The sequence below is a fragment of the Canis lupus genome, chromosome 18, assembly GCF_048164855.1.
Source record: "Canis lupus baileyi chromosome 18, mCanLup2.hap1, whole genome shotgun sequence".
In the NCBI taxonomy this organism is placed as follows: Eukaryota; Metazoa; Chordata; class Mammalia; order Carnivora; family Canidae; genus Canis; species Canis lupus.
Genome location: NC_132855.1, coordinates 21,539,787 through 21,610,108, shown reverse-complemented (window position 1 = coordinate 21,610,108; position 70,322 = coordinate 21,539,787). Strand labels below are relative to the sequence as shown.

The 70,322-nt window shown below is 43.0% G+C and overlaps 3 protein-coding genes across 30 annotated transcripts in view; 2 read left to right on the top strand and 1 right to left on the bottom strand.

Annotated features, from left to right (window-relative positions):
* The first annotated feature begins 14,480 nt into the window (after positions 1 to 14,480).
* NFE2L3 (NFE2 like bZIP transcription factor 3) lies at positions 14,481 to 49,891 on the top strand. 2 transcript variants are annotated; one of them, XM_072783697.1, is made up of 4 exons: positions 14,481 to 15,295; positions 43,630 to 43,800; positions 47,451 to 47,534; positions 48,201 to 49,891. In XM_072783697.1, the coding sequence occupies exons 1-4, from the start codon at positions 14,732 to 14,734 to the stop codon at positions 49,431 to 49,433; spliced, it is 2,052 nt and encodes a 683-aa protein (XP_072639798.1). In that variant the 5' UTR covers positions 14,481 to 14,731; the 3' UTR covers positions 49,434 to 49,891. The 2 variants fall into 2 exon arrangements, with proteins under 2 accessions (XP_072639798.1, XP_072639797.1); XM_072783696.1 differs by lacking the exon at positions 43,630 to 43,800 and having other exon boundaries at positions 14,639 to 15,295.
* Positions 49,892 to 53,183: 3,292 nt separating this feature from the next.
* Positions 53,184 to 63,398, bottom strand: HNRNPA2B1 (heterogeneous nuclear ribonucleoprotein A2/B1). Of its 14 annotated transcripts, XR_012010818.1 has the most exons (14): positions 63,110 to 63,331; positions 60,229 to 60,264; positions 60,021 to 60,131; positions 59,682 to 59,828; positions 59,234 to 59,444; positions 59,002 to 59,103; positions 58,841 to 58,921; positions 58,100 to 58,162; positions 56,669 to 56,788; positions 56,297 to 56,419; positions 55,584 to 55,666; positions 54,509 to 54,737; positions 54,081 to 54,218; positions 53,184 to 53,529 (listed from the first exon to the last, which is right to left on the bottom strand). XR_012010818.1 is itself a non-coding variant. In XM_072783699.1 (12 exons), exons 1-11 carry the CDS (start codon positions 63,113 to 63,115, stop codon positions 55,605 to 55,607), a joined length of 1,062 nt encoding a protein of 353 aa, XP_072639800.1. In that variant the 5' UTR covers positions 63,116 to 63,331; the 3' UTR covers positions 53,184 to 53,529; positions 55,584 to 55,604. The 14 variants fall into 14 exon arrangements, 8 of the variants coding, with proteins under 8 accessions (XP_072639800.1, XP_072639802.1, XP_072639804.1 ...); XR_012010820.1 differs by lacking the exon at positions 60,229 to 60,264 and having other exon boundaries at positions 63,110 to 63,398; XR_012010817.1 differs by lacking the exon at positions 54,509 to 54,737 and having other exon boundaries at positions 63,110 to 63,334.
* A 20-nt stretch (positions 63,399 to 63,418) lies between these two features.
* The window catches only part of CBX3 (chromobox 3), an 11,737-nt gene continuing 4,833 nt past the window's right edge, over positions 63,419 to 70,322 (top strand). For 2 of the 14 annotated variants that reach the window (XM_072783714.1, XM_072783707.1), the window contains exons 1-4: positions 63,419 to 63,560; positions 63,990 to 64,160; positions 65,652 to 65,703; positions 68,578 to 68,720. In XM_072783714.1, the coding sequence (XP_072639815.1) occupies positions 65,680 to 65,703; positions 68,578 to 68,720 (167 nt within the window). In that variant the 5' untranslated portion in view covers positions 63,419 to 63,560; positions 63,990 to 64,160; positions 65,652 to 65,679. Of the gene's footprint in view, positions 63,561 to 63,781; positions 64,161 to 64,306; positions 64,465 to 65,112; positions 65,131 to 65,651; positions 65,704 to 68,577; positions 68,721 to 70,322 lie in introns of those variants that run through there. The other 12 variants (XM_072783715.1, XM_072783708.1, XM_072783719.1 and 9 more) reach the window with 9 other exon arrangements.

The following is a 70,322-nucleotide window of genomic DNA, read 5'->3' as shown; positions in this document are numbered from 1 at the left end:
TAACCCAGGTACACAGACACCCAACTTGGCCACTACCTGCTTTGAACCCAGGAGATAGCAGCGGACCATGAACTGGGCCTGTTGCCATGGAAGGGGGTGCTATAACCCTCCCGATTCTAAACTGCCCGGTGTCCAGGGAGTTCAAGCCCCAGCCCTCTCCATGCTGTTCTGCTGACCTGCTGTGTCCCTTCCCTCCCCGCTTTTGCTGCTGCCCATCTGTTCTGGAGCACCTACTGCCCTCCCCACTGCTTATCCAGTTCTCCCCTCAAATCACAGAGCTGTTCTCTGAGCCCATGATTAATTCCAGGTAACGCCTGGCTCTCTACTATGTGCCAGACACTGCTCTGAGTGCTTTCGCGCATCTTAACTCCTTTAACAACCCTGTGAAGTAGGTATTATTTTTATCCCCATTTTATAGCTAGAAAGAATGGGGCACAGAGAGGTGGAGGGACTTGCCCAAGTACACGCAGCTAGTGAGCAGCAGAGCTCTAGGATTTGAACCGTGGAGGTCTGGCACAGACATCTGTGCTCTCAACCATTATCCTGCCTCTCAACACCAGCCTGTCCTAGGCCCGATGTTAGGTGGTGCAAGTTCATTTAGAGGCCCTATTGGTTTAGCCAATGAGGCTTCCTGCAAGCACACTCGGCCCTGCCTAACCTCTGAGCCCATCAGGACCAAGGCGGCTAATGGCTGGGATCCTGGCATCCTGCCCAGCTCTTGCCAGGCTCCTTCCCATGGAGCTTGACGCTAACCATCTATCCCCTACTGATGGGTCCTGCTGAATACAAACCTCTCACCTGGGACCACTGTCCTGGACCCTGGCTGACTTTGAGTACCACCTCTAGCCGGCTGCCCCAGACACAGCACGCCCGGCACAAAGCTGGGCCCTCTTAACAGTGAGATGGCCCAGGGGTTCCACTTTGTACCAGGATCGAGTCCTACATTGGGCTCCCTGCATGGAGCCTGCTTCTCCTCTGCCTGTGCCTCTGCCTCTCTCTGTGTCTCTCATGAGTAAATAAATAAAATCTTTAAAAAGAAAGAAAGAAAGAAAGAAAGAAAGAAAGAAAGAAAGAAAGAAAGAAAGAAAGAAAGAAAGAAACCAATGGGTAGGTGGAGTCTGTTAGAGAGGATGCTTCTCCCAGAGGCCACATTAATGGAACATGGTCAAATCTCTGACCTCAGAGCATCATTGAAGGAATCCTCTGCATCCTCTCTCCCTGTGACCTCCTGACCACGCTGATGGGGGTGGAGATGAGACAGCAGTGTGACCCAGAGGAAGACCATAGGGGGCCACCCTAGCAAAGAGCCAGGAGGAGCGCTGGAGGCCACCAGGCCCCTCCACATTGTGGGGGGTCCTCCTGCCTCATCCAGCAAATTCTCTAGGACTGAGGGAGTGAGGAACACTGACTGATATTTGCTGGCTTGGCTTTAGCTTTCCTTCCCAGGAACATAATCTCAATTCAGCGTTTCCAGGGAACTATTGCCAGAAATATTGCCAGTTCTGCTGTCCAGGGCTTTTATGAGAGTACAGGCCGCTTGTGGCCACTGAGGACAATTGTCCTGCTTCCAATTGTCCTGAGGACAATTACCTGGTGAGAAACACATGCATATCTTCATAAGTAATACTACTTTAAGTATCCTAGACACGAAAACAGCATTCTCCTAAACATGTCCTAAGTATAAAGAATTATAAGGGCAGCCCTGGTGGCGCAGCGGTTTAGGTGTGATCCTGGAGACCAGGGATCGAGTCCCACATTGGGCTCCCTGCATGGAGCCTGCTTCTCCCTCTGCCTGTGTCTCTGCCTCTCTCTCGCTCTCTCTGAATGAATAAATAAATAAATCTTAAAAAAAAAAAAAAGAATTATAAAAGGGGGAAAAAAAGGTGTGGGAAAGGGTGGACCTAGGGTGGACCCCCTGGCTGGGGATTCCAGTGCCCGCTCACATGTTGAGGCCGCTGGGAGGTTCTGCAGCAAAGAAGCCTGTTCAGTTTCATTGAACTCTGTATCCCCCAGGCTGGGCGCGGGAGTGATTGGAGAGTGACTACTTAATGGGTAAAGGGTTTCTTCTGGGGGTGATGGAAAAGTTCTGGAATCAGGAGTGATATTTGTACAACATTGTGCATGTACTAAACGCCACCGAATTGAACACTTTAATGTGGCTTAAGTGGTACATGTGATGTTCTTTCTCTGAGAGAGAGAGAGAGGAGGGAGGAAGGGTGTACCTAAGATGGGGTGCAGCGGGAAGTTCATGGCACCTCCTATGAGGCAGTCTTGCCAGAAAAATCCACCTCCACTATGCCTCTAGGGCTACCAGCTTATAGGAAAAATTGGGGAAAGAGGAACATTCAACAAATGCAGGCAGATGTATTCAGCAAAATTGAAAATGAGGGACATTTAAGGGATAAATCACCAGGCTTCTTCAACAAATAAAAGACAAGGAAAAAAAAAGAGGGAGGGTGAACAGTCAGTTTAAAAGATTTACAAGACTTATCAGCCAAATGCAGCATATGATCCTGATTTAAATGAATCAACTAATTTTTTAACGTATTAATGCAACAACCAGGGAAATTTGCATACTGACTGGATTTTTTATGATATTAAGGAATTATTGTTAAACCTGTAGGTCTGATAATGGCATTATGGTGATGAAAAATAGAAAGATTTTATTTTTAGAAATACATACTGAAGCAATCACAGATAAGAGATGTCTGGGGTTTGTCATAAAGTAATTCAGTATAAGGAGATGGGGAGATGGGGTCCTGGGTGGCTCAGTCAGTTAAATGTCTGAACCTTGGTTTCAGCTCAAGCCATGATCTCAGGATGGTGAGATCAGGCCCTACGTCAAGCTCCATGCTCAGCGCAGTCTGCTTAGGACTCTCTCCCTCTCCTTCATTAGCCATGAATTGATCATTACTGGAAGCTGGGTGTCCTAAATTTATATAAAGTCTAAAAATGTCCATATAGGAAGCATTTAAAAAATACATTGTTGATGGGATGCCTGCATGCCTCAGTGGTTGAGTGTCTGCCTTTGCCTCGGAGCATTGTCCTGGAGTCCCGGGATCGAGTCCCACATTGGGCTCCCTACAGGGAGCCTGCTTTTCCCTCTGCCTGTGTCTCTGCCTCTCTGTATGTGTATCTCTCATGAATAAGTAAATAAAATCTTTGAAAAAACTAGACCCAGAGATTATAAGATCAGGATTTTTATATTTTGTTTTCCATCCTTCCTGCCATATTTGGAAAAGAAAATACCATTCTCATAAAGCAGAGTAGAGTCAAGGAAAGCAGAAATAAAAAGCATTTCTTGAATGTTTGCAGCGTGCATGTATTAATTTCTTATTCACAAACCTCTAAGAGCTTCCCATCACACTCAGAGTAAAATACAAATTCTTCACTATGGTCTGTGATGGGTCCAGTATGACTTGGTACCTGATACAGTTCTCCCTTCCTACTGCACTGGCCTATTTTTTGAAAACAGTTGGTGCTCCCCTGCCACAGGGCCTCTGCACTCACTATTTTCATTACCTGGAATACTCTTTCCCCCAGCTAGCCGTGTGGTTCTCTCCCTTACTTGACATTAGACTTTCCCTAGGCACTTCCTTATGTAACACAACTGTGAGCTCCCACACACATACCATCACTTACTTCTCCTTTATCTCTTTTTTTCCCCTCTTTTGTTCATATTTTTTAGCATTTATCACCCCTGACAAATTATTTGTTGATTGCCTCAAATGGACTGTGGACTCCAGGCAAATGGACTGAGGACTCCAGGAGACCTGGGCTTTGTTTTATTCACAAAACAATACCTAACATACAGTAGGTGCTCATTAAATATTTATTGAATTAATTAATTAAATTCATACCACAAACTGTGTAGGTAAACATGCCTATGTATCTTGAGGGGCTGAAATGTATTTCCATACTGGCCAAGACCCTCCCAGATTAGCTGGATGTAGTTAACTGGGCCAAGAGGTCTGTAGAGCAGTCAAATGCCTTGCAGTGAGCGAAGACTCCTAGTTCACTCCAACCTACGGGAAGGACATCTGGGGGAGATCTTCTAGAGCTCTGTTGAGGCTGATGACTGTTCTCTTCTTGAGAAGAGCAAGATTAGATGAAGGTCCCCTGAGGGGTGTCAGCATCTGCTGGAAACAAACTTGGAAGAAATGATACAGTTGGATGGAGTGTTTAGGGGTCACAAAAATGCTATGGATTCAGACTGATTCTACAGACGGTTTGAGACATTTAGAGGAATTTGTTTTCAGGGGAGCCAGACAATACATGAATGGATAAGCAATTCTGAGTGGTAATTACCCCTCTGAGCAATACTGTGTGAGAGAACTGGTCCTGATAGCTGTAGAACACATTTTGTTTTTTAAAGATTTTATTTATTTATTCATAAGACACAGACAGAGAGAGAGAAAGAGAAAGAGAGAGAGACAGGCAGAGGGAGAAGCAGGCTCCATGCAGGGAGCCCAATGTGGGACTCGATCCCGGGACTCCAGGACCATGCCCTGAGCTGAAGGCAGCGCTAAACCGCTGAGCCACCCAGGCTGCCCTGTAGAACATATTTTGAAGAATTTCATTTCTACCCAGGATGACCTTTTGAATTACTCTTCAGGTTGCTGTCCAAAGGGATCTCGGTGTTTTGTTGTTGTTTTTTTTTTGGGGGGGGGGGGGGGTTGTTTGTTTGTTTTCCCAAAGGAATCCAGGTAGCTAGGACCCTCCAAACCCAGCTCAGACAACTCACATTTCAGAAGCTGGGCTTTGTGTGTTCTGTCTCTATCCTAAAACCACAGAGGAGCTGAGTTTCTGTAAGTAATAGAAGAGAGTTAGTGAGCTTCTCTGCTGGAGAAACAGCATGGTTGAAATAGTGGAACAATGAGAGGGGAACTGGGTCTCATCCACTGCCACCTTCCTAAAAAGCTGTACTACAAAATGATGTGTTAATGATCTAAATATTTAAATCAACAAGGTGATCTTGCTGGTTACAAGATTTCTGTCGGAAATATTTGGGGAAAATAAATAATCCTTAACTTACAGTTTCAAAAATGAAACACATCTCTATACTTTCAGTTTTCACATGGCAAAACATCTCTTTGCATCAGCCAGTTTCTGATCCATCAGCCACCTTGCCGAATTTCAGTGTCAGCTATGCCAAATAATCATCCCTTGGCTGTGAAAAGATTTTCTGGCAGGCTCTCAAAGACAAGGACAGATGGCATTCCATTGGGGCTACTCCCAGCTCTTTGTTTTAGCAAATATTGACACTTTTGTGGGAAACAGATCCAGATCCTGTTTCTTCCTAAACTCATCTTGGCAATCCTGAAGGTTTGGAGAGATGTAGTTCAATAGAATTGGGAAAGTGCACTTGCTGCTGAATTAAAAAAGACATACATTAAGGAAGGTGATGTTCACAGTTAATGGGTGTTTGTAAAAGTCACAAAGTAGTAAGCGATATTCTATGATCACAAATCACTGTCAAGCAGAAATGAGAGAGGATAAGCAGGAAGAGGGGAGACAAGTGACAAAAAATTCAAACTTTTTTAAAGATTCCCCAAATATGTATAAAAACAGTTTATCAGGGAGTTCCAATAGTGAAAATATGACAACAACCTAAACATTCATCAGTAGCAAATTGTTTCACTAAGTCAAGATACATTCATATTAGAGGATATATTATTGCAGCCTGTAAAGATGACAGTGAGAGAAGACTCCTAGTTCACTCCAACCTACAGGAAGGACATCTGGGGGAGATCTTCTAGGGCTCTGGTGAGGTTGATGACTGTTCTCTTCTTAAGAAGAGTAAGATTAGATGAACGTCCCCTGAGGGGTGACAGCATCTGTTGTGTATAGCTATATTTGTTTAATATGGAAGATGTAATTAATATTAGTGGTTTGAAAAAAGCAGGTACAAGAAATTTGTTACAAAACCAAATTATTTTTTATAAAATTATTATAGAACTCATATAAGTTATATAAATAATAAAATTATTTTTATAAAAATTAGGTGCATGTGGGTAACACTAAAAAAAGTATTTGTCTTTGGGTGGTGAAATTCTAGGTGATTTTATTTTATTTTTTTTTAAGGTTTTATTTATTCATTCATGAGAGACACAGGCAGAGGGAGAAGCAGGCTCCATGCAGGGAGCCTGATGCGGGACTTGATCCCCCGTCTCCAGGATCAGGCCCTGGGCTGAAGGTGGCACTAAACCGCTGAGCCACAGGGCTACCCCCCTAGGTGATTTTAAATCCTATTTTTATTTCTGCATTTCCTATTGATGCTGTTTTCCAGGGAGCATATATTGGTTCTATCATTAGGAGGAAATGGAAAAGTTATTTCAAGTTGTAAAAAGGAAGTCACAGGTAACTTTTAATCAACTTCTGCAAAAGCCTGAGGCAGTGTTTTGCTGGGGGAAAGGGGGAGGGACAAAACAGAGTCAGTGCAGAGGGTAGATCAGCCTCAAAGGTAAGACACTGGGGCAAGGTAAAGGGTTCAGATGGCTTCCAAGCCAAGCCTCCCGCCCATCTGCCCTCACCTGAACTGGCCTGAAAGCCAATGTCGAAACTACCCCTTTCAGCAACACTCCCTCCCATACCCTGGCTTGGAGGTTGCCGTGAACTTGGCAGCACCCAGAGTGTCCCAATCTTTACTCAGGGGAAAAGATAGTTCTTATATAATAACAAGAACAACAACAACAACAACAAGGAAATAGAAAACTTGTATTTGTTTTCTAGAAATGCCACAGCAAATGACCATGCCAAAAGCCTGGGGACTTGAAATGGAACTGTATCTCTCTGGTTGGGAGATCAGAAGTCTGAAATCAAGGTGCTGGCAGGGCTGTGTGCGTCCCCCTGAAGGCCCTAGGAGAGAACCCTTCCTTGCCTCTTCCAGCTGCTGATGGCTCCTGGTGCCCACTGGCTTATGGCAGCACTGCTCTGATCTCTGCCTGTCTTCACACTGCCTCCTTCTCTGTGCATCTCTGTGTCCTCTTCTGTCTCCTATAAGGACACTCTTGAGGGATTCAGGGCCCATCCTAATGCCAAAAGATCTCTCGTCTCAAGCCTCATCTTATTATATCTGCAGAGACCCGATTTCCAATTTAGGCCACAGCCTGAAGTTTGGGGTGGATGTGAATTATGTGAACTATTCGGCCCACTATAATACCATAGACAACATTTGTTTAAAAGGGAGGTGGAGGGATGCCTGGGTGGCTCAGCAGTTGAGCGCCTGCCTTCAGCCCAGGGCGTGATCCCAGAGTCCCAGGATCAAGTCCCCTCTGCCTGTGTCTCTGCCTCTCTCTCCCCCCCTCTCTCTCTCTGTCTCTGTGTCTCTCATGAATAAATAAATAAAATCTTTTAAAAATAAAAAGGAGGTGGAAGGCTAGCAGGGGTTGGGGGTGGGGGGGCTCAGAATTGGCTCCATAGGGCCCAGAAGGCCCTGCCTCTATCTTGTAGTTTGTCATTCAGAAAGCTGCCTTAGAGTTGAGATCTGATAGGGTTGCTGGAGTACAGGAAAATAAAGAATTAGAAAACAGCAAGGACAAAGAAACTGTTAAGCACGAATTGGTTAACAATGTGAATTAGCACAGAGAACATTATAGCTGCTATCAAAAATGCAAATATGCTTGAAGGAGAAGATCAAGGAAATGAGAGAATTCAGGTGCTAAACTAAGCATCAGTTCAGGAAATAAAAAGGGCATTAACTCTACTAAATAATGATCAGGTCATTGGCCTCAAGACTAGTTTCTTATATAGCAAAGGAGCAATAAATCGGGCCTCTAGAAACTGGATTTCTATTGAGTCCCGATTAGGAATTCTCGGGTTTTCTACTTTCTGGATGATCAGTGAGTTTCCCCACAACCCAACTTATGTGCAGCTTCCCACCATCAAATAGTGTGAAGTCGTAGAGTGAAGATCAAGGTGATAGACTTTCCAAATGTCATCCGGCAGGTATGTGTACTAACAGAAAAAGTAAGGAAGCTCTACGCTTTCATGTTCCCCTTCCAGTTGGAGGTTGAATCAAGAGTAGAATGTATTTTCTTTTCTTTTTTTTAGAGTGTATTTTCTTTTCCAAAGCTATGCGGTGGACTTAAAGCTTAAGGACTAAAAGCGTTCGAGTCAAGTGAGAACATGAGTTTGATAGGAATCAAGCATAACTCCTCATTCACTGCCAAGACTTTCAGAGACATCGAAAGCAAGAAGGGGAGTTAGAAGCCCGTCCAGTTCAATTTCTCTGTGCAGGTAAGAGGTCCAAAGTCCAGATTTATAGGTCCCCCTTCCAAAATGACTTGTTTGGGCCAAACTAGGATTAGAAACAGGAGCCCCAAGCTTGCTTCATGATATGCTTTAAATGTTTTCACCAGGCAGCACTCCTTAAACACCTAGACTGTCAGGGTAAAGTGCTACTCTACTTTGAGTAAGCTACTCCAGGTTTGCATTAGTGTATCAAATTCCGATGAGTTGCTAAAATAGTGCCTTCAGTCAGAAATAGCTAGATACCAAGGAGGTGCTGAGCGAGTGGTTTCTAAGTGAATAGAATGTAGACCAAGGGGCAGATGTGTCCAAGACAGGTATCCATGTTCTCTTGGTCTTAGGAGCACCACTAGGTCCCACCTTCCAGCTTCCTTTGCTTTTAAGCGTGGCCATCAGGCTGAGTTCTGGCCAATGGAATGTGGAAGTCATGGGTGCCATTTCCAGGCCCAACCCATAAAATCTTCCTATGCTTGGTCTTTACTCTCTTCTCCATCACCAGCTGAATGGAGAAGATGCTGAGGACCTGGAAAAAGACAGAGCCACAGTAAGGAAAGGGCCTGTGTCCTCAAATGACCTAAAACAGTAGAGACTCCCCTTATCCCAAACATTTTTTGAAGAGTGAAATAAGAAAGAAGTAAAGCCACTGAGATTTGGGGATCATTTAATGTAGTGGTTAGCTGCTCTGGTTAGGTTTGTGTGGGCAGCTCACCAGAACCAGGCCCAGAATAGTTTAGGGGCTAGGCCCTTTGGTTGTGATGGACAGGACCAAGGTTGGCAATGCTAATTCCCTTTGTCCCAAATGCATATGCTGCAAACTTGCACATTTCTCATTCTTGGTTGATCAGCATCACTCTGTCCCCTAGACCTCTCTTGCTAACTTCCTTTCTATCCTCTGCAGTACCCCCCAACCCCACCCCCAGCCCCACATACTTCCTTGCACACATGGCAACTTTAAACTATGGAAGCTTAACCTGAATGTAAGAATTCTTTTTTAAAAAATTTTTATTTATTTATTTATTCTTGAGAGACACAGAGGGAGAGGCAGAGACATAGGCAGAGGGTCTTTGTGCATGGAGCTCGATATGGGACTCAGTCCCAGGACTCCGGGATCACTACCTGAACCAAAGGCACATGCTCAACCACTGAGCTACCCAGGTCCCCTGAATGTAAGAATTCTAATTCACACTACAGAGACTGAGTGGAAGGCAGCAGGGCTCCTTAGCCTCTTGTTTAAGGCTTGTTTAAGGCTGGCAAAGGCCCAGCCTTAAACAAACCAATTTCTCACATAAGGAATCAGATTCCCAAATCAGTGGCGTGACTTTCACCTTGTTCACATCCTGCTTCCCTAAGAAGACTGCAAGATAGAAATCAAAACTGTGTCCTAAATACAGGAGTGGTTAGTTTTGTGTCAAAGATCAAAATGGAAGAGCATCGTATGAGGGACAAACCAACACTTTGTTTTCCCTGAATCTTTGCAGAGAAGATTTTAGCAGATCGGACACTTTCAAAAGCTATGGGAAGAAGGCATTGATTGAAGAATGGCATCCCCTCCTCCCAGAGGAAGAGGAGGGTGAGTAGTGAGAAAACAAGTGACACAGCCCAGAGGAGGTGTAGCCTACAGTGAAAAGTGGAGAGCTTGTGGGTTTGAATTCTGACTCTGCCATTTAGCACCAGCATGTCACTGAGCACAGGGTCTTATGTCCTTGAGCCTCAGTGTCCTTATCTAGACAACATAAAATAGAGGTATGACTTCATACCTACTTCACAGAATTTCAATAATAATAATAATAATAATAATAATAATAATACACATGAGAAGGGCCCAGCTTATAGTGGGGTTCAGCACGTCGTAGCTTCTGTGAATGCTGTGTGTGAGCACATGGCGGATGGTCATCGTCATTACAACATCCAAAAGAGCTTTACAGCCAAACTTTCAGAAGATTATAGACTAACAAGAGGACAGACTCTTTCTCTTGATTAGGTATCAGTTGATTCATCATCACCAAGACAGGTTACTAGACTGCAAATGAGGCCATTCATAAATCTATTTTGCAGAAGCCTTCGGCAAAATTTCTCAACTGCTGAGTCATTTAAATTCTAGTGATTACGCCTGTTTTGAAACTAACTATGCTTAATTCTTCCTCCTAGATAAAATGACTTACATCTTAATTCAGGTGTTGGACTTTTAGTAGGCCATTTTGCTTAATCATTGGAATTTCTATTATAAATTTAAATTTCCTGTGGCTAACATTAGCAGAAACGTTCAACAGAAGGATGCCAAAGTTCTAATCTGTTTTAGTTTTTTGTGTTTTTTTTGATGATTTTGGATAGATACTTATAACAAATTGCCACCGAAGAAGGCATTGGTGCTCCATTTATAGAAGCTGTTTTTGGCTATATTTTCATGATAACTATCTTTCATGCCAAGTTACAATCTTACATTTAAAATTGGAGTAAACTAGGGACACCTGGGTGGCTCAGTGGTTGACTGTCTGCCTTCAGCTCAGGTCATGATCCCAGGGTCCTGGGATCAAGTCCCACATCAGGCTCTCCATAGGGAGCCTGCTTCTCCCCCTGCGTACGTCTCTGCTTCTCTCTGTGTCTCTCATGAATAAATAAAATATTTTTAAAACAATAAAATAAAATTGGGGTAAACTAGATTATTGCATCTAAGGACCACAATGTACCACTGCAATGTTACTTCATAGTTATAAATTATTCATTGACTGTATAACTAACTGTGCAGCACAACTGTAGTCCCCTTCTGACACAGGGTGTTAGTTATCTAGGCTGTGTAACAAGGTACCCCAAGACTTAGTGTGGCTTGAAAGAACATTTATTACCTTAGAGTCCTTTCTGGGTCAGGTATCCATGTGCCACTTAGTTTTGTCCTTGGCTTCAGGGTCTTTTACAGATACAATTGATGAGCCAGAGAGGGCTACAGTCATCTTAGACCTCAATTGGGGAAAAATCTGCTTCAAAACTCACTCAAGTGGCTGTGGGAAGGCCTCAGATTCTCACTGTCTATTGGGCGAAGATGCTAGTGTCTTGCCACATGAGCTTCTACATAGGGCTAACTCACAACATAGCAGCCCTCTCCAAGAAGGAGAGAATAAGAGATGCAGAGAGGAGGTAACTGCTATGGTCTGAATTTTTGTGTGCCCCCAAAATTCATGTGTTGAAATCCACCCCCCCAAGATGATGCTATTAGGAGGTAGGACCTTTGGGAAGGGGTTAGGTCGTAAAGGTGGAACTATCATGAATGAGACTAGTGCCCTTAAAAAAACCACTGGGCAAGCTCCCTTGTCCCTTCCCCCATGTAAGGATACAACAAGAAGTTAGCAGTGCAACTTGGAAGAGGTTTCTCAACAAAGCCTGCCCATGGTGGCAACCTTGATCTTGGATTTCCAGCCACCAGAACAATAGATTTCTGCTGTTTATGAGCCCCCAGTCCTCTGGTATTTTGTTAGATCAGCCAAAAGAGACTAAGCAAGCAAGAAGCCACTGAGTCTTTTTGTAACCTACCTTGAGGATGACATCGTATCACTTTTGCCATGTTCTAGTTGCTAGAAGTAAATCACTATAGGTTTGGTCCACACTCTCAGGAATGCCATTGAAGGCAGTGATTTTGCAGACTAATCCTGGTGAAGGACCCGCTTTCCTTTTTTCCCAATCTATTGTAAGTCATTTCTTAAAAACATACCAAATGCATAGAAAAGCAAACCCACTGATCATGTGTTGGATGTTGCACAATGTCAAACTGCTATAAAAATTTCTAAACACTCTCAGTTCTATTACTTACCTCATCTGGATCAGAAACAGTTTGTGGACTGGCACTAGTCTTGGACCATCCTTTGAGTAGCACTGATTTAGGGATTTTAGCAAATGCAGGTGACTTTTCAAGGCTTTTACAAGACAATTTGGCTTTTCACTTGGCTATTCTTGGATGGAGGGATTTTAGAAATTTTTAAAAACCTAAGTAGAAGCCATTCCTCCTAATCACAGCACTTTCTGCAAACCTAAAATTGGGACCTCTTGTGATTAAAGTCAAGGGTGTGTGGGACTGATTTTGAGTTTCTTGTTTAAGATTTTACTGCAAGGTCCTTTATGTGCTCTCCTCTTTACCAGTCTGTAAGCTAGAATTAAGGCACTTTTGAACGAAGCAGTCTGACAAATATGATTATCCGAGCGCATTTTTAAAGATGAGGGGTCAACCTCCTTCCCGACTAATGTTACAAAGGAAGTTTGAATGCCCTTACTGATGCTAGTCTATTATTCGGATTCCTCAAAAACACTTCTCAAGTCTAAATGCCTCAATTCAATTGAAAAAAATATATTTTGAGCACCAGCTCTGTGTGTAAGATTCTGGAAGATACGACCTTGAACAGCGCACCATCTCTGTTCTGGTTTACAGCACTTCCTTTAGAATCACATACATTTCAATATTTTGGCATGTGAGTACATTTTTTCTCTTGTTTCTGAGTGTCAGACATCTCCATCTAGTCTCCCTAATGAAATCATAAACCCACTAAGCAAAGTATGCATTTCATATCCTTCAGTCTTCAGCACAGCATCAGGCAATTTAGTAGGTGCTCGGTAAAAATCTAACTTTATAGCAGCATGAACTGAACCCAGAACCTGAATCTCCTGTCCAGGGACTAAGTGCTGTGAACAAGGCTTCAGTCCCAAATCTCACTAACCTGGTGAGCATCTCTCTTCTAGCCTCTTTGCCACCTCCTAACCCATCCTTCAGGGCTTAAAGCAGAAGCAACTTTAAGAAGTCTGCTTCTGCCCCCCTTGCTCTCAGTGGGAAAAATGAACTCTAGTGTGAACTTTTTACACTAGGCCCAGAAGAAAGAACCAGGTAGAGAAAGGGGGCTTTAAAAACAAGTTTTCTTGCTTTACTCCTTACACAACTGCTAACCCTCAGTTGGTCATCTTCTTTTCCCTTCCTCCCCCTCCCCCCAGGGAAGGGAGTGAGGGTTAGTAAAAGCTACATTTGCAAGGCCCAATACTGAGTACCATGTGGGCACAAAGGTGATCCAGACAGGTTTTTTGTCCTTGAGAATTTAAAATAGGCAAATGAGACCAATCCTCAACTACAATACAAAGGAGAATGTGCCAAGTGTTGCAATGTTGGCATATGGAGAAAGCACTGGAGAACAGATGGAGGAAGAGATTAATTCCAAATGGTGAAAATTTAGAGGATGTATCTCTGGGGTTAAGTCTTGGGGGATGGGTAACATAAATAATGGGTAACACTCAGGGAACACTTCCTATACCAAGAGCTGTGGTTGGTGGTTTAGATGCATCTCATTTGGGGTTCACAACAGGTCTGCAGGGGATGTGCTTTTTTTAGTCCCACTTTACAAGGAGGAAACCGAGGCAGAGAGTGAGTAATTTGTCCAAGGTCCAGGCTAGTAAGAGGTGGAGGGGAGGATTTGAACTCCTATAGACCCGGTGCTCTTAACCCTCGCTTACGGAGCAAAGCAGACCACAAGGGAAGGCCTAGCGGTGTGCAGGGCGTGCTCAGGGAACAGTGAGGGGGTGTGCAGGGCGTGCCCAGGGAACAGTGAGGGATCGGTGGTGAGGCTGGAGCACGGGGCCTGGAGGGCTGGGTGGGCGTGGGGAGGAACAGGGGTTTGGGTGGAATGCGGTTTCATCCCAACTGTGGGCTTTACATAGAGTATTTCACCTTACTGCACCGCATCCCTATTGGGCAGGTACTACTATCCCCATTTGTACAGAGAAGTTAATTTACGCGAGGTCACCCGCCTAGCTGACTGTGGGGCTGGGGTACGGAACCGAGGGTCGGACTCCTGGACTCGGCGTGCCAGCCATTGTTCTCACGTGGGGGGTAGGCCTGTGCATGCTGCCCCGGGCCTCTACCTGCCCCGGGCCTACACATCCTGTGCCCGCCCACTCCCCTGCACCCCGACCCCCTACTCCCACCCCGCACGGTCACCGACAGCCGCCCAGCCCACCTCGGGCCGCGAACCACCTCTGCTCCCAGAAAGCACTGCGTCCCCCCCGCAGAGCCGCTGAGCCCGAGGGCCCCGCCCCCCGCAGCCCCTCCCCCGGCGCGAGCCCGGGGCGGCCGTGGGCGTGTCCCCGGCGGCGGCGCCCGCGGCCCGGGGCGGGGCCTGCCGGGGGCGGGGCCTGCCGGGGGGGCGGGACCTGCCGGGGGCGGGGCCTGGCCGCGGCGCTGGGCGGCGGGGCGGCCGGGCCGCTGACTCTCCTCGCAGGTGGCCGGTCTTCCGCCTCTCCTGACCCCCGGGCCCCGGGGCGGCAGCCGCAGGAGCGCCTTTGTGCCGGGCCCCGAGAGCCCGCGACGGCCGCTGCGGCCCGGGCCCATTGTTTCGGTTCTCCGTCTCTTCCGGGCAGGTGCCCGCGGCGCGCGGGGCCCGCACGTGCCGAAGCGGCGGCCGGAGCGCAGGGACCCGCGGGCGCCGGCAGGGGCGTCCCGGGCGCGCGGCGGGAGATGAAGTACCTGAAACCTCGGTGGTCGGACGGCGGTGGCCTCCTGCACCTCACCGTCCTGCTGAGCTTGGCGGGGCTCCGCCTGGACCTGGACCTGGACCTTTACCTGCTGCTCCCGCCGCCCACCCTGCTCTGGGATGAGCTGCTGCTGGCTGGCGGCCCGACGAGCGCCACCTACGCGCTCAGCCCCTTCGCGGCCTCGGCAGGGTGGGGGCGCGCGGACCAGCTGCACCCCAAAGGCCGCGAGCCGGAGCCCGAGGGCCGGCTGCTTCGGGAGGTTCGCGCGCTGGGGGTCCCCTTCATCCCCCGCACCCGGGTGGATGCGTGGCTGGTGCACAGCGTTGCGGCGGCGGACGCCGACGGGGCCCACGGGCTGCTCGGCGCCACGGCCAGCGCCGCCTCCGCGGGGGGAGTGGGCGCCGGCGTGGAAGACAGCAGCCAGGCTGCGCCGGGGGATGGGGACCCCCGGGCGGCTGCGAGCAGCCCCGTGGCCGCCGGGGAAGAGGAGAGGGCGCCGGCGGGACCGACGGCCCAGGTGCTGGACGCCGGCGGCCGCGCGAACCAGGTAACAGGAGAGCGGGGACGCGCGCGGGGCTGGGAGCTGGGGAGCTGGGGGGTGGCCAGGAGCCCCGGAGGCTTGGGGCGCGCCCGGGGGGCCACTCCCGCCCGCCCTCCACCCTCAGCCCCTGGGTGGCTCCGGTCTCGGGACCACTCTGGCCTCTCCTTTTTGTGAATCCCCACGAAAGCTGTTAGTTCGGCCGCTATGGCTTTAAGGTGTCTGACAAAGAAGTGGGTGAAGTCATCCGCTTGGTTCTAGAGGAACCAGAGTTCGGGGCTGCGGAAGGCAGAGGGGATGCTGGTAATTTCCTTGCCTGCGGTCTTCGGTATCTCGCGTACACGGAGATGTCTTTTTCCTGGAGCCCGTGTCCGAACCGGAGGACCCGAAAGAGGCCTCGGCCCCCGGGAGGACAGGTTTCTCCTAGGAACCCCTGCTCCCTGTCCAACGCGGTGGCCCCTGCGCGCATTTTAACCCGGTTGCGGTTCGTTTTTGTTGCTTACCTGGATTAAAGAGCCGTGGTCAGTGTTCAGCCCCAGGCCACTTGGCAGGCGGTCCCGCTGTGACCTAACCATCCCCGGCGCCTAACGACCCCTCCTCCCTCCTGGAACATGTGTAACTTTTTTTTTTTTTTTTTTTAAGATTTTATTTACTTATTTGAGAGAGAGAGAGAGCGAGCACGAGCGGGGAGGAGGGGCAGAGGGAGGGGGACACAAGCAGACTCCCGGCAGAGCGCGCAGCCCCGACCTGATTCCAGGACCCCGAGATCACGACCTGAGCCGAAGTCAGTCGCTTAACTGACTGAGCCCCCCAGGCGCCCGGTGTGACTTCTGAGCATAAAGAAAGCAGATACCCTGATGGTCACCTACTGGCTTAACAAGTGCTCTGATTTATGGTTTCAGATCCTCTGGTTTAACATCCTTTTGAAACAAAGTGCACCAAAATCAACTGATGAAAGTATCTGTATGCTGCTCCTCCTGGCTTTTGGAGTCTCAGGACACTCTTTTTTTTTTTTTTAACCAATTTTCACATAACTGCCTTACCCAGAGTTCCTTCAAGGGGGCCTTCTTAAAGATCCCTTGTCCCATATCTTAGTGTCAACAGTCGGTATCGATCAACAGGTGTTGCTTGGATGTTGTCTCTGTGGAGTGCAATCTTATGCAAAATGGGAACTGGGGCTAGACTGGTTTGTTTGCTGCTCTTCAGAATTGCCCTGTTTGTGTAGGCAGTTGCCAGACGAGCTTCTCCACCCTCTCCCGGAGGGGTCATTGTGCCGAAGTGCTTGTGATTCACTGTTATGCAGATCTGATCCCTTCCTCTTCCTGAGGCCGGAACGAATGGGGTGGGGGGTTACTGAGAGTCTTGGGTGGGCTTCTGTCCAAAACAAAAAGTGGAAGTTTCTTCCCCTTCACTCATCCAATCTCAGTCATCACCTGAATCCTCTATCTCCTAAGGAGGTGGCGCATGCTGCACTACAGCCTTTCCTGATTCTGTAACGTGTGTGTGTGTTTGTGAAACCCAATGCACCTTGCTGCAGCAGATGGCACCCTCCCCTCCCCTGCTGAATGCCACCCACTTGCAAAGCATACCAGGACCTGGAGGGAGGTGAAGCTGTTCGCCTTGGGAGGACTTCCCCTTCTCAGCATTACATATTCGGTCTGGCAAACCTGCTTTGGGGGAAGCTCTGGGGGCCAGCAACCAGCCACACCTCCATCGAAGATGGAGCCCAGTTTTCCTGGGGTGGGGGGAGGATAAAGTTCATTTGGGGCCAACCCCCCCTGGCATTGCCTTCCCCAGCTAGCTTGTATGGACCTGCTGGACTGTGGTAGGTGCCCTTGGTTATGTTCATTCTGGCAGTGATCAGCTGTGGAATACCTTACAGTTTTCACAGCCAGTTCACCTTCTTTGGTAATGTCTTTTAAAAACAAAACCAGAAAACCTAAGGAGCTTCTGCCTCGTTGTAAGTTTGTAGTATTTGGTAATACACTTTATTATTTTATCTTATTTTTACATCAACTTGAGAGGTAGGCAGGTGGGGTATCCTTCTATCCAGTTTGTACTTCAGGAAAATAGAGGCCCAGCGAGGTTAGGGGACTTGGCTAAAGCCGCACCGTGGTGCCAGAAGCACAACCAGAACCCGAGCTTTCTGACACTCATGTTAGCATGTTAGTTAAGCACCTGTGATTACACCCGGGTTCTCTGAACAAGCATGTATCTAGGATGGGGTGATGCTTTCCACTCCTGACCTCAGCACCACTGCCCCCTGATGCTGGATTGACTGTTAAAAGCAGGTTGTATCGTCTGTAATGGTGAGGTTGCAATCTGAAACCATGACTGGGGGAGAGTGGGTTGGGAAAGCAGCCCCGGGTTTTGCAGTCAGCAGACCTGGGATTAGGGCTGTCACTTACCAATGTCAGGTGGGAGAGTGATTCTTACTGTAAGGTTTGTGCAAATTAAATGGGAAAAGCTTGTGTGGAGTGTCAGCTTGGAATATGATTGCCAATCTTTTTTCTCCGCCTCCATTCTCAACCCACCCTCCTTAACCCGTCCCCACTCAACTCTTCCCTTTTGTCTTGTTTATGAGTCTGACCTGGTTGTTTGCTTGTTTAAGGGGGTGTGGTGTGTTGCAGCTGAACTGCCTGGCTTTGAATCCCAGCTCCACCACTTGCAGCTCTGTGTGACCTTGGGCCAATTTCTTCACCTGTTTGCTTCATTTTTCACCTCACAATGAGAATGCTAAAGGTGCCCACCACAGATGGTTGTGAGAATTCATTCATTTTTTGCAAGAGGCTTAGACACGTGCCTGTCACATTTTAAGCACTTATTAAAAGTTAGCTACTCTTAACTTTGAAAAGAAGGAGTGCTTTGTCCTACAGGACCATCAGAGGTTTGTTGTGTTTCTTTTTTCAATAAATAATTCCGATGGCTTATATATTTGAGTTGTGGGAGATTCTGGTTGTGTGGTATAATTTTCCATAACTTTTGTACATTTGCAAAAAATGTTCCTGGGAGTGGGGGATTTTCCAGGTATCAAAAGAAAGTACTGCTTTGGTTTCATTTCTTAGTGGGGTAATCATTATCTGAAAACAGAATCCGGAATTCCCCAGGGCAGACCTGCTTCCCTTCAAAACCACTCACAACTGATGATGCACGTGTTCTCAAAGTAATGCACGGCTTAAACAGAGACTGGAACAGTTTTTGCAAATTTGAATATGTAAGCGTATTTGAAGATGGATAACCGCCTGTAGCCAGCTCCCAGCACCCGTATTTCAGAGAGCTGTCTCCACTTGGAAGCTAAGTGGCCTGTGGTCATCTTCATAATGGTTTCAAGCCCCAGAATGGGGACCCTTTGCTGGGTGAGGGGTCCAGCAGGACCTGGAGGAGGATTAGACCGGGTTTCTTCAGGTCACAGGAAGAATCTGAGACAATCAGTACTCGCTTTTAAGAGTAAAGGAAGAAAAAGAAGCTCCTTGATAAAGTAAAATTTGTCATTTCAGAAGCGAAGTTAATCCTGGTGCCTGGGCAGTTGGAGATAGGTGAATTTTCTTTTCTTTTTTTTTTTTTTTTTTAAAGATTTTATTTATTTATTAATGAGAGACACACACAGAGAGAGGGGCACAGACACAGGCAGAAAGAGAAACCGGCTCCATGCAGGGAGGCCAACCTGGGACTCGATCCCAGGACTCCAGGATCACGACCTGGGCTGAAGGCAGCACTAACCTGCTGAGCCACCCGGGCTGCCCTGATAGGTGAAATTTCAAACGCTTGTTTTTAACTCACAACTGTGATACAGAGGTAGCCTTTGACCTTCATACATCGTGGTATAAAGAAGTGTCAGAGGAGGCTCTTTGCTTACTCAAGGACTTGGTAATTTTACCTTGCTTACTCAAGGTAAAAATTCACCTGTGATCTTATGGGGAAAGATGGCATAGGTCACTGACTTCGTGTCCTAGGGCTGCAATAATAAAGTACCACCAACAGGGTGGCTTAAACAGCAGAAATTTATTGTCTCCTAGTTCTAGAGGTGGAAAGTTGGACATCAAGGCTTGGTTCCTTCTGAGGCTGAGAGGCAGAACCTGTTCCAGGCCTCTCCTTACTTCTGGTAGTTTGCTGGCTATCTTTGGCAACCCTTGGTTGGTTGATTGGTTGGTTTTTCTCTTTTCTTTTCCTTTCTCTTCTCTTTCCTTTTTCTCTTTCTCATTTTATTTTGAGAATTTAGTTTTAAGTAATCTCCACACCCAACATGGGGCTTAAGCTCACAACCCCACTGTTCAGAGGCGGCCCTTGGTTTCTACTGTCACCCCAGTGTCTGCGGTCATCTTCACAAGACATTCTCCCTGTGTGCTGGTCTGTGTCCACATTTCCCCTTTTATAAGGACACCAGTCACACTGAATTAGCACCCCTCCCGCCCCAGTCATCTTTAAAAAAAAAAAAAAGATTTTTTTTTTTTTTATTCATGAGAAACACAGAGAGAGGCAGAGACAGAGGCAGAAGCAGGCTCCCTAAAAGAAGCCTGATGTGGAACTCGATCCCAGATCCCAGGATCACACCGAGCCGAAGGCAGACAACCACTGAGCCACCCAGGTGCCCCCTCCCCCTGTCATCTTAATTACATGTGCAGTGACCCAATTTCCAAATAAAATCACATTCTTAGGTACTGAGGGTTATAACTTCAGCATGGGTTTCGAGGGACACAAGTCAATCTATTATACAGTCACCACATCCCTTTTCCTGGCAGCTCTTGGGTTGTTGAGCTGGCTTAGCAAGTAGGCTACAACAGTTTCTGGAGGCAGCTTGTCTAGGATCATTTGCTGCAGGTTTTGGTGTATGCTCATGAGCAAACTTGGGGGTTTTTTGGTTTTGTTTTGGTTTTTTTGCCGACTTCATGTGCAAGTAACCCTAAGGAACTCTGCTTCAAACTTTTTCCCAGTCAATCCTTCACCTCAAAAAAGGGGGTTATAGAAATAACCCCTCTGCAGTGTCCCTTGTACCATTTGGCTGCTCTCCGTTTCCCCTGCTTCTCTGCTCAGAAATCAGAGCACAGGGCCTGGGCCCCAACTCCAAGGCAGGCTGGGCCTAGTGGTCAGGTGTGCTTGGCATGGGGGTCACATCAGCTGGGGAAGCTGCAGATCTCAGAAGCCACTGCCTGGTTGTATGATCTGGGGCACACTTAACCTCTTACTGCCTTGGTTCCCTTATCTGTAAAGCAGGATGATAAGAGTACCCTAGGGAGTCCTTGTGATGTTTAAATAGATCACACAAGTTCAGGGCTGGTACTCAGTAAGCCCTCAGTAATGTTAGCGATTGCTGTTAATTCAGCTGTGGCTTTAATGCCCCTGCCCCAATTTATTCCACTTCATTCTGTTGCCGGGCACAGCTTTCCAAAGCTCATGTTTGTCTCTTCACTTTCATTTGGGGAGCCTCCACCAGCTCATTACCTACCTACCGGTTCCTTTTTTTTTTTTTTTTTTAAAGATTCTCTTATTTATTCATGACAGACACACACACACACACACACAGAGAGAGAGAGAGAGAGGCAGAGACACAGGCAGAGGGAAACAGGCTCCATGCAGGGAGCCTGATGTGGGACTCAGACCCTGAGACTCCAGGATCAGGCCCTGGGCCCAAGACAGGCGCCAAACCGCTGAGCCACCCAGGGATGGCCTCTACCTACCAGTTCTATATTTTGTCATTCAAGGCTCTGCATTTGGCTAGTGTGACCTAACTCCCCAACTGCCCTAGCTGAGTTAATCTCCCACTAACACTCTACCTGTGGCCTAGTTTCCACCTAAAACTCCCACCCACCTCCCACCCCACCCCCACCCTGCACAGTCCCATGCTTTCCTGTGCTTCTCTGTTACCTTTGCCCAGAATCCATCCTTTCATTCCTTCCAAGTCTTATTGTTAAATTCTCAGACTCATCTCTACTATCGTCATTTCATCTACAGGCATTTCCTGTTCTTGTCTTTGAGCCCTGAGCACACTGTGTAATATTTCATGTATGGGCCTTGGAATGCTCTACTTGTCTTGAGCATAGAAACTGGGTCTTTACTTTCACCTACAAGGAGCACCAGAGACAGGGTCAAGAGCAGAGGCCAGTCCAGCTAGCCTCTCTGCTGAGCACTCCTCTTCCATCCCCCGCATCGGCCTTGCAGAACTTCCAGGATACCGTGAGCGTGAATGTGGCGTGGTCATTCAAGGCTAGTCTCAACTAGTAAGTAGGTCAGATCTGAAATCCTGATGGGCCATCTGACCATTTAATGCCAGTTTGAGTGATGGGGGCCATGGAAAGCCGACTTTGAGCTTGGCATTATAATTAATCAGGTGGTGAAACTCAGGATGGCCTAAAGTTATAGAGCAAGTCAGTGTACCTTACCCAGAATAGAACAAGTCACTGTTCTTAAGCACTGAGTAAACCATACCTCCCACCAGCTGCTAAACTTCAAACTTGTGAAGGCAAACTTTCCCCGTTTGTGGCAGCCTTTGGATCTGAGTAAGTTATTCTCAAACTCTAGTTGAGGATCCGTGTGAATATTCAGGTATGCTTCTGAGCAGCCGAAGCTGGCCGCAGCTCCAGACCCACCCCTGGGTTGGTTCTGGTTGAATTGCCGATGGTGGTTGGCAGAGTATGGACAGTGGCACAGAAGCGAGACCCGGCCTCTTGAGGTTTCAGAGAACTGGGTTCCCATCGGTGGCAGGGTGCTTCAGAGGATAGAGCCAGGATGATAAGTGTACGGATGTAGATGGGCGTGTGTGTCTATCTGTTTCCGAAACTTCTTTCAATTGGTTGATGTGATCGTGGATGCTGGCAGGTCCAAACTTTGGGTAGCTGGAAACTCTGGGTGGATGCTGATGCCGCAGGCTTGAGGCAGAATTTCTTCTTCCTCAGTGAAACCTCAGTTTTGCTCTTAAGTCCTTCAGCTGGTTGCGTGAGGCTTACTCAGACAACCACAATCATCTGTTACTGAAAGTCACTTGGTTGACTGTAGCTGTTAACTACGCGTATGGAGTACGTCCCCAGCGACACCTCGGCTAGCGTTTCATTGCTTAACTGAGTGTGGTAGCCTGGCCACTTGGACACGTGGAGCCAGCCTTCCCCGCCCCAGCTCCATCTCTTCCTGGGCAACCTCTGTGAGCCTTGGTTTCCAGATGGTGCAAGGAGAACATCAACCTGTTTCGGGGAGAGTTCTGAGGATACTATAACCCCGTGTGCCAAGGGGTGGTACGGGGTCCTGGCGTGTTACTAGACGTATAACGGATGATTTGCTCTTATTGCCCCCGAACTGGGGGTCGAATGTCCAGGAAATTGCTGTCCTCTGGAGGACAGGATCAGACTGCTAGGTCATACTGGGACCTGCTTTGGTGGGAAAAGAGGAACCCTCTTTTGTGAGGGGGAAATCGTGCCGGAAATGGTGGAGCAGAGTGGGGATGGTCCATGCTGAGGTCAGACTGAGGAAAGAACAAGACGGGCCACTCAAAATATCTGAAGAGCTGTTATATGAGGGAGGCCTTGGAATTGTTGACGAGGCAAGCCCTGATCATGAAGGCTCATCTAAAAGAAGGACTTTATTTTATTTTTTTAAGGTAGACTCCATGCTCAGTGTGGGGCTTGGACTCAAAACCTTGAGATGAAGAGTTGCATGCTGTAAGGAGTGAGCCAGCCAGGCGCCCCTTTCTTTAACCTTTCTTAAGAGCGGAGTTTTGGGGTGCCTGGGTGGAACAGGTGGTTGGGTGTCCAACTCTTGGTTTTGGCTTGAGTTGTGATCTCAGGGTCGTGGGATAGAGCCCCGTGTTGGGCTCTGCATTCTGTGGGGTCTGCTTGAGATTCTCTCCCCCCGCCCTTCTGTCCCTCCCGCTCATGCACTAGCACACTCTCTCTCTCAAATAAATAAATCTTAAAAAAAATAAAAAAAAAGGAACTGAGTGATCCAGTGAGTGCATCAGTTACTAAGTTGCTTGTTAAAATGCAGATTCCGGGGCAGCAGTTTAGCGCTGCCTTCAGCCCAGGGCGTGATTCTGGAGACCGAGGATCGAGTCCCGCGTCAGGCTCCCTGTGTGGAGCCTGCTTCTCCCTCTGCCTCTGCTTGTGTCTGTGCCTCTCTCTCTCTCTCTCTCTCTCTGAATGAATGAACGAACAAATCAATCAATCAATCTTTTAAAAAAATAAAATAAAATGCAGATTCCGGTGCCCACTCCAGATCAGCTGAACTAGAGCCTCTCAGGTGGGGCCTGGGAATCTGCAGTTTACCAGACCTCCAGATGATCTTTGAGCCAGCACAAGCTTGACCTCAGCCATAATGCTCATCTCCTATGGCCTCCTAATATTCTGCAACCCTTGCGTGGAAGGAGTGTCTGGCTGAAAGCCTGCCCTTTCATCAATTTAAGGCTCAGAAGAGCTAAAGGACTGGGCAGCAGGGCCAGGGCTAGTGCTCTGGTTTACCAGGTGTTTTCTTTTTTCTTATTTTTTTTTTTTTTAAAGATTTTATTTATTTATTCATGATAGACACACACAGAGAGAGAGAGAGAGAGAGAGAGAGAGAGGCAGAGACACAGGCAGAGACACAGGCAGAGGGAGAAGCAGGCTCCATGCCGGGAGCCTGACAAGGGACTCGATCCCGGGACCCCAGGATCGCGCCCTGGGCCAAAGGCAGGCACTAAACCACTGAGTCACCCAGGGATCCCCTACCAGGTGTTTTCAAGTTAAAGCCACATTTCTCTAGTTCCTCGCTGGAGGATGGGGAACTAGCTTGCCAAAAAACTAATAATGAATGTAGAACTACAGTTGATCCTTGAACAATGAGGTTAGGGGTGCTGACTCCACACAAAGGTGAAAATCCATGTAGAACTTTTTTTTTTCTTTAGATTTTATTTTTTTTCTTTAGATTTTATTTATTTGAGCGCACAAGCAGGGGGAGTGGCAGGGAGAGGGAAAAGTAGACTCTCTGCTGAACAGGGATCCCAATGAGGGGTTCCGTCCCAGGACCCTTGGACCATGACCTGAGCTGAAGGCAGCCACTTAACCGACTGAGCCACCCAGAGGCCCCTCCAAGTAGAACTTTTGACTCCCCTAAAACGTTACTATTAATAGCCTACTGATAACATGAAGAATTGGTGACATATATTCCGTATGCTATGTGCATTACACTCTGTGTCCTTACAGTAAAGGAAGCTAGAGAAAATGTTACTGAGAAAATACACTTACAGTACTGTAAAAAATGCACATATCAGGAGACTTGGCGCAGTTCACATCTGTGTTGTTCAAAGGTCAGCTATAGCTTGCACATAAATGCAGTTTAAAGCTCTTGCTTAAGTTCTAAAGCAGGCAAGGTAGAAATATCAGAACAGGAGAGAAATTTTTAGGCAGGTAAAAATGTTCTGTGTCAAGTGGAGATGTGAGTTACATAGGCACCTCCGTTATCAAAATTGTACAGCTAAGGTTTATGCATTCCTGTCTGTGTAAATCCTGCCTAGAAACTGGTGGAATAGTTCTGCAGGGAGAGGTGAAGGTATTGATATAAAAGCATGTCAGGATGCTGATAGTTGCTGAAACTGGGTGATGGGTGTGCATGGAGGGTTTCCTAAAGTCTGTTTTCTGCTTATTTTATGTGTTTGAAATTTTCAAGAGTAAAGAAAATCGAAAAACATCATGCATTTTGAGGCTCACTTGGCCTGTCTTGCCTGCCGGGGTAATTCCAGCATAAAATAAATGAATCATAAATGAATTTCTACTGCCTGCCTCTCCACTCCCCGGCGCCTCAGTCTGCCTGGAGGTGCCACCTGCATGAGAAACAGCACTTTTTTACAATCGAGTCTGAGTTGGCACTCGTGCCCTTGTGTCCTAGGTATTGAGGCCCCTATTTAGAAGCACTGCCCATTTGACTTCTAGTGGGCAGTCACATCAAATGACTTCGTTTTAGCCATGTGGAGCACTCCTGCCAATTGTTGAGCTGCTTCCCTGCCTCCTCCAGGGCCTTCAGAAATAGCTTGTATTGTACATTATTATGGAAAATTCTCAAGCATACAGGTGGAGAGAATGGGGACTAGGGTGATGGAACCTCCTGGCCCTGTTGTTTATTTAGCTTTAACATTACAGTTCATGGCCAGTCTTATTTTGTCTGTAACAGCCTCCTCCCTACCTCCTTATTTTAAAACAAATCCCAGATATCATTTCTTGGAATTCTTGTGCCAGTTCTTTGCAGGGACTTAGCAAAGAGAAGAGAAAAGCCCAGCTTTGTCCTTGTCTTACTCTTCTCGCTGGCTTCCCTGACTCAGAAAACCTACTGTAAATATTTATATATATATCCCTAAAATGTAAGGACTCTGCTAAATATAACCAGAGTATAACCATTAACACACCTAAAGAAAAAAAATCAACTATAATTCTTTAACATCACCAAATTTCCAGTCAGTACTCAAGGTCCCCCAAACAGTCCATGAGTAGTTTTTCCGCAGTTGGTTTGTTGGCCTCCTGACCAGGCCAGGCCCACACCTGGCACAGCAGCCAGCCGTGTCCGCAGGGGACGGTGAGGTTCAGACAGACAGGACTTCTTGATGCTGACGGAGTCAGCCCTGCCCAGCAGCCCTTCCCCTGCTCTTCTGTTCTGCGTGAAGCCAGTGGGTGCAGCGGGCCATTGGTGGTGAGGCCGTTGGGCTTCTGGCAGGAGGCCGGGTGTGCCCTAGATGGCTCCCATGAAGGCACGTCATGAATGACTTCTTACGGAGCAGATGGGCATGGTAGGGCACGCAGAGGCGGTCAGGGGAAGGGCTGAAAGTGTTACAGGTGAGGGTGAGGACGGTGAGGCCCTCAGGGGGAGAAATGGCTTGGCCTCCTCCTTGTTCAGCCTCCACTGTCCTGTTTCGCTTCCCACCCCTGAGCCCTGCTGGAAGCCACCTGTTCCGAGCCCCAGGTTTGCGGGGGGGACGGCTTCTGCAGGCACATGGAGATCTGGAGGGACAGACAAGGTGGCTAAGAGCCAGCTCTGCCAGGCGAATGCCTGCAGCCAAATCCTGGTTCTGTCACTTAAAAGCTATGGGACTTAGGGCAAGTTGCTTAATGTCTCTGTGCCTCCGCTTCATCATCTGGCACCCGAGGTAACAGCAGTACCTATCTCACAGGGTTGCTGAGCAACTTAAATGAGATCATGGATGTGGTGCCTGGCCCACAGCGAGTGCTCAATAAATGTGAGCTATAATTATTATAAACTGCTATTAAAAACCACCCAGGCCAAATAGGACACAGCCTCTTTATCTGGCTCCTGGTTTCTCTCTAGACCTAATGACTCCAGCTTGCCTCCAGCCTAGAGATGGGCCTCAGAATTCTTTGGCCTTCACCCCTCTCCCTCTGATGTCATCCTTCTTGTAGGCACCACATTGTTCTTTGTCTTTGAAGGTTCATCCAACCCTAAAGGTCAAAGCAGGTCACAGTCATTCCTCCCCCAGAAGCATAATTGAAAGGCCCAGTTAAGCCAGCTGGGACTGTTCACAAAGCCTTTTTTCAGGGTCAAGCTCTCCATCCCAGTATTCAGGTCCCCAATACATTATAAGGAGTTCGGGCTTGGAAATCATGTTGCCAGTTATCAGGAACTTCAGAAATTTAACAAAAAGAGAAGAGCCCCGTGTCGCTCCCCTCTCCCCCTTCCCACTACCTCCACTGATTCAGAAAACTTGCATGCAAGGTTCTGCTCCTTAACCTTGGTGGCAGACGTAAATAACAGCTGGAGGACAGGTGTCTAAGTTTCTAGCCCATCAGGAAAGAAAAGATCCCAATAATTGTAATTTTATATAGAACAGGAGAAGTGTCATAGGAGAAAATCCAGAAGCCATGGTATTTTAGAGACAGGAGAACCAAATTTTAGAAAGGGGCGCAAAATGACATGATCCTGGACCTGTGCAGAGGAAGAGATGAGTCCCCTCCCAGCAGAGATGACTGTAGTGGGGGAGGACCCTTCTACAGGTGCCAGTTCAGTCCAAGTCACTGGATTCTTAGCTATGATTAAGCGCCCCAGCTCACTAGTTTACGATGGCTTCCTATGGCAAGCACAGAAACTTTTTTTTTTTAATTGAGTCCCAGCCCCACAAAAGTAAAAATCACCTACACACAAATAAAAAGTAACTTAATGATGGGTTTGACTTCCCTATTCTTAAGAGCATGGACCATAAATCTCCAGTATATACAACTGTACTTGTAAAACACATGTACGGTGTATCTCAGCTCCTTGTCACTCAGTTGAGAAAAACAGGAAGAGAAGAGAGTAAAGATAGTAATTACTGGTACCAGGGCCTGTATGGCTTTCTCTTGACATTCTGAGTGAGCTGCATGCAGTTAGTCTTTAATTGTAACTTCAGAATCAAAAAGCATTAGAAAGGAGTAGTAATTACTGTGACATCTTTAATGTGTGAAGTGCTTTTTTTCAACCAATTTCTTAAAATGTGAATTATAAAGTATCCTTTCACTTCACAGACAAGGAAACTGAGGCCCAAGGTAATATAGCTGATAGGAGTAGGATGGCCTTTTTTCCTCAGCCATTTTTGGATCTGAGCTGTCCATAGGGAAATTTTTTTTTTTTTTTTAAGATTTCACTTATTTATTTTGAGACCATGCACGGTGAGTGGGGAGCAGAGGGAGAGAAAGAATCAGAGGCTGACTCCATGCAGAGCACAGAGCCCCTCCCCCCCCAAGGCTCAAACCCATGAACCTGAGATTATGATCTGAGCCTAAACCAAGAATCAAATGCTTAACAGATTGAGGTATCCAGGTGCCCCTCCATTGGACTTTTGAGGCGCCTTGTAGGCTGTGCAAATTATACTACATGTGCAATAGCCTTTTTTTTTTTTACTTTCTCAGTAGAAATATTACAATATTGAGTCCTCTACCCCAAACTGCCTTGAGATGTGGTCTCTCCTTTCTTCCCACCAAGATAAAATTGCTAACTGTGATGTCACAAATTGGGTTCCCTGGGAGGTGGATTCTTGAGATCAAGTTAGATCTGCAGGATGATCATAAGGGTGTGACCATGGACACTACAACTAGGGAAGGGAGGACAGAAATAGAAGTCAAACTTGATGCAGGCTGATGAAACCAGGAGCTTTGGGGCTAGTGTGGTTCATCACAGTTGTCCCACATTGGGCCAAGATGGCCAGGCCTTTGTACTCTCCCTGCTCAGTCCTGGACTCTGGGTGCCCAGGGGAGGGTGTGACCTCAGGGGAAGTAGCTGTCAGCCTTTGAGGTATCCTTTTTTTTTTTTTTCCTTTGAGGTATCCTTAAAGGCTCAGCTGGAGGCCCTGTCTCCACTGGTCCTTCCTTGAGGGGATTCTGGGTTACACAGCTTTATGTGCAGCACACTAACCCCGGGGAAAATTCTTATTTGTCACTTCTCATAACACATTTCTTTTAATTTCTTTTAGCTTTATAACACACTTTGCAGTAAATGATAGTTGAATGAATGAGTGAAGGACCAGCTAAGAAAATACTGAATAGGGGCTCCTGGGTGGCTCAGTTAGTTAAGCATCTGCTTCCAGCTCAGATCATGATCTCAGGGTCGTGGGATTGAGCCCCACATTGGGCTCTCTGCTCAGTTGAGAGTCTGCTGCTCCCTCTCCCTCTGCCTGCCACGTCCCCTGCTTGTGCTCGCTCTGACAAATTAATTTTAAAATCCTTCCACAAAAATAACAGTATGTGTCTTTAAGAGAAAATACTAAATGCTTAAACCTGTGCATATTAAACCATCTCTCTTCCCCAGTTCTCTGGAATTCCACCTGCCATTGAGATTCTTGGTGGTTAGCAGTCTCCTGTCCCCTGCAGCCTCCTAGACAGGGCAGCCTTTTGGGATGGTCTTAGTTTGAGCCTCTTGTCCAGCTTCATTGTTACTAGCGTCCTCTTACCCTTTCAAAAATGGACTGCTTTGGGGGATAAATTCTGTAGCCACTTTCTTAGACCCTCGGAGAGTCAGAACTGGCAAGGGCCCTCTCAGGAGACTAGATAGGTACTCAACAGTGAAACGAAGTGCTCCAGGTTTCACCACCTGCCTCTCCCGCCTCCCTCTCTGTGGCCAGAGAGGAAGAAGAAATACCTGAAGGCAGCACAGCTCAAATCCCTGCTCCTACTGTGACTTTCCTCCCTTGACTCCTGCAGCCAGCTTCTCATGCCTCCATCCTTTTTTTTTTTTTTTTCATGCCTCCATCCTTAATGATAGTCAGCAATCCTTCTCCGTGTAGACTCTGTCCCCGACTTGAATCTAGAGCCCAGCCTCTGCTGTCTTTATGTCATCAATTGCTTCATGGATACATTGAGAGCTCTAAGATATTGCTGCCTAGTGAGCTGCATTTTTAACCTTTTCATCAGCAAAATACTAAGAGATCCAGAATAGGTGGGGTGTGAGGAAGTGGGTATGTCCAAATGCCACTGATGACCATGTAAATTAGAACGGCCTTTTTGGAGGGCTTTTTGGCATATCCCGTGAAAGCAGTTGAAAACATCGTCAGCATAATTTCTTTAAGAAGTTAAAAAATGTATACTGGTGCAGGAAAATTCAAGAGGAAATCTTCAGGCTTTCCAGTAGGGAACTCTGTAACATAAAGCTTCCCAATTCTTTTTTTTTTTTTTTTTTTTTCTCAAAACCAGCACAGTAATGATACCAAGACCTAAAAAAAAATGCATCACAAAAATCTAAGAATCACTTTTATGCATATTCATGCAGAACATTAAATAAAATATTAGCAAGGCATACAAAAAATGTAGATGCAAAAAACTTTTTAAATGTTTATGTTATCCGGGGGGGTCCCTGGGTGGCTCAGCGGCTCAGTGGGTTAGCATCTGCCTTCGACCCAGGGCAAGATCCTGGAGACCGGGTTGGAGTCCTGCATCGGGCTCCCTGCATGGAGCCTGCTTCTCCCTCTACCTGTGTCTCATGAATAAATAAAATCTTTAAAAATAAATGTTTATGTTCTCCATTGTTGAATGACAGATTGTCCCAAATTTAATGGCTTAATACAAGTATGTATTATCAGAAATTCTGTAGCAGCTTGGCTCGATGGTTCTCATTCAGGGTCTCCTAGGTTGTGATCAGGGTGTCGGGTGGGTTGTGTTTATCCACTTCCAAGATGGATCAGTCATGCCTGTTAGCGAGAAGCCTCAGTTCTTCGTGGAGTAGGCCTCTCCGGAGAGCTCGATCTTTCCAACACCAGTGATGACTTCCACTAGAAAAAGTGATGGGGGCAGGGAGAAACCAGTGTCATAACCATCACATCCACCTTGCTTGTTAGAAGTGGTTCACTAGGTCCAGCTCAAGGGAAGGGGAATTGAGCTTTACCTTTTGAAGAAAACTGTGTCAAATAATTTGTGGATATATTTTAAAATTCTTTTTAAAAATACCTTTCAAAAATAAGGATAGGTTTTCCCACTACTGAATTCTCAAAGCTTCCATCCATTTCCTACTCCTTGTCCTGAAATAAAGGCTTTAACTAACTTGTTTCTGAATTAGCCCTGCCACGTGTACTTTGGAATCCATCCTCTATCACCTTCTGGAGGACCTTGCTTTATTGTTACCCTTTCTCCTAAATCATTCTCCTACAAATGTACTCTAGTTTCTCTCCTCTTCAAACAAAACACTACTCTGATCCATATCTCTATTCATTTCACAGCCACCATTCCTGAAAAGTCCCCAGTCTGCTGTTTCCAATTTGTCAGCTCCCATTTTTACTCTTCTACACAGTACCACTGGCTTCTACCCTAAATTGATTTTTTTGAAGGTTACCAACAACTTTCTTATTGCCAAACCCAGTGAAGACTTTTCTGTCCTTACCTTGTGCAACCTCCAAGCAGCATTCAGCATCATCAACCACTCCATTCTTCTTGAAACACTTGCAGATGCTGAGACATTGCTGTCCTCTGGCTTCCCCCTGAACCTCACTTCCTGTCCTCAGGCTCTTGGCTGGCTCCTCTGCCTGACCTCGGAATGCTGTGGCTCCTTGGGACCCACTGCCGAGCCCTTTCCATGTACTCTCGCTGGAATTTCATTTTTTTCTGTGGGGTTTTGTTGCTGCTGCTGTTGTTGATGTGTTCCCTGGAAGTTCAAACATTCACTCTAAATTCCAGATTCTCATCTCACAGCGTAATGGACATTTCTACTTGACTTTTGATATCTCAAATCTAATATATCCAAAATGGAAGAACTGTGTTTCCCCTCTTCTCTCTAGAACTGTCCACCATATTTTTAAGCCAGAAATGTAGAAATCATCCTTAATTCTCTTTATCTCCCATTTCCTTCCTTTTTTTTTTTTTAAGATTTTATTTATTTATTCATGAGAGACACACAGAGAGAGAGGCAGAGACACACACAGGCAGAGGGAGAAGCAGGCTTCATGCAGGGAGCCCGACATGGGACCCAATCCTGGGTCTCCAGGATCATGCCCTTGGCGGAAGGCGGTGCTAAACTGCTGAGCCACCGGGGCTGCCCCTCCCGTTTCCTTCTCCTGTGTATTCTTGTCTGTCAGCAACTCCTGTGTATTCTTTTTTCCATAGTCCATAAATTGTTCCACTTTGTTACCTACTACCCTCTTCCTTTTTTTTCTTTTATTCTTTTTTTTAAATTTATTTTTTATTGGTGTTCAATTTACCAACATACAGAATAACCCCCAGTGCCCGTCACCCATTCACTCCCACCCCCCGCCCTCCTCCCCTTCCACCACCCCTAGTTCGTTTCCCAGAGTTAGCAGTCTTTACGTTCTGTCTCCCTTTCTGATATTTCCCACACATTTCTTCTCCCTTCCCTTATATTCCCTTTCACTATTATTTATATTCCCCACATGAATGAGAACATATAATGTTTGTCCTTCTCCGACTGACTTACTTCACTCAGCATAGTACCCTCCAGTTCCATCCACGTTGAAGCAAATGGTGGGTATTTGTCATTTCTAATACCTGAGTAATATTCCATTGTGTACATAAACCACATCTTCTTTATCCACTCATCTTTTGATGGACACCGAGGCTCCTTCCACAGTTTGGCTATCGTGGCCATTGCTGCTATAAACATCGGGGTGCAGGTGTCCCTGCGTTTCATTGCATCTGTATCTTTGGGGTAAATCCCCAACAGTGCAATTGCTGGGTCGTAGGGCAGGTCTATTTTTAACTCTTTGAGGAACCTCCACACAGTTTTCCAGAGTGGCTGCACCAGTTCACATTCTCACCAACAGTGTAAGAGGGCTCCCCTTTCTCCACATCCTCTCCAACATTTGTGGTTTCCTGCCTTGTTAATTTTCCCCATTCTCACTGGTGTGAGGTGGGATCTCATTGTGGTTTTGATTTGTATTTCCCTGATGGCAAGTGATGCAGAGCATTTTCTCCTGTGCATGTTGGCCATGTCTGTGTCTTCCTCTGTGAGATTTCTCTTCATGTCTTTTGCCCATTTCATGATTGGATTGTTTGTTTCTTTGGTGTTGAGTTTAATAAGTTCTTTATAGATCTTGGAAACTAGCCCTTTATCTGATACATCATTTGCAAATATCTTCTCCCATTCTGTAGGTTGTCTTTTAGTTTTGTTGACTGTATCCTTTGCTGTGCAAAAGCTTCTTATCTTGATGAAGTCCCAATAGTTCATTTTTGCTTTTGTTTCTTTTGCCTTCGTGGATGTATCTTGCAAGAAGTTACTGTGGCTGAGTTCAAAAAGGGTGTTGCCTGTATTCTTCTCTAGGATTTTGATGGAATCTTGTCTCACATTTAGATCTTTCATCCATTTTGAGTTTATCTTTGTGTATGGTGAAAGAGAGTGGTCTAGTTTCATTCTTCTGCATGTGGATGTCCAATTTTCCCAGCACCATTTATTGAAGAGACTGTCTTTCTTCCAATGGATAGTCTTTCCTCCTTTATCGAATATTAGTTGACCATAAAGTTCAGGGTCCACTTCTGGGTTCTCTATTCTGTTCCATTGATCTATGTGTCTCTTTTTGTACCAGTACCACACTGTCTTGATGACCACAGCTTTGTAGTACAACCTGAAATCTGGCATTGTGATGCCCCAGATATGGTTTTCTTTTTTAAAATTCCCCTGGCTACTCGGGGTCTTTTCTGATTCCACACAAATCTTAAAATAATTTGTTCTAACTCTCTGAAGAAAGTCCATGGTATTTTGATAGGGATTGCATTAAACGTGTATGTTGCCCTGGGTAACATTGACATTTTCACAATATTAATTCTGCCAATCCATGAGCAGGGAATATTTTTCCATCTCTTTGTGTCTTCCTCAATTTCTTTCAGAAGTGTTCTATAGTTTTAAGGGTATACATTCTTTACATCTTTGGTTAGGTTTATTCCTAGGTATCTTATGCTTTTGGGTGCAATTGTAAATGAGATTGACTCCTTAATTTCTCTTCCTTCAGTCTCATTGTTAGTATATAGAAATGCCACTGACTTCTGGGCATTGATTTTGTATCCTGCCACGCTACCAAATTGTTGTATGAGTTCTAGCAATCTTGGGGTGGAGACTTTTGGGTTTTCTATGTAGAGTATCATGTCATCGGCGAAGAGGGAGAGTTTGACTTCTTCTTTGCCAATTTGAATGCCTTTAATGTCTTTTTGTTGTCTGATTGCTGAGGCTAGGACTTCCAGTACTATGTTGAATAGTAGTGGTGAGAGTGGACATCCCTGTCTTGTTCCTGATCTTAGGGGAAAGGCTCCCAGTGCTTCCCCATTGAGAATGATATTTGCTGTGGGCTTTTCGTAGATGGCTTTTAAGATGTTGAGGAATGTTCCCTCTATCCCTACACTCTGAAGAGTTTTGATCAGAAATGGATGCTGTATTTTGTCAAATGCTTTCTCTGCATCTAATGAGAGGATCATATGGTTCTTGGTTTTTCTCTTGCTGATATGATGAATCACATTGATTGTTTTACGGGTGTTGAACCAGCCTTGTGTCCCGGGGATAAATCCTACTTGGTCATGGTGAATAATTTTCTTAATGTATTGTTGGATCCTATTGGCCAGTATCTTGTTGAGAATTTTTGCATCCATGTTCATCAGGGATATTGGTCTGTAATTCGCCTTTTTGGTTGGGTCTTTGTCTGGTTTTGGAATTAAGGTGATGCTGGCCTCATAGAACGAATTTGGAAGTACTCCATCTCTTTCTATCTTTCCAAACAGCTTTAGGAGAATAGGTATGGTTTCTTCTTTAAATGTTTGATAGAATTCCCCTGGGAAGGCATCTGGCCCTGGACTCTTGTGTCTTGGGAGGTTTTTGATGACTGCTTCAATTTCCTTCCTGGTTATTGACCTGTTCAAGTTTTCTATTTCTTCCTGTTCCAGTTTTGGTAGTTTGTGGCTTTCCAGGAATGTGTCCATTTCTTCTAGTTTGCCTAATTTATTGGCGTATAGCTGTTCATAATATGTTTTTAAAATCGTTTGTATTTCCTTGGTGTTGGTAGTGATCTCTCCTTTCTCATTCATGATTTTATTAATTTGAATCTTCTCTCTCTTCTTTTTAATAAGGCTGGCTAATGGTTTATCTATCTTATTAATTCTTTCAAAGAACCAACTCCTGGTTCTGTTGATCTGATCCACAGTTTTTCTGGTCTCGATTTCATTGAGTTCTGCTCGAATCTTTATTAACTCTCATCTTCTCCTGGGTGTAGGATCTATCTGCTGTTTTTTCTCTAGCTCCTTTATGTGTAAGGTTAGCTTTTGTATTTGAGTTCTTTCCAGTTTTTGAATGGATGCTTGTATTGCGATGTATTTCCCCCTTAGGACTGCTTTTGCTGCATCCCAAAGATTTTGAACGGTTGTATCTTCATTCTCATTAGTTTCCATGAATCTTTTTAATTCTTCCTTAATTTCCTGGTTGACCCTTTCATCTTTTAGCAGGATGGTCCTTAACCTCCATGTGTTTGAGGTCCTTCCAAACTTCTTGTTGTGATTTAGTTCTAATTTCAAGGCATTATGGTCTGAGAATATGCAGGGGACAATCCCAATCTTTTGGTATCGGTTCAGACCCGATTTGTGACCCAGTATGTGGTCTATTCTGGAGAAAGTTCCATGTGCACTTGAGAGGAATGTGTATTCAGTTGAGTTTGGATGTAAAGTTCTGTAGATATCTGTGCAATCCATCTGGTCCAGTGTATCATTTAAAGCTCTCGTTTCTTTGGAGATGTGCTTAGAAGACCTATCGAGTATAGAAAGAGCTAGATTGAAGTCACCAAGTATAAGTGTATTATTATCTAAGTATTTCTTCACTTTGGTTATTAATTGATTTATATATTTGGCAGCTCCCACATTCGGGGCATATATATTGAGGATTGGTAAGTCCTCTTGTTGGATAGATCCTTTAAGTATGAGATAGTGTCCCTCTTCATCTCTCACTACAGTCTTCAGGGTAAATTTTAGTTTATCTGATATAAGGATGGCTACCCCTGCTTTCTTTTGAGGACCATTCGAATGGTAAATGGTTCTCCAACCTTTTATTTTCAGGCTGTAGGTGTCCTTCTGTCTAAAATGAGTCTCTTGTAGACAGCAAATAGATGGGGCCTGCTTTTTTATCCAGTCTAAAACCCTGCGCCTTTGGGGTCATTTAAGCCCGTTCACGTTCAGAGTTACTATTGAGAGATATGAGTTTAGTGTCCTCATGATATCTATTCAGTCCTTGTTTTTGTGGATTGTTCCACTGAACTTCTTCTTAAAGGGGAATTTTAAGAGTCCCCCTTAAAATTTCTTGCAGAGCTGGTTTGGAGGTCACATATTCTTTCATTTGCTACCTGTCTTGGAAGCTCTTTATCTTTCCTTCCATTTTGAATGAGAGCCTTGCTGGATAAAGTATTCTTGGTTGCATGTTCTTCTCATTTAGGACCCTGAATATGTCCTGCCAGCCCTTTCTGGCCTGCCAGGTCTCTGTGGAGAGGTCTGCTGTTACCCTAATACTCCTCCCCATAAAAGTCAGGGATTTCTTGTCTCTTGCTGCTTTAAGGATCTTCTTTTTATCTTTGGAATTTGCAAGCTTCACTATTAAATGTCGAGGTGTTGAACAGTTTTTATTGATTTTAGGGGGGGATCTCTCTATTTCCTGGATCTGAATGCCTGTTTCCCTTCCCAGATTAGGAAAGTTTTCAGCTAGAATTTGTTCAAATACATATTCAGGCCCTCTGTCCCTTTCAGCGCCCTCGGGAACACCAATTAAACGTAGGTTTTTCTTCCTCAGGCTGTCCTTTATTTCCCTTAATCTATCTTCATGGTCTTTTAATTGTTTGTCTCTTTTTTCCTCAGTTTCCCTCTTTGCTATCAACTTGTCTTCTATGTCACTCACTCGTTCTTCCACCTCGTTAACCCTCGTCGTTAGGACTTCTAGTTTGGATTGCATCTCATTCAATTGATTTTTAATTTCTGCCTGATTAGCTCTAAATTCTGCCAGTCATGAAGTCTCTTGAGTCCTTTATCCTTTTTTCTAGAGCCACCAGTAGCTGTATAATAGTGCTTCTGAATTGGCTTTCTGACATTGAATTGTAATCCAGATTTTGTAACTCTAGGAGAGAGGACTGTTTCTGATTCTTTCTTTTGAGGTGAGGTTTTCCTTCTAGTCATTTTGCTCAGTGCAGAGTGGCCAAAAGCAAGTTGTATTGGGAAAAGGAGAAAAAGAGAGGAGAGAAAGAAGGAAAGAAAAGAGAAAGAGAAAAAAAAAAAAAAGGAAGAAAAAGAGAAAGAAAAAGAAAAAGAAAGAAAGGGAAAAAAAGGGGTGGGGGAAGGAAACAAATCAAAAAGCAAAACAAAAACAAAACAAAACAACAACAACAACAAAAAAAAAAGGAACCACGGGGAGTATCTTCTGATTCTGTGTACTTTAAGTCCCTTGGCTTCCCCTGGAAATTGTCCGTCTAGCTGGTCTTCTGGGGGAGGGGCCTGTTGTGCTGATTTTCAGGTGTTAGCAGTTGGGGGAGCTGCTGTGCCCCTGCCTGGTGCAGGGCTCAGTGGGGGTTGTTTACCCCGTGAGGCCCCTGGAGGAACAACCCCAGTGGCGGGGCCAGCTCTGCAGCCCTGGATTCAGCTCCGGCAGGAACTCTGGAGCTCTCGGTCTGCAGGGCCTGGAGGCTCCGGGGCGGGGCCGCTGCTCTGCTCAGCTCGGGGCAGGAGCGTCCTCGCTGTCCTGGGCCCTCCCAGCCTCTGCCTGTCCCGGGGGAGGCCGGATCCCGGGCTGTGTCCCAGCGCCCTGTGCTCCGGGGCCTGCGCTGTTGGATTCGCGCTCCCGCCCGGCAGCCCCCTCCGCGGAGCGGCGCCCAAGCTCCCCCGAGCTGCTCCCGCCCCGCAGCCCCCTCCGCGGAGCCGCCGCCCGAGCCCCTCCGAGCTGCTCCGGGTCCCGCCGTGCGCGCTGCAGCCCTTAGGGAGCTCGGCGCACTCTCCTGGGCGCGCAGTTGCTGTTACTGTCCCCGGGAGCCCGAGGGCATCCCCGCCCTCCTGGGTCCTGCTCCAACTCCCTGCGAGCCCCTTTCTGCCCGGGAAGGTCGGTGCAGCTCCTGTGTCTCCGGGACGGGGCTCTCCTGTCCTGGGGACACTCGCCCCGGCCTCAGCCCGGCTCCTCGCGGGGCCCCTCCCCCTTGGAGGCCTTTTGTTTCTTTACTTCTTTTTCCCCGTCTTCCTACCTTGGTAGAAGCGCGAACTCTTCTCACTGTTGCATTCCAGCTGGTCTCTCTTTAAATCTCAGGCCGAATTGATAGATTTTCAGGATAATTTGAAGGTTTTCTAGGTAATTTGGTGGAGACAGGTGATTTGGGGACCCTACTCTTCCGCCAGCTTGCCCCTCCTCCCTACTACCCTCTTCCGATTCTCCCCCACTCTCCCTTAAATTACTGCAGTAGCCTTCTTACTGGACTCCCCACTTCTACTCTTGCATTTCTGCAGACAGGATGGGAGAAGGGGAGTAAAAATGATCCTGTGCTGTTAATAATAAGAAAAAAGACTAATACTCCAATACAAAAATGGGCAGAAGCCACAAACAGTTCACAGAAAAGGAAATACAAATGCTTTAAAGCTTGTGAAAAATGTTCAACCTCAGTAAGAGAAAGTAAAATTACAGTGAGATACCAATTTTCAAATTGGCACCAAATTGGCACTTTTATCCACTGTGGGTAGGAATTTAAATTATCACAAACATTTTTGAAAGGCTACTGGATAGAATCCATTAAATAAAAAATGCACATATCTATTGACCCAGCATAAATCCTAGAAATTTATTCTGTTTGCACATGCATACAAAGATGTAAGGATGAGGACGTTTTAATATTGTTAAAAGGAAATATTGGAAACAAGTATCCATCATTAAGAAGCTAAGGAAATACATTATGGTAACAGGCACGCGAGTACACTGGAGGTTATCTGTACCTTTAGTGCATTCCTCTTTTCACATGGCTCTTCTCTGTTTTTTCAGATTCCATCAAATACCCATCTCTTCTGAGAGCTCTTCCCTGGCCACACTCTAAAGGAGGTCTCCTCTTTTCTTCTTTCACTTGCCATCACTTATTTTGTAATTAACTTTCTTCCTCCCTTTAACTCTTAAGGGGCACTCTGAATGTATTTTTTCCCTATTGTAACCACAGCATCTAGTATAGTGTTTGGCACTCAATATGTATTAATTGATATTTATTTATTTATTTATTATTTTTTGGTATTTATTTTTTGGTATTTATCTCTTTCTGGCCCAGAGCTTCCAAAACTCTTGGTTTCCTAAAAATTAAGAACAATGGGAGCATCTTTTGCTATACTATTTGGTCTGTTGTCCTCAGTTCTTAAAACAGCTCCAGAGCCATAAAGGCAAAAGGCATGTCTTGTTATTTATAACAAGCCCCTTGCAACCACTCTTGATTTATGTTAATGAGGTGACTTTTGAAAAGTCCTTAAAGGTGGGATGCCAGGGGAACCAGCCAGATGATTAGTGGGTTGGAACTTTTCGCCCCTACCTCTCAGACCTCTGTGGAAGCAAGAGCAACTGGAGATTAGTCCAGTCACCAATGGTCAATGATTTATTCAATCATGCCTAATGAAACCTCCATAAAAACCCTGAAGGATAGGGTTCAGAGACTTCCAAGTTGGTGTACATGTGGAGGTGTGCAAGAATGGCATGCCAGAGGGACACCTGGGTGGCTCAGCGGTTGAGCGTCTGCCTTTGGCTCAGGTTGTGATCCCAGAGTCCCGGGATAGAGTCCCACATTGGGCTTCCTGCGTGGAGCCTGCTTCTCCCTCTGCCTGTTCCTCTCTCTGTGTGCCTCTCATGAATGAATAAATCTTAAAAAAAAAAAAAAAAAAAAGAATGGCATGCCCTGCATGTGGAACTTCTATGCCCCTTCCCATGTAACTTGCTCTGTGTACCTGGTTATAATATTCTGTAATAAAATGGTAACCTAGTAAGTAAAATGTTTTCTGAGATCTGTAAGCCACTCTAGCAAATAAAATCCAAAGGGAGGGCGTCGTGAGAATCTCTGATTTATAGCCAATTCTGAAGCACAGGTAACAACTTGGACTTGGCATTTGAAGGGAGGGGAGGGAGTGGACAGTCTTAGGAGACTAATCTGTGGGATCTGACGCAGTCTTCAGGGGAGGTAGTGATAGAATTGAGTTAAATTGTAGGATAGTCACCTGTGTTGCAGAATTTCTTGGTGTGTGGAAATGCACACCTCTAGTGTCAAATGAAGGAGTGTTGTAAGAGAATCAAGAGTAGACCAACCAAGAGCTTTTTCACGATTATTATTGAACATTATTCTGGAAGTATAACCAAAGCAAGTAAGGCAAGAAAATGATATATGAAATGTAAATGTTGGAAAGGAGAGATGAAAACCATAAGGCAATTGATAGTATTGTATACTTTGGGGAGAAAATAAGATTAACAGAAAAAAAAATTAAGATTTTATTTATTCATGACAGAGAGAGAGAGATTAACAGAAAATTTAATGGAAGAATAATTCTGGGTCAACCTTTTGCTCTTGCTTTGACCAAAGTAATTTTGTCATGTACAGATTTTTAGGGCAACTCATTAGTGAGATATAATTTCAAACTTTAAAAAAGTTGTAAGAATAGTATATATCCTTTACTCAGATTTACCTGGTGTTTGCATTTTGCTCCATTTGACTGTTCTATTTTGTAATTATAGCTACCTATCCATCTACGCATAATTTTTGTTGTGAAACATGTAAAAGTGAATTAAAGACATTTTGTCTGAGTACCCAAATACTTTAGTACCTGAACACGTAAAAGTGAATAAAAGCCATTTTGTCTCTGAGTACCCAAATTATCAAAATCGGGAAACTAATGTAAATCTAAGACTATAATCTATCCGTATTCACATTTTATCCATTGTCCTGGAAATGTCCCATATAAGACCTTTTCCTCCTGGATCAGCATCTAACTCAGGATTATACATTGTATTTAGTTGCCAAGTCTCTCAGTCACTTTTAGTAGAGAAAAGTTCCTCAGTCTTGGATTTCTTGACCTTTAGATTTTGGAAGAGCATCAGTCATTTGCTTTATAAAATGGCCCCAATTTTTAAAAATTTATTTTTGATGTTGCCTTGTGATTGAGTTGAGATTATGAATTTTGGACAGGAATACCACAGAAGTGTGTATTTCCCCATCAAGTGGCACATTGATTTTATTGCCATTTTGTGATGATAGAGTTTACCTCTTGGCTGAGGTGGTTTGCCATGTTTCTCTTGTAGTGTCCCTATTTAAATGTTTCTCATCAAACTGTTTACTCCCTAGTTTTAGCATCCATTAATGATTTTCTAGCCCCTGTCATTCTCCTTTATTTATTAGTTGCATTCTACCTTAAGGATTTCCTTTTTCTCTCATTTACTTATATTCAGATGGACTTATGGATTCTATTTAATTCATTTTATTTAATTAGTTAGAAGATAGGGCTTTTAACCCAATTTCTGCTTCTTGTATTGTTTATCTTCCAGCGTCTTTAGGAAAGCCATTACTAAAGTCTCAGTTTTCCCCGAAGTCTTCCCAGACTAAAGCTTACTTGGTTTCCTATCCAGGCCTGTATTAGCTGCTTGTTCCGTTTTGTTTGTGTAATGTTAGACGTAACGTACTCTTGTGTTTGCAAGTTCATGTTGTGTCCATATGTATTGTATTAACTCACATACTATACGTTAATGAAAGGGAGCTTGCTTCGTGGCTCTAAAATAGATCATAGAATTTAGAAGCTCCTGTGCCCACCAACAGCAAATTCGTAAGTTAGCTGCCTCAGGAATCCAGAAGTTTGAATTTGATTATCTTCAGGCTTAACAAAAGAAACTTTGCCTTGGCAAAAGATAGACATTAAAAGAGTGATGACCAGTCAGTCAGCTTTTCCTTCCTTCCCCAGATTTAGATAGCAAACAGATTTGTAATTGCAGGAAAGATTAAAATAAAACAATGGCAGCTCACCCATTGGAAGTGGATCGCTATCAGAATCTTCAGATGCTGTGTCTGGGAGCTCCTCTATTCAACAAATACCTAGTAAGGGTCTATCATGTGGCAGGTCCTGGGCTAGGCAGTGGGCATGCAGGAGCTAAACAGAGCCTCTACCCTTAAGAAGCTAGCATTCTATTGGGATAGAGAACATTCAGCTGATGCTAAATACTATGAAAAAAAGCGAGGGAAATACAGTGCCTTTTTATAAAATAAAAGTATGATGGTAATATTTGAATAGAAACTTGAAGCTTCAAAGCCATGGGTGAGGGGGTGAGGCAGTGAGCAGAGAGCCCTACGTCAAACGCAAGCTGAAAGGAGAGTTTTTGGTGTGCCTGAGGGTGAGCTGAAGAATCAGCCAAAGACAAGACACCTGGGTGGCTCAGTGGTTGAGCATCTGCCTTTGGCTCAGGGCGTGATTCTGGGATCCTGGGATCCAGTAATCCAGTCCCGCATCCGGCTTCCTGCAAGGAGCCTGCTTCTCCCTCTGCCTGTGTGTGTCTCTCATGAATAAAATCTTAAAAAAAAAAAAAAATTCAGCCAGAGAGAAGTGGTTGGTGAAGTAGGATAATAGAGAAGGTACCTGGATGCCAGGTAAGAACCCGTTTTCCAGAAGGAGGGAGTAATAAGGGAAATGTGACTGATGGGTCTGGTAAGGTGAGCCTGGAGAACTGTCAACCTGGGGAGACCCTGAATAGATGTTTCAGAATTCCCACTGGAGTAGGTTCAAAAGAGAGTGCAGGAGTCCAGATGACTCTCTGGAGGATGATGCTCTAAAAGGAACCAGAACAATGGGATGGAATCTAGAGAATAATATGGGACATCAAAGGAGGGAGAGATTTTAAAGATGAGAGGTTGTAGGTTAGTAGGCTGGTGGGAGTATCTCGACAGGAAACCCTAGATACAGAAGAGGATAGAGCAGCAGCAGCAGTGAGTGTCCTTGAGCCCTGGAGCTGGTTGTTGGTAGAGACTGAAGTAGGAACAAGAACAACTCTGCTGCAGGAGGGAGTCAGTTAAGTGAACAGAGAAGTAAAACCAAGCGGTCCACTAGCATGTCAGCTTCCTTTTTTAAAGGTTTTCTCTCCTTGTTTCTGGCATCTGTATGTTTTATCTTTCTTTGACCTTCGTGTGTTTTTATTTATTTTTATTTTTTAAATTAGCATTTCTCTGTTTTAGATTTGGAGGTGGTGCTGCTTAAAGAAAAAATTAAAAATAGGTCTTTTGAAAGAGTTTGAGAGGCCCTGTTATTGTTAGGCAAACATTGCATGCTTTTAATATAAGTATCAGTATACCAGTGTATGTTAATGGTTAACTCTTAAGTTTCCAGTTAGATTAAAAAGTAGGGTTCATCTGGGTAAGCAGTTGAAAATACCTATGGAGATTCAGTCTTAAGTTTTGTTCGCTTTTTTTAATATCTTTTTTCTGACTTTAAAAGTAACATTTGTTGTAAAATATTCAAAAAGCACAGAAATGTATAAAATGTAGACACTTTTTACCCAAACTTCCCCAACCTTATTTACCTTTCAGAAAAAAACTACAATTAACACTTTGTAATAATACTTTCCAGACTTTTCTATTTATATATATGATCACTGTTGCTTCCAGCTTAACTGATCTATTTTCAACAGAAAACTAAGTAAAAACTGCCTGCTAGCAACACTGATTCCTAAATATGATCAAATTTGTAAGTAGTTTAAACTTAGAGCTTTATAAATTCTGCATATTACAACAGCCAGTGTCTTAGTGAGTTCTTGGGCCTTGTTTCAGAATTAACTCTTTAATACTGAAATAATGCAATGCCAGTCGTAGCTTTTGACTTGGGTTTTTTTAAGATCACTGAATAAAGTATAATGCAGTTTTAAAGGTTGTTTGACTTATTTGGTGAAATATGGATTTCTACTTAGTACATTTTGGGATACTTTTATAGGGGAGTGACGTACTAAGAGAGAAGCATGAAGCTGTGGATCATAGCTCTCAGAATGAGGAAAATGAGCAAAGAGTATCATCAGCCCAAGAAAGATCACAAAAGAATGAAGAAAGTAAAATAGCAAATAATCCTGACTGGGAGGCAGAAAAGCCCACTGAATCTAGCAATGAGGTAAGCACATCAGAATAGCTCGGCCTTTTACCATTTCGGCTATAAGGTAGAATTTTTTAAGATCTTGAGAGAAAGCATGCACATACATACATGGTGGGGAGGGGTAGAGGGAGAGGGAGATGATGTGACATGTTATCAGGCTTGATCCCAGGACATTGGGATCATGACCTGAGCCGAAGGCAGACTAACCAGGTGCCCCCGTAAGGTAGATTTTGGTTTTGACAATGTGTTGATAAGGAGTTTCCCACATAAGTGCCCTACTGTAAGCAAATCAGATATATGAAAATACGTATCTTTTATAGTTGTGTGAGTGGCTTTTTGATTTACAAAGGAATCAGCCCATCGAATTAGTTGTCTCTGGTTAAACTCAAGATTGTGTGTGTTGTGGGGCGGGAAGGAGGTACTGTATGTATTACACACAAACCCCTTCAGGAAGTTGCTAGCAGGTTTTGTTGTGTTTGCTATGGCAATGGATAAAGAGGTGACTGGCTTACTAAACCCAGGAATTCTTAACCAGACATCTGCAGGGGCACCCAAGCTGGCTAGGTCTGGGATACTGAGGCAGAATAACTTGAAGGCAAATTACCCCTCAATACCAGCTGATTCTTGGCCTCAAATCCTCATTTAGTCTCCTGGTAGACCATTCTGAATTCAGGAGCCCGCTTTGTATCTCTGGCCAGACCGGGTGGGACAGCCTCTTTGGCTCCTCTAACCATACCCTTTGGCTGTGTGAAGAGGTTATAGAAAGATGAATGACAGATTCTTCCTGCAGCCTGTGTGTCCCTTCCTTCTTTCATATGGGCCCTACTCTGGTTTCTGGTCACCCCTGCTGACACCCTAGTCCACAAGCCTGGTAAACACACACTCCAAAGACAGACCTGAAGGTTCCACAGAACCTTAAACCAGGGCTCGCCCTGATGGTCCTCTCAGCATGACTTGCCCCAGAGAACCACATGTTTATATTTAACATTAAATTTTAGAAGAATTTTAAGAAGTGGACTTTAAAAAGACTGACCGTTTCTTGGCAATCTAAATTTCACTCAAAGTATGGAATACATCTTGTGGATTAACTGTAAGGATTACGTAGTTGTCCATTTTTGTGCAAGATCTATACCCAGCTAAACAAAAATAATAAGGCCATTGTATTTAAAAACAGTAACAAAGTTCTTTGAAACCAAATGTCTGAAAAATTATTCTCTATAATCTTAAGTGTAGTGGAATAATTCTGTTGCCTGGACTTTAAACAGATGTTAAGGCCCTCAACTAGAAAGCAAGTATCAACACACCTAATGAGATTCTGAAGAGAGGGAAAGTTTTGTTTGTTTTTAAGAGGTGAGGGCAGGTTTAAGGGAAACCAAGAATAAGGAAACTCTCGAGGACAGTCATTATCCAAATCAAGGCAGAAGGGAACCTGGGAAGAAAGGGAGCTCAGCTGTCTCTAAGGCACATCAGTCCTTCCTCTCATCTTAGCCCTTTGTCTCCTGTGGATCTAGCCAGGGGGCTGGCTCAGTAGGGGCACTGAAGAAGGGAACAAGCACAGATTTAATGAAACAGATCTGTATATCCTGGAGGATCAGTCCATAATACACTTAAAGCAGAATAGACTTTGTACCTTTCCATCAGTTCTAAATATTAAGGCTTTCTTTTCTGCAAATAACGTTACTTACCCACAATATAGGATTTTCACAGGAATCTAGATTTGTGCTGGTACTCCTCACACACTTATGGCCATCTACAAATTTTGGTCAGTGCTTGGGCTGGGACTAATGACTCAAGTTTGGGTCAGAAATTAACAGTCAAGTTAGCAAATAAAGTCTCCAGGCCACTAAGAATGTATAATTTACTAGTAAATGATGACATCTTACCAATTCAGCTTAGGTGGTCCTGTAGCATCCATAGACACAGAAAGCCTTGTATTTGTATTAATGGGCCTTGAATACATGCCTTCATAGAATGCAAGGTACTTGGTGTAACGAGAAACCAATTATTTGTATACACTAAAAACTTGCAAGTTTAACTGGTCTGAATCCTCAAAAGTGGAAACCCTAAAATACAAAGTTAGGGGAGGGGAATGTATCAGGAATGTGAACCTGCTGACATGTAAAGCTAAAACCCCTATGATAAACCAAAGACAGAAAGTCCTGGATAAAAGTTTTTAAGTGCATAGCAACTCAAAAGCAAGAATGGCAACTCTGTAGACAAAAGCAGCAGAGGCAATGCAAATCCAGAATTTAAAAGACATCAAAATTTAAGAAGCCACAGTGAAGGGATTGTATACAGATGTCATGACAGAGACTGGAGTTGAACAGATGAGAAATGAGGTATTAAGCCCATACGGTGGGGTACCTAAGTACCTAAGTTCCCCCACGTAAAGCTCAGGATTTATAAAGATTCTTCTGTTCAGGAGATGGGGAGACTAGTGCAAGCCTAGACACCACCTAGGAGACAAGAGCAGTCTATCCAGCCTTAGAAATCAGAACCTCAAAGACCCTGTGTTTGATTTAGAATCTGAATCCACACTACCATTACTATCAGGAATCCTAAGCCAAGAAAGCAAGGTGTACAAAATGGTATAAAAACTGGTCCTTGGAGAGAAAAACAATTGTTTTAATAGTTAGCTGGTAACCCTTGGTATGTGGGATTCCTAAAGAAAGTTACCGAGAGATAATTTTTCTTTTATATTTAAAGATGAGCTTAAGACAGAACAAGAAAATCTAAGTTATTTCTAATAGGAGTCTCAGGCTAGAAAAGGATGAAGGTGAACCAGTCTTCAGAGTGTTTATGGCAAAATATTTTGAAAATTAATTTTAGGACTCAGATTAAAGGAGTACAGAGTCCCAGGCAGAGTAAATAAAAACAAATTAAATCCCAAATACACCAATGTGAGACAGAGTCTGAAGGGGGTGGGGAAAGATTGGCTATAAAGTGACAGACTGACATCAATAGCAATACACCCCTTAGTGCAAAACACAAAGGGGAAACATTAAACCGGATAATCATAACAGATAAATCCCTATTTTAAGCATAAAAGCAAATAATTCCAGTTTACAAAAACTGAGTTTACCCCTGGTGGAGCCACTCTCTAAAAAAAGCTGTCAAACGAGTTATTTCCTTAAGAAACAAACCTGAAGGCAGGAGATGAAGCAGTTAGTGAAACTGGCAAAACATTTTGGTAAATCTAAATACATATTTGACTTGGAAAAAAATCACAATTTTGTAACCAGTTGGAGAATCAGCCACAGAAGGGTAAAAATAAGGTGGAACTAAGAATATTAGCCAAAAATATGGAAAGATGGTTAAGGCAAGAATGGGGGAAGAGTTTGGAGTTAAAAACCCTTATTTAGGAGCACCTAGGTTGCTCAGTGGTGGAGTGTCTGCCTTCAGCTCAGGTCGTGATTGTGGAGTCCTGGGATCAAGTCCCAACTCTGGGCTCCCCTGCAGGGAGCCGGCTTCTCCCTCTGCCTGTGTCTCTGTGTCTGTCTCTTACGAATAAAGTCTTCAAATAAAATCCTTGTTTGAGGGATATTAAAATATTTAGTACTGAAAGAAGAGTGTAGAAATTCAAAGTAGGGGTAAAAATTCAGAATAGATAAAAGACCTGGTTATTCTTTCAAGATAAAGAACTTAACCTTAATTTTTTTTTCCTGCAGAGAGCTCTAAATGGGACAGATACAGCTTTCTCTCTGGAAGACTTATTTCAGATGTTTTCATCACAGCCTGAAAATTCATTGGAGGTAATTGGAACCTTAGCTTCTGCACTGATCTGTGAATATATTTAACCTCTTTACTAGGATGACATAGTTTATGACATAGTTTTGAGCAACAGTACTGCCATTATGTAAGAGCACAGATTTAGGATTCCTTTTTATAGAGAAACTTCAGTTTTAGAGAATTAGCTTATATAGATGGTTCCTTCCTCCTCTTAAATGATCACAAGGATATAATCAAATTTATAATTTATCGAATCATGACAGTAAACCTTTGACAAACTAAGGCATAGTTTTTTTTTTTTTTTTTCCTGTGAGCATTTGTCTCAATCATAGTTTATCAGAAGACAACCACCCACCTTGCCTAGACTACTCCCCTGTGGACTTTCTGCCAACAGCTAGGTTGATTGTTCAGTTTATATCTATAAAGCAGCAAGGTACAATATGAACTAAATCAAATGTTTGGCATTTCTAGAATATTTAAAAAAAGAAAAAGCTTCCCCCAAATGTAGCATCATTCAGATTTGGGCTCACATTGCATATTGTACTTGCCTAGGTTTAGTAAAAGTGATTCATAGCTAACTGCTTATTTGTATAGAGGAATTGACAAAAGTGACCAAAGCACTAGATTTAATAGAACTGCTACTGAAATAAGATTACATGTACTAAAAATGGTTTTATCCCCCTTTTCAGGGCATCTCACTTGAAGATACTTTTCCAGGAAACATCAATGATGGCGTGAATTCTTCAATACATCATAATGTAAACTTTAGCCAGGCTATAAGTCAGGATGTGAATCTCCATGAGGCCATGTTGCTGTGCCCTGATAATACATTTAGAAGAGAACCAGTAGCACGGACTTCACAAGAACCATTTCTACACTTAAATTCTCAGAATACCAACTCTGAACAGAACCTTCCGGGAACTAATCTGACAGGATTTTTTCCCCTTGTTGGCAATCAGATGAGGAATCTGACAAGTCAAGATCTTCTCTATGACCTCGACCTAAACATATTTGATGAGATAAATTTAATGTCTTTGGCCACAGGTTTTGATCCAATGGAAGTGGCTCAGCTTTTTGAAGAACCAGACTCTGATTCTGGACTTTCCTTAAACTCAAGCCACAATAGTACCTCTGTCACCAAGTCTAATTCTTCTCACTCTGTGTGTGAAGGTGCTACAGGTTCTAGTAGTGACCTTGAATCTCTTTCCCACCATGACCTGGAAGGGGCTGTAGGAGGCTACTACGCAGAGCCCAGTAAGCTTTGTCACATGGATCATAGGAGTAATTCTGGTTTTCATGGGGATCTTACATTTCAACATGTATTTCATAACCACACTTACCACCTACAGCCAAGTGCTCTAGAATCCACCTCTACATCTCTTTCACGGCATGGAAAGTCACAGAAAAGTAGGAGGTACCTCAATGACACAGATAGAAACTTAAGCCGTGATGAGCGGCGTGCTAAGGCTTTGCACATTCCTTTTTCTGTAGATGAAATTGTCCGTATGCCTGTTGATTCTTTCAACAACATGCTAAGCAGGCACTATCTGACAGATTTACAAGTGTCACTCATCCGTGATATCAGAAGAAGAGGAAAAAATAAAGTTGCTGCTCAGAACTGTCGTAAGCGCAAACTGGACATAATTTTGAATCTTGAAGATGATGTATGTAACTTGCAAGCCAAGAGGGAAATCCTTAAGAGAGAACGAGCCCGGTATAACAAAGCTATTAACACAATGAAACAGAAACTGCATGAACTTTATCATGATATTTTTAGTAGGTTAAGAGATGATGAAGGTAGGCCAGTCAATCCAAACCAGTATGTTCTTCAGTGCAGCCAAGATGGAAGCGTTCTGATTGTACCTAAGGAACTGGTGACCTCAGGCCACAAAAAGGAAAACCATAAGGGAAAAAGAAAGTGAAGAAACTAAAGGTAGAAGGTATCAAACTGATACCTGGTCACAAACTGCTTCAAAGTTTGGCTCAAGTATTATTTCTTCTGCTACTTGAATCAGGGCTACATTTTGAAGCTTTTTATGGACAGATTTGTGGGAAATCTGGGGAAGCCACAACTTTTCATTAAGTCCAACTCTTATTTGCATGACACAAACGTACCAAGAACAGGGTGACATGGAAACTTGACAGTCTAGTCACTTGGTTACCTTTTTTCCTTCCCTCCTAGTAAGCCGGTCGCTTCCAACAGCAAATACTGGATGTAAATTATTTTTAAAACATTTTGGCTTTTGTGACTTGAAATGCAGTGTAGTTTTTTTTAGCACTGAAGTACAGTTTTACAAGTGCTGTTTTTAGCTTTTTATGAATACTCTGAATTGCTTGGTGGAAATAAACTTTAGTTTATAAAAAACATCTTTTCCAACCATATCTACCTTGGATAATTTGTTTTCCACAACATCCACATTCTGGTACAGGGGTCACCTAGCAAATAGGGCAGCATGGTATGGATTTTTTAAGATCAGACTATAAACCAAGGTGCCAAGAACAAAAATGGGTCTAAAAAAAGTTTGTGTCTCTTGTAAGCGGACAGAACAGGGCTCCCTAAATGGAACTACCTATCAAGTTTAATCTGGACATGGACCTCTTTTCCCCCATCCCATCCCCAAAGCCTCACTTAACAATGTGATAACATTTAAAAGCCACACAGCACAACCCAACAGTAATAGGGGAAAACACTCAAGCTCAATGAGCACTTTTCAGCAGTAGGGTATAGCGAATATAGCCCAGACTGTTTGGGAAGATTAATATGAAAGAGTACACGTGTTGTCAAATGTTACTTCTACTGTAACAGTTTACCGTAAAATAGGACAGGTTTACAGAAAGCAGGGTTTATGGAGCCTAGTAAGTGCTTTTAAAACGAGCCTAAGCATTTCTTTTAAGCACTAGATTTTGCTGACAATCCTTCTAAGACATGTTCTGGTCAATTTTGTACAGTAATTTTTTAATGTTCTGGTCAATTTTGTACAGTAATTTTTTAACCTAAAAATCTCTTCAGAGGCTGGCTTTTTCTAAGGGAACAGTCCACAGAATGTGTAACATGATGCTTCACATTTCCACAAAAAATTAACTTCAAATCCACAACTTAAACTTGTTAATACCAGCTTGTCTACTAGTAGCCTTATCCACCCAATACAGGAGACTGGGCATTATCCTCATCCCTGCAACATGAACTATATATACTACAGGTTCAATCATGGGTAAATAGGAACCTAAGAACAAGTACTTAACTGAAGCTTAATAGCTTTAGTCTAAAAGGTATTTCGTGCCATTTTGACAGAAAGGTAAATAAACACACTAGACTCATAGAACCAGTGGCTCAGGAGTGTGTTACCTCATACCACCAGTGTGCTTCTTCTGAATATTTGGTACAGGGTTTACAAATGCAGACGTCAAGGGGGAACAGTCAGGCGAGAGCTTACTCTTAAAGCTAGCTAGCCAGCCCTTGGCTGCTTTTACAGACATTTCTGGTGGGCACTCCTTCCCCTCCTCAATCTACAGTGGGTAGGCCCTAGTTTAAATCCCAGTTGGAACTAGTCTTACCTCCTTTACTTATGGGAAAGTTCTTAATCTTGAAGTCATTCCTATTATAAAGTTACAAGTGAAGAAAGGCAGATTCTTAGCATCCCACTATTCAGTTTCTAAAGAAAGCCTTCACATTTCAAAAGTAGCCATCAACAAGCACCATGTTTAACAGCTGTCACAGGTAAAATTAGATTTTCAAGTGTATGTAACCTCATGCAACATGTACCAAAGGTCTTGGATTATTTGGGTCCCTCTCAAATTGGACTTCGGTTCAGCAAGATCTTTTAGAACCTAGCAGGTCAGAAAACCCAATTTGCACATATCCAAGCTGCAAAACACATCAGCTTACACAAGACTTAAATGCTTTATGTACACCTGGATCAATCTTAATTTCCCCTTCCAGCATCTTCAAAGAAATGAATTTGCTCGCTCTTGGGTAGTCTACTCACCTTAGGGTAGTTTGACCCGTTACAAAAAAAACCTGCTACAGCTAAGTGATCGGCGCAATAGTAAACAGCAGTGTGGCATGAAAATCATACAAGGTGTATCAACCATCTAGGCACAGCTATTCCAAAGATAAGCTCAAAGAGCAGATTCACACAAAATTTTCCCAAGAATGTGTATTGCTTTTAATGTTTGGATTAAGGTTTTCCATCTTCTTGGAAAGGAACTCACAACTTGTGTACTAATGGTCATTACTAAGGAATGGAGACAAGATTGTTAAAGCTTCCCTGTATTAACGCAGTACTCTAACCACTTAGTACAAGTTATTATCCCTTTTAGATCATCTTAGCTTGTATTCATACACCCATTGAAGACCCTACATACAATGTTTTGAAAACTTCCAGTAAAGATTATCCCTCTTAATGCAGAAGCCAGCCCTCAAGATGGCTCCTAAAAATGCTTGCCTCTCAGTAATCCTACAAGTAAACCCCTTCCATCCACAGTATGTGATTGCTCTTGGGATATAGTTCAACTATAGGGAAAGAAAAATAGCCAATACTAAGTTGCCAGCTCTGTCCATATGCCCTATGAAGTTTCTCCTAAATGCAACCTTGAGCTTTAGTCAGAATCACACAGCTAAGTTGTTGGACTTGCAAATACTGTGTAAAGTAACGAATTCATTGTTGCTCCAAATTGCTAAGTACTGAGGTTAAGGGTTAAGCCTGGTGTAGAAATATGATGCAGAAGTATATGCTAAAGAATGTTATTTCCTTCTTTTAGGAAAAAACTTATAAGCTACCTTAAACCTAAGGTTCTAAAAATTACCAACAGCTTAGTATACAATATACACACCGGGAAAATGCCTTTGTTGATTGTTCAACGTTACCTACTTAGTTGCAGGAAGCCGATTCATTTCAGCCTATTGTGTATTGTATTTATTTTTCCGGATTAAAGTTTGGTTGTTATACAAACTTGATTTACCTTCTTCCAAGTTTGAGGTCTTGGTAGAGCTGGACAATTTTAAAACCTTCAATAATATTTACCTATATTTACAAGTATTCTAAAGTTTGTAAGTCGATGGATGCAGGTACTGCATCTTAAGCAACAGCTTAGCTCATCTTTAACCATCATCAGTTTGACTTACCTGTAAAGATACCTCATTATTAAAGCAAAAAAAATTATTACGTCAACCTTACTATCTTTAAATTATTTCTGGTAAATATTTCCAAGTAAGAAAGTCACTTTCTTGTTGTTATGGTCTGTCCAACCATGTTTAACCCTTTAAAAAGGCAACCACTGAAACTAACTTAGAATGCACATGAAGGCAATTGACATTTGAGAGAACTAACAGATTCTCAGTGCTTTGTAGTCAACTTAATTGGGACAACTCTAGCTTTTTAAATATTTTTAAAAAACGCCACCAGCAATGTTAAACATACAAGTTAAAGCCAGAAAACTAGAGCAGTATTCAAACGCTGAATGTACAGTATATAAAGAATGGCATTTTATTAGGGACAGCCAATAATGTCCACAATGCGTTTCTTATTTGACTATCAATACTGAAAGAAAAATGGCAATATGCATAGCTTTGTGAAACTGCTTTAAAAATCTAGGGGATGGCAATCTTTTAGACAACTGCATGTTTATAGAACAAGATTCACACATTTTATGTGTAAACATTACACCAAGTATTTGAATACAAAAGTGTTTATTTTATAAACTTTATATTTAAAATAGAATTTTAATCTGTCTACTCACAAAACCTATTTTAAAACATGATACATTTCTCTCTCTAGCTTATTTGATGTTACTCTTTTACAAACAATACTCAATTTGTAATTGTTTTATATTAAGAACCTGTAACTAAATGAAATTTGTATTTTATCAGAAAACATTTCCCTTTAATCTTAAAGTGCTTTTTGTTTTTTAAATGAAGGCACCAACAAGAACTACTTTCAGATGGTACAGAATTTCTTATTTCTTGAAGATTCTGTGGTTGACCACTTCTTCATTAGTTACCTGCAGCAAGACACCTTCCTGCCAAAGGAAAAAAAAAGTATCTGAAGAAGTTTATCATGTTTGTCCAAAGAACCTAAACAACTTCAGTGGTGGTCTTAGGATCAAAGAAGACTCACTGGTGCATACAGTAGAATATGCCCTGATTATCACATTCCTGAAAAGGCAATAAAGCCAGGCAAATCAAACTCTGATGACATCTAAGAAAAGAATTTCAGCAGCCAACCTACATCTCTCCTATAAGGTAGGGGATTGGGAAAGAATTACCATATTTAAACCCAAATATTTAGTACTGGATACATACAGGATTTATAATGTAGACACTTTATTCATTAAAAGTATAAACTACCATCTGGAACAGTTTCAACCATTTTACCCTACCTTCTCCTGAGCCTGATCCTGATAAGGATATAAAACTAGAACAACCATATAACAGAAGAACAAAATGTCTTTATTTTTAATAAAAACCACTAGTTCACTCAAAATGCTTGATCCAAGAAACGTGAATACACAAGGGTGTAATGATGGGTAATTTCATGATTTATTGAACTTGCAGCCTAACTTTTACCTACCATTTTACTACCAACACCACTGAAGGAACCAAGAAAAGCTTTATTAATGATCACTTGGCTTGCGCCTCAGCTGTTGAAATGAAGCACTTTACAGTCTTTGTGGCAGCAGAATATACGTGTCCATGGTTCATAGCAATGCTAAAATTCCAGCAGGGAAAAAAATGATATGTTAAGCACCTGAATCTTCATAGAAGGGGAAGGGGGTGGGAAAGAAGGAAAAAAAGGGGGGAAAAACAACCAAAATAATTTAAGTAAATGACAGATTGGAAAACAGGGTTTATTCTCTTGAGTTTATAAATTGTTAAACTCAAATTTATAGCTATGTTAAACTACATGAGAACCACTATACTGAAAGACCATTGAAGAGTAGTATTAGTTTTATCTTTTGGGGAGGAAAATTAAGAAAGGAAAAGTAAATAAGATCTTACCTAAAGAAGTTTAACTGAAGCTTAGAACTATTTTGCTCTACACCCTCAGCTTTCGTTGTCATCCTTATAAACTACTGTAGTTAAAGCTTTGTAGAAACAGCGCAGTTTTTTAAGACTGGCTGAACTTAGTAGCCGTCAAGAGTTCTCTTGTACTAGACCTGTATCCCTGAAGAGTACCTCGCTGGGGTTATTTCCTTTCCTTGCATTGAAGAAGCAGCATCTAAAAGATCTAAAAAGGTGTTTCTCTTTGCAGAGATATCCCTTAAGTTATCTAGATAATTTAATCCTGATGAATTGCAGACAACACACTTATTATCTGACCAGCATTTATCTTACACAAATATAACAACAGCTTTGCAATGGACCTTAATTATACTACCCACTCCTTAACTTATTTAAAATAAAAAGTCTATAATTACACAATTTCCTTTAGAATTATTTTATTAAATCATAAATGTACAACAGCTTCTTAACTCTACACACGCACTTAAATTTTTTTAAAGGAAAAACGTTATGTCTTATTACACCATGATCCTGGCTAATAGCTTTTCAAAACTTTGAGAAAAATCTTAAAAAAGGTTTCACATGTCACCTGAAACTTACAAATTTAACATTATCAAAGAAGGAATGCTTCTACACTCTTACAAAGACCACTAGAAAGAAACAACAATTAAAAAGCTAAGAAACTGTCTCAAAGGCATTTTTTTTTTACAATCCTTCCTCCACAGTAAGGTAATGTTATTAAATAATCCAATCCATTCACAAAATGGCTCTCTGCATCTGCTCTGGTGTCTTCTGCCATATCACTGCATATTTATGCATGACTGAGATAAGAGTTTCCTTAACATTGTTATTTCGATAACCTGAAGCTGTTCTGTTACCTCTGGGCTCTCATCCTCTCCTATTTATACAGTGAAGCCTGTTTCAACAGAAGTAAAGAGTAAAAAAAAAATAGGTTATGAAATTATCCATCTAACCAGATTTTAAGGAAAGATAACATGATCCTAAAAAGCTTTTACTCCTGGCAGCTAGATCTCCCAAGACAATAATAATGTAAAACTCAAAAGCTACTTACCCATGGCAAGTAGGAAGAAGCTCAATATCGGCTTCTCCCTCCATAACCCCCACTTCCTCCACTGCCTCCAGGACCATAGTTTCCTAGAATTATTGAAACAGCAAAAGAAAGCAAACTTACTTCCATTTTCCATAATAAACCTAATACTACCTATATTTGATTTCTATTTTATAGACATACACTCCTCAAACCGTGCAATTCTTAACCTGTTACTTCTAGCTAACCTATTATTTGGGAGATTATCCAGACTCACAAAAAGTTTAATTTTGCCCTTACACACCTGAGAACATTTTACTGTGATTCCTTTAGAGGGTTGTCCACCACAATCAGTTGGAGTAGAGGATTAAAAATATATCAAGCACAAGATGCATTAAAAAAAAAGTTTGGTTCGACTACCGCAAACTTTCTCAAGACCTGAAATACGTTGAATAAGAATTCAGGATATTCACACTAAATTGGCTTTCAAAGACAGAACTCCTAGAACTTTATACAACTTGCAATGTGCTCAATTTTCTTTGGCTTTCTCTAGCCAAGGAAAGAGCCCTCCATCTGAAAGGTCTAACCTACTTTCCCAAATCCTAAATATTCTAAAACCACTGAATAACCCACCATTTCAGTTAACAGTTATAATGGAAGTGTTACACAAACTAGCAATGAGGTCTTCCATTCTTAAATCATGAGTGATTAAACACAAAAATTGTAGAATAAATTACCTCCACCATATGGTCCCCCCATGTTCCTGCTACCACCAAAGTTTCCACTCTTCATTGGACCATAGTTAGAGGGTTGCTGGTTATAATTTCCAAAATCATTGTAATTTCCACTTCCATAATTTCCTGTGAAAAAATTGGAATAGGTTTTGCATAATGATTTCCAAAATAACGTTGAAGCATTAAACCAGCAATACATGGTAAGCATATTTAGGACAAATCTCCCACAGAAACAATCATCAGAATAAATGCAAGACACCTATCTACAACTCTACATTTTAAGACAACTATTGACAACATTGAAACGAAAATCTCATGTGTTAAAAGTCATTAATTTCAATCCAAATTCCCACATAAAGGTTGCAGGTGAATTACCTCCTCCATAGTTGTCATAACCACCTCCGTAGCCCCCACCCTGGTTGCCATATCCAGGTCCTCCACCACCATATCCTCCTCTTCCTCCTCCATAACCAGGGCTACCTCCAAAATTGCCACCTATTATAAAATAAGCCTTTAAGTAATTACTTAATATTTTCAATGGCATTTGAACTGTCTTATCAAACCCATTTCCAGTTTTCCAAAACACATATTCTTATAAGCAAAATATTTGTTCTATGAAATCTCTTCCTTCATAGCCTCAAGGGCAGAGTAGTTACCTATCCTTGGTAAAAAGAAAAAAAAAAATTAGGGGCAGGGAACACCTGGTTCACAATCAACTGGATGAAACCTTTATGAATTACTGCAATGCCACAGCTCTCCCTTAAGAATAAAGACATTAAGGATTCTCTTGATATCCTGAAACATTTCTATTTCATGTAAGGATTGTGGGGGCAGACAAAAGGCATAGGTTAGCAGGATAAAAAAGCCTGACACACCCCTACTGGTCCAAAAGATAAGTTAGTTTCATAGGGTTTTTTTTCCCCCATGAATTCCCAGGTTTCTTAAAAATGTGCCCACTACACCCTTCTTCTGAGTAGAAATGGGGGGAGGACCAGAAATTAGCAAACTTGCACAAAATTAAAAAAAAAAAAAAGGTAAAGTCAAATTATTGAAACAGAAGAACTTGTCTTACTCCTAATACCAAATTAATATTTGGATTTTAAAGCAAAATTGAAGTAGTTAAGACATAGGAATTACTTAGTCATGCTTAAGGATTATCAAAACCAGCAATTAGATCTATTACTAGGCTCAGTTTTTAATACAGCATTCTTATTAGGACTTGTGTCAGCAAGTATTAACTTTCCTGTACTCCAACAGAATATACATCTAAATTCACTACTTATTAAAGAAGAGTGGCTCACAACTTTAGCCGGGCCCCGAAATACAACTGTGCATTTTTAGGAAGGTCTTTAAGTGACTTTTCTTCTTACTAATTACCTTGGGGGGACTTATCTTGGTAAGGGACTATTTTAAGATATTCCAATTATCTTACATGTGTTTCCCTTTAGTGTTGACCATGATTCATAGCTATTGGTCTGTTTTCCAGGAAAATAGCATATAGAATACATCTGTATATAATCCTTTGCTTGAGGAACAATGGGATAGCATGACAGCACCTTTAAATTCTCTACTAAAATCCTCCCAAATGATTTTGCGACCTGTACTAACACAATAAGGAAAAACTCTTTCCATAAGATATACAACTAAGATGCAAATTACAAAGGAATAGCCAAGTAATTGAACCACTATGACCTAAACTCTACAAAAGATAAAACATCAAAATCTTAAAATTAATGTATACACTTAATTAAACATGTAGCGCTTAAATCTTTTAAGGCACATAAACTAAAACACAGAAAAACTGACCTCCAGGTCCTCCTCCATACCCATTATAGCCATCCCCAAATCCACGGCCACTTCCATATCCATCTGTTAAAGACATAAAATCATCAAAAAATTACACCCTATTCACCCCAATTTCTTACCCTTTCTTTCTCTGCATTCTTTATTAATACCTCCAACTGAAATTAGGAACCACTCTTTGCGCTGTAATATTGTTACTACTTTATCCTTAAAATAGAAGTGTACATAATTAAATCTCACAAGGTAGTTGTCTCCTTTGGGGGCCCGGACTCAATTTTAAGAGATTCTGTTTATGTGCAAAATGACCTTGGATGGAGGCAGGAATAGTTTTTCTTTTGCCATCTGGTTACAGTAGTAATTCAATTATATCTTAAACCTAAGGACAAAAACCATTTAACTGATACAGACCTTTTAAAGTCTACACAAAGCCTTCACTTCCCATTCAGGAATACCCCCATTTTGGGGGGGGGGGGGGGAGGTTAGTCACAGTATCACTTTAAAAAAAAAAAAAAAAAAAAAGAGAGACCACTCCAATCAATTCATTATCTTGGATTACAACTTATAAGATTAGGTTTTTAACCATCTCCTCTTACCTGGCCAATTCAAAATATCCCACACCAAAATACAATCTACTGAAGTGTTGAAATAATTCTTTAAAATAAGATTTTCTAAATCCAATTCAGCAAAGTTGAGTTTTTAATTGAGCATATAGTCACCATTCTTGCACTTAGAACTTGATCTTACCAGATCCTCCTCTAAAGTTACTTCCTGGTCCTGGTCCAAAATTTCCACCACCACCACGAGAATCTCCAAAACCAAAGTTGCCTGTAGTATAAATACCCACGTTAGTAACAAGTGTTAATTTGAATAGTTAAATGAATAATTAAATGAGTGTTAAAAATTACCTCCTCTTCCACTTCTAGAACTTTGGACTTCCTGCATTTCTTGTCTAGACAAAGCCTTTCTTACTTCTGCGTTATGACCATTGATGGTATGATATTTCTGCACTGCAATGAAAAATTTTCACTCCATTATGCCAACGTTCTTTACCAACAGGAAACTTGTATAATTCATCTTTTAATAGTTAACAAATCTAAAACTATGTAAAGAGCCACACATCTAAGTTTAGATACTTACACACAATCTTATCCACAGGATCATGATCATCAAAGGTAACAAAACCAAAGCCTCTTTTCTTTCCAGACTGCCTATCAGTAATTATCTCAATGGTATCAATCTTTCCATATTCCTCGAAATAATCTCTAAGATGGTGTTCCTCAGTATCTTCTTTAATTCCACCAACAAAGAGCTTCTTCACAGTTACATGAGCCCCTGGTTTTCCAGATTCCTGAAGTGATGGGGAGAAAAAAAATCATTTTAACAAAAGTAACCAAAACATGATTTAAGGCACACTCTCAGTACCACAGATGGTACCATCTTTGTGACATCTATACTATGATAAAATATCAGGTAAGACAGTAACTTATGACAATAACCCAGCTTTTTGATAACTATGTAAATCTAGGGAAAAATCAGAGAGTAGAAAACCGACAACTTCAGCAAGATTCAAAACGTTCTTTCTCACCTCTCTTGCAACAGCACGTTTTGGCTCAACCACTCTCCCATCAATTGAATGAGGTCTTGCAGCCATAGCAGCATCAACCTCAGCCATGGATGAAAAGGTCACAAAACCAAATCCTCTTGATCTTTTGCTTGCAGGATCTCTCATAACCTTAAAACCAAGGGGGAAACTTTAGCATCTCATCTCACTACTTGTTATGAACTACGTATTTAAAAGACTTTACAGGTTTCACAATGAACACATTCAAATGATTTTCACAGTCATCTACTCATCATCTCATTAAGCCCAGTAGCCCAACAGTTTAAAGACTAGTATCTGGAAGTACTTTTGTATTTAACGTACCACACAGTCTGTAAGTTTTCCCCATTGTTCGTAGTAGTTCCTCAAACTTTCTTCTGTGGTTTCAAAGCTCAAGCCACCAATGAAGAGTTTACGGAACTGTTCCTTTTCTCTCTGCAAACGAAAACACCATTTCAATTTTTATTTACATTTCCTCTTTGTATGCAGGAAATTAAATTCTTAAATATGAGGTGACCTGCTGGCAGAGTACCTTTTTCCTCTCCAAAGGAACAGTTTCTAAAGTTTTCTGGGGGGAAAAAAAAAACTTACATCAAATTTAAACCATATGTTAAACTGCATATTAGTTGTGTTACACCAAAAAAATTGCCCCAGTTGATCTACACAAGTTTCAAAATCATTAATGCTTGATCTAAATTTACTCGACATTATTTTGAATAAATTTAACATCCCTTTATCAAACTTTCGGAAGAGAGGAACAAACCTAGTCATTGGTCACTGAAGGTTTAAATGACTTTTATAAAAAGCTGCAGTCCTATTACTCAAAACAAAGAACTGGCTTTTAAATACGCATTATAAACATACGGTTTAACATTAAAACTGTTGCTTTACTTATAGCGTGTAATTTACCATATCAGGATTCAGTGTCTTAACAGTGACATTTACTTTCCCTTTATTGCTCCCTCTGGCGGTGATTCTATTGTATCTCAATTAAAAAAAAAAACCGCTAAGAAAAACCATTCTTTCCCTTCATACCCCACTCTCTCCATGATGAAAACTTTTATCAATGTATATACCAAAATATCTATATAAAATCTGCCTTTTTTCTGACCATGGAACAAAAGTTTTTATGACCAACAGTGGGTATTTGGAGCTTTAAAAATTTAACATACCTGCTTTTTGGTAGGCGCTTAGATTTGGTATTTACAGAACACAGATCATTACACTAAACTATAAAATGCAGTAAAATGTTTGCTATAATCAAAAACCGTTAAACTTTAAATGCTCACTGCTAACTACTTAGTAGTTCTGTACAATTTACACTTCATTGAAGAAGAAACTCCCCCCTCAAAAACTCAGGTGTACTGGCCTTAAAGGCCATCTGGCAAACTACACAGCACAAATGTCTCTGATTTTACAAGTGTGTGTGTGGGAAACCTGGGCTGAAAAATTTTAAGCCCTATAAACCACCAAGCAAATACATCAACAGCCCTATATTTTCAGCTGTCATTAAAAGAAAAAATGGGTTGCTACACTTTCACATACCTAGGTTAAAAATTTTAAATATTCAGATACCACAACAAATTATAACGTCTAGAAGCAACTAAGTGAGTGTATAATACAAATCAGAGGTCAAATATGACTTTCCATACAACAGAAAATAATTATCAGCAAATAGTATTACAGCTAACTCCGTTGTGATTTCTTCCTCTATGCATGAAAATTTCCCCAACAGCTCAAAAAATAACGTGATAAGCATTCAATTAGACTTCCCTGCACAGTTCCCAAAATCGTGAAAAATTTTAAAGGTCAAAAAAACCTATCAAACTCCTAAAACACTCAAAAATAGCCCGTTAAACGATTATCTGACATTGGTACTTAAAAGTAACTTATTTAATTAGCGTAACTTGGTCTTTTACAACCCAAATTACGCATTTTTTAAAAGCTGCACATTTACAATAATTTTTACACATCACTAACAAAAGGCAAAATTCATTACTTACCTCATTTTTTTTCCAAACTTACCCGATGTCCACTATCGATTACAAACAAAGTTATTTTATAAGTGTGCTTAAGGTCAAAGAAAATACCCAATCAGGCCCCGTTCGCTCGAGACCTTATTCTTATCAATGTAATCATCAACCATCATAGCAAACATAGATGAGAAAAGCAAATGACAAAGTTCAAATACATGGTGGCCCAGTCGTTTCTCGTAACGAAGGACTGAGCCACGTTTTAACCAAACTAAAGGAAAAAAAAAATCATTTTTCACTTTCCTCTTTAATTTCTACCTTATCGCCAGTACCTCTAGTCTTAGGTAGTAAAGATTAATTTTCCCAGGAAAAGTACTATTTAAAAACATAAATAAATCCTACAATTCAAAAGGAAATCCTTCAGGAAAATAAATTGTGAAACCGACACCCTCCCCCAAACCTCCTTCCCCACGGCCACCCACAATCGGTACTCACTTAATGGCTCCCAATTTTTATTTTTAAAGTTTCCTGTGACTCAACTAGCTTTTTAACCACCACAGACCCAGATAAAACCGTTACTCAGGAAAAAAAAAAAAAAAAAAACAAAAAACAGGGGTTGGAAGACGAAATGTTGTCTTTGTGGTACGGCTCGACTTAAAACTGGGCCCGACACCATGGGTGGCTTTACCTCCTCTTAAACAGGGCGAACCAGCCCCGGGGAACCGACTCCCCCACCCGCCCGCTCTTCGGTGTGGCTTCTGAACGCAATGGCGCCATTTCATCGAGGGGAAGGGAAAGAGCCTCTAACGAGGTGCGCAGGACTTTTAAAGATCCAAGCTCACAAAACACTCGTAATCCACCTCGAAACGGCATGAAAGTGGCCCGAAAAGAAAGAAAAATAGTTAACCACTTTAATTCTTCGATAAAAGAAGCAAAGTAGCAGAATCCAGAGGTTGAAAAGAAAAACGCTGCGAGGAAGGAATGGAATGAAAATGGCGGCCGCCAAATCCGGTTCCCGGGAGAGGGGAGGGGGGGAGGGGAAGCTCCGCAGCCTCCCTCAGGAGGAGCCGAAGCCCGCCGAAAAGCTCAAAACGCGGGGAGGCCGGGCCCCCCAAATCAGCGTGCTTTCAAGAGGGAGTCAGAATTCCCGCCTCCGCGCCCCACTTTTCGCCGAAGAAGGGCTGCGTCCGCCATGTGGAAGTTCCCCATCCCCCACCCCCAGCAAAGGGAAATGGCGCCGGCAGGCTAAGGGTGGGGAAGACGCTGTTCAATCAGGCCCCGGCCAGCGAACCCTCTCCAAAAACATCCTGAGGCGAACCGCTTTGGAAGCGGCCCAATTTCACCGCCGCTCTCCGGCGGAGGCGGGCGGCCGACTTCCACCGAGGCGCCAACGGCCTCGCCATGCCCTTTTCAATAACTCATTGATTTCAAACCCGTTACCTCCATCGCGGACTCAGTCGCTTCAGCCCGATTTCCCGCAGCCGAGCGAGATGAGAGAGATCTCCGCGGACGAACACGAACCGGACTCGTCCTGGCGCTGTAGTGAGAACTGCCGCTGCTCGAGAAACAACACCGCTAAGAGCACCTCCACACGGGACCCGGCGCTGCTGCTACTGCCGCTAGTGCCGCTGCCGCCGCTTTTCTAGAACCTTCCCCCCGACTAACGCGTCTTCCCCTACGTCAGGCCGTTGCGTAAACGCCCTAACCGCCGCCAATGGCGGGAACGCTCTACGCCCTCCTTACGCCAGCTACGTACTCCTCCCCCCCCGGCAGCCAGTAGCGGTGCTTGACGTCACTTGCGCAAGTGCCCTCCGTGAATCGCGGAAGGCTCGAGTGCTGCGTATTTTTCTTTCAGGGAATTGGAGCCAGCCCCCGCCTTAGCGCAGAGCAGGTGAGAAACGGTCGCGCAGTTTGAAATTAACGCTGCCGGGAGGAGCCTAACGCACGGCCCTAAAGTCCTGCCCCCCTCAACCCGGGGGGTGGTCCCTACTGTTAAGCCTCCGATAATCCGCGCCGCTCCCCGCCCCCGGGTCTCCCGCCAGAACAATCTTTGTAGCCTCCCTCCGGGGACTTTCCTCCCCTAACCGCCCCCCCCCCGCCCCCCGCGCTCAGGACTGACTCGGCCCCTTCCGGAAACACCCGAAGCGACTTCTAGTCAACACGTCGTACTTCACGCTCCGCCGAGCTGACCCTGGCCAACGTCCCGGGGAGTAGACCCCTTCGGTTCGGGAGAGGTCTCTGGAGAGGGTGGCGCGAGGCGGCCTCTCCCCTCAGCTCCCGGCTGCCCCCGCCAAGTTTGTCTTCCCTCCCTCACCCCTAGCGTTCCGAGGCACCCGCTTCTGGGGGCGAGGAAGTGGGCGGAGCCCGGTTTTGGCGCCAGGCGCTGCTGCTGCCAAACAGAAACGCCTCCGTCTAGAAGATCGGCCACCGTCCTCGCCTCTGCTTCCCTCTCCCTCCCCTCCGGGGACCACCAGGCGCCACGCCGCGAACGGTAAGTGCCGCGCCGCCGCCGCCGCCGCCGCCTCCCACCTGCCCCCGGGCTCGGGTTCCCGGCGGGCGCGGCGCGCGGCCCCTCCCCCCGCCGGGCGCGCGCGCCCGCCCGCCCCGCCCCGCCCCGCCCCTCGCGGCCGCCCGGCGTGGGCGGTGCCACCACCGCCTCCCCTCCCCCCTCCCTCCAGCGGCTGCCCGTCGCGCAGCGCCCCAGCCCCCTCCCCCTCGGATGTGGCTGGAGCTTGAGGCGCGCAGGGCCGGAGACGCCGCAGACCCGGGACCCGGAGCAGCTCGGAGGCGGTGAAGTCGGTGGCTTTCTTTCTCTCTCTGTCCCCTCGGTGGCGGTGCTTAAAATACCACCTGCGCCCCGGGGATTCCCCCGCACCCAGTTGCCTGCTTCCCGCCCTTCCCCGCCCGACCCCGAGTGGGGAGCCGGCGGGAAGCAGCGGGGAGGCGAGCGGAGACCCCGCGGCGGGCCTGGCGCTGGGCCTGCGCCCGGAGTTCGTGGGGGGGGAGGGGGGGACCGAGACCGTCCTCGGAGGGCAGAGAGCCGCGGCGACAGCCTCCGTATTTCTAGACAAAGCGCATTTCCCTCTCCCCTCCCCCATCGGCGAGCTCGCTGAGGGGCCCTCCCCGCCGCGGCCGCGGGTCGGAGACTCGGGCCTCCTGCGAGGGCGGTGCGTTCCCCGCATCAGCGCGGCCCGCTGTCCCGGGGCTGCGGCGGCCGCTCCGTTACGTGGCTGCGGCCGGGTGGGGGAGACCGCGGGCCCGGTGGTGCAGTGCCCTTGAGCCCCCGGGCCGCGGCCTTTGTTTCTCCCCGCGGATGGGCTGACCACGAGGCCCGCGCTCCCGGGTGGGGGGGCGGGGGCCGGGCGTTCGGGCCTTGCTAAGCAGGGTGGGGCTTACGGGGCGCGGATAGAAGAGGTGGTTTGTTTTTTAAAAGTGGCACGAAATGGGACTGAAGCATCTCGGTATGTTTGTTTTTTCTTCCCCCTTTCTCAGTTTTTAAACTAGTGATTAGAAAGGGAGAGGGTTTTTAAGAAACCAAGTTGGGGTTATATAGGCGCCTCTTTGGATTGTTAAAAGGTCTAGAGGGAAAATTCACGAAAATTTGTCGCTGTGTTTGGATGATCATGTCGAATTTGAACCAAAATATTTGGCCTTTTTTTTTTTTTTTTTTTTTAGATGCTGGCTATGACTTAAGTGGGATTTAGATTGGAAACAATGTTTTTGCTATTTTTCCTTTTGTAAAACTGTCTCAGAAACCATTGTACCCAATAAGGTTTTCTAGACCCACTTGGTGAGAACACTGATGTATCAGCAAGCATAGATCACTAATAATGCAGGAACTCAAATTTACATCTCTGGATTTTGAGTACAAGTTTTACGGTATATGATACATAGGTGGGGGTTGGAATCCAAACAAAACTTGTGTTTAGCTACCTTTTTTCTGTCGTGCAAACTTCTATTTAACTGTCATGCATTTTTCTAGTAATAGCTCTTCAAGTCTGCAATAAAAAATGGCCTCCAATAAAACTACATTGGTAAGTTAATTAAAACCTAAAATATGTAAGGATCTAACTCCAATTTTTTTCCAAGATTATAACTTTGCATCTCTGTGGTTGAGATATTTACATCCACATGTATTTCCCAGTCCCCTTCCCCCCCCCACCCCCTCCCCACCCCAGTGTTGTAATAAGGAGAGTTAGAGGCAAAAATGAAATCATTACTTAGAGATACTGCCTTGGCTTAATAGTGTCTTAATCCTTTTAAAGAAACCAAATCTTGAGAGGATAGCGCCATGAATTTTAGAGTGTTTTTGTCTTGAAATAAAAATAATCTTTTGCAACATGGAAGAAGGATTAGAAGCATAGGCATACAATGCTGTAGAGCCCTTGCTCGTTGGCATAACGGTCCCTAAATCACCCTATACTGAATTCTAGAGAAAAGTATTTTCAGTATTGCTAAGTTTAAAGAACAGGTGTCTTAAGACACCTAGATTAGGACAAAGGTCATTCAATCTTTGGAATTACTTTGCTTCATGTTCTATTTCAAACTTGATTATTCTAAAATACATAAATGCCTTAAATTCAAATCCTTGCAACTTTTTAAAATACAGAGTAAACAAAATCATATATGTCCAGGAAGAAGAGAGGACTAGATCTGGATATTTTGAGCAATTTTTTCTCTCCACTTTCTTAAACCACAAGTTTGCATTTTTGCACTTCATTAAAAGTTCCATGAATGTGGAAAGACCTTTGTATGTTCAGCCATCAAGTTCAGACTTTTTTAAAACACTGTGAAAGAGTCACATAAAAATCACGAAATTCCAGACTTAATGGTTCTCACAGTGATTTTAACACATTTCATTAATAATTGCAATCCTGTTAAAGGTGAGTACTTACTATCTACATAAAGCAAAACCTTTGATTTGGGTTTGTATATTCTCCCCTTGAGTTTCACACAAAAAACACAGGTTTGGTTTTTAATTTTTGCTATCATTAGGTTTAGGTTGCACGTGTAACTCAAATATCTTGGGAAACATTGAAATAAGAAATACAGAGTCTGTGGCACAAACGATTGCCATCAAAGCATCAGTGGAAAACACAAAGCATTTTCTGTGCCCCCTCAGGATTGAACTGTCCTTCAAATTCCATAAGTGGTAAACCAGAGCGTAGATAGATAATTGAATTGGCTGTATGGTTACCTGTGGCCTTCAGGTATTGGAGGGAGAAGGAATTAGCTGTCCCTGAGGCTTTGAGGATTGAGGATGAATAGAGATACAGAAAACAAACATAGATGCTGCTTTTGCTTTGGCAAACAGTTCTGATAGTCCTCAGTGTCTGTTACATTCTTTGTTAAAGATTATAATTTAACAATTTTCAAAGTTTTTCTTAATCTAACTTTTCATTTTGAGAGATGAGATGTGTTAATTTAGGTGGGAAAGTGGGTGAGTTTTCTTTTGAAAAGAAAAGGGTGAGTAATTGTAACTTAGCTTATGAGTGTGACAGCAAATCCTTCATTTTTTGTGCCAAGGATTTTTTTTTTTTTTATCTTATTGGTGTTTGTTTTCACTTTCTGTGTTTTTGTTACCATCTTTATTAATCTCTTACCTTCATGAGCAGAGCTAATTTATCGTTTAGGATCAGTATCTAATAGGTCTTCATGTGCAACAGTTTTTCTTTTGGTACCATTCCTTGTACTGTATAGAAGCAAAAGCTCTGACTGGTTGCAATATCCAAGTATCTTGACTAATAAAAATTACAAGAAAAAAAATTGTAAGGCCTGATTTGGAGATGATATCCAACAAAATCAGATGTTTACTTGGTTATATTAAATTCTAGATAATTTTAATTTTTTATGAGTATACACTTCGAAATACATAATATCTTTCTGCAGTCTTGAGGTATTGCTATTGTTGCTTTTCTGCTTGTATGCTGTATTGAGAGGTGATTTTAATGGCTAGGTAATTAAGTTTTTTTAATAGCACTCCTGAAATTATTTTAAAATTAAAATAACATTTGAGATTTTTCCACTTTTAGTCTCTTCTAATTAACAATTTCAGTTTTTTGTTTTATCTGCTTTCAGTTTTCATGAGTTAGTGGAAAGTCATGGTTTTAGCTTGGTCTTTTGGCTTTTCTTACAGTGTTACATAAAAAGAAAAAACCAAAAAACTGGTTTAAGCTGAATTTACAAAATTTAGACTCTTGACAAAAAAGGATATTCACATTAGAAAATTAAAATGATCCCGTATTTTGGCCTCTTCAAGAGACAGTATAAGTTTGTTCCGTGTGATCTATACAGAAATTATGGAACAATAGTAGTGTCCATTTTAACCTATTCATGGTCTCCTTAGTTGACTCTGCAATTGGTCTCAGGATTCTGAACTGTGTTTTCATTCTGCACTTAACCTCTTTCTGTATAATCGAGACTTTTAACATTGGTGTTTATACTGAGAAAGGGGGTTATTAGTGTTTGGGGCTGTAGTTTTAATGGAACTGTGGTTCACTAAATAAGCCCTATCATTAATATTTACTCTCATTGTATCATTCTCTAATACCTTCTACTTGTTTGTTGCTGTGTTGTAATTAAAACGAGTGCAAACTCCAGTACATGTGGTTTTGTACACTAGATAAGACATTAATTTAGAGAAAATAACAGTATTTTCTAGATCTTGTTTTTTACTGTATTATTTCAGCAAAGAGGGGTGGGTGATAGGTGTGAACTAAAATGGAATTAAATATTCCTTTTTTATTATCTGTTGATTTTTATCTTTTCAGAATGTGTCTGCCCTGGGATATAGAAGTAAAAATTATAGATGTCAAACGTAACAATAAAGTAAATGATTTAGCCTTAAAAATGTACTTAAAAGCTTAAAAAGAAAATGTTTCTTAAATCTCTCTTTTGTTTTATTTTAGCAAAAAATGGGAAAGAAACAGAATGGAAAGAGTAAAAAGGTAGAAGAGGCGGAGCCTGAAGAATTTGTGGTGGAAAAAGTACTGGACCGCCGTGTAGTGAATGGGAAGGTGGAGTATTTCCTGAAGTGGAAGGGATTTACAGAGTAAGAAACCTGGTGCTCTTATTATGTTTAACTACACACACTGACATTTAAAATTTGCTTTTAGTCAGGTTTTAAAAATCAGTTTCTTCATAGATTGGTTTACATATAAAGACATCTTTGATCCAGGGAAATTTGAAATCTGTTTAAAAAACAGGCACATACTTAGCCTGTAATTGTAACCAAGCAGATTTGAAATGAGTTGATTGCCTTGGAGTTAAAGTTATAGGAGTGCAGTTTACTATGTAATGCGTTTTATGTATTAATTAGAATATTTTATTGATCTTATTTTTTTAAATACAGAGGGCAATAAAAATATTGAAGCTATATATATATATATGTAAGGTAGACTGATGGGTGTTAGGAAAAAGTGCTTGTCATTCAGGACTTAACACTATGTACTTAAGGTTTACTGTGTCCTAATCTCTTTAGGAAGTGATGGGGGCATTTTTAAGCTCCTTAGTTCTTTTTATGTGTTCCTTGTTACTAATTGCTCTCCTACTTTTTGTTAGTAGTATTGTGAATAACTCATGCAGAAATTCCTTTCTTAGACTTAACTTTTATAAATTGCTAAATCTACTTGGATTCTTCTGCTTTATACCATAAAACAGCAAGGCCCTGTGGTCTGTGACATACTGAAAATGGATAGCTAGAGACAGACAATAGTTTTCTGAGCATGGTGAAGATGGGGGAGCCTGCTAGTCAAATAATCAGGCTTCAAATATCTGTTACCTACTACTTGCCCCACCATTTACATTTAAAGCTGCCTCCATAGCATTTTGGGAATTACAAGTTGAGTGGAAGATTAAAGATTTATTTTATACTTCCAGTGTCCTTAGTTGAGCTTGAAAGTATGTAAGTTCATAGTTTGCCACTAGAAAAATGTCCTGCAGATAGCAGAACAAAGTCTGAACTATTTTAAAATTATATTTAACCAGTATTCCAAAGAATTGATTACCTTCACATGATAGGTTTTTTGTTGTTTGTTTTGGAATCTCATGAGACATTAAATGCTGTTTGTCTTTGTCCAGCCCATCAAAATGTTAAGAAACTTAGCTCTTTTTCTCCTTTCTCCCAAACTTAAGGCCATTTAGTTATGATAGAACCTACTATGTGCATTACAATGTGTTAGGTAATACACAAGTCTATAATGAGAGTAACGCTATAAAATGGAGGCTCTACTTCAACTCTTTGGTTCTCCTGTATCCTCTGATTTCAGGTTTGCCAGTTTTAGTGTCTCCACATTATCAAAACACCCCAGTTGTAACCAGAAGTTAACAGTATCTTTCTTTTTCAACATCTCTAAAATGATTAATTTCATTCTTTCTTGTTCTGTGAAGACTTTGATCAGAGCACAACACAAAGGTAGCAAGCCTAGGGGGTGCCTGGATGGCTCAGTCAATAAAGCATGCTATTCTTAATCTTGGGGTCGTGAGTTTGAGCTCCACATTGAGCATAGAGTTGTATTTTTTTTTTTTTTTAAGTGCTTTTTCTCACTAGTGTAGGCTTACCTAACTTTCATATTTAGTAATTGATACTTGTTTACTTTCTGGTCCTTCTGAAAAACACATGAAAATGGCCATCTCAGCATTATATCAGGGGTTG

Excerpts from the sequence above, each read along its gene's own strand:
- NFE2L3 (XM_072783697.1), top strand. The coding sequence starts at position 14,732 with ATGAAGTACCTGAAACCTCGGTGGTCGGACGGCGGTGGCCTCCTGCAC. Across the intron at positions 43,801-47,450 it reads CCACTGAATCTAGCAATGAG|AGAGCTCTAAATGGGACAGA; the intron begins GTAAGCACATCA and ends TTTTTCCTGCAG. Across the intron at positions 47,535-48,200 it reads AGCCTGAAAATTCATTGGAG|GGCATCTCACTTGAAGATAC; the intron begins GTAATTGGAACC and ends CCCCCTTTTCAG.
- HNRNPA2B1 (XM_072783699.1), bottom strand. Across the intron at positions 59,445-59,681 it reads AACGTGCTGTTGCAAGAGAG|GAATCTGGAAAACCAGGGGC; the intron begins GTGAGAAAGAAC and ends CCATCACTTCAG. Across the intron at positions 55,667-56,296 it reads GGGGGGACCATATGGTGGAG|GAAACTATGGTCCTGGAGGC; the intron begins GTAATTTATTCT and ends CAATAATTCTAG.